Source organism: Cebidichthys violaceus, unplaced genomic scaffold (assembly GCF_023349555.1).
Source record: "Cebidichthys violaceus isolate CVI_PGR_0920_01 unplaced genomic scaffold, fCebVio1.0.p SCAF_6, whole genome shotgun sequence".
Classification (NCBI taxonomy): domain Eukaryota; kingdom Metazoa; phylum Chordata; class Actinopteri; order Perciformes; family Stichaeidae; genus Cebidichthys; species Cebidichthys violaceus.
The window spans coordinates 2,730,857-2,801,267 of NW_027176816.1; the positions used below are offsets into that span (position 1 = coordinate 2,730,857).

General features: G+C 38.2%; 7 protein-coding genes across 8 annotated transcripts in view; 3 read left to right on the plus strand and 4 right to left on the minus strand.

Annotated features, from left to right (window-relative positions):
• Nucleotides 1-2,049: 2,049 nt before the first annotated feature.
• On the minus strand, nucleotides 2,050-4,798 carry zgc:56699 (uncharacterized protein LOC405758 homolog). The gene is made up of 7 exons (XM_068732819.1): nucleotides 4,711-4,798; nucleotides 3,706-3,821; nucleotides 3,491-3,597; nucleotides 3,233-3,359; nucleotides 3,059-3,142; nucleotides 2,621-2,678; nucleotides 2,050-2,537 (listed from the first exon to the last, which is right to left on the minus strand). Exons 2-7 carry the CDS (start codon nucleotides 3,788-3,790, stop codon nucleotides 2,462-2,464), a joined length of 537 nt encoding a protein of 178 aa, XP_068588920.1. The 5' UTR covers nucleotides 3,791-3,821; nucleotides 4,711-4,798; the 3' UTR covers nucleotides 2,050-2,461.
• Nucleotides 4,799-5,434: 636 nt separating this feature from the next.
• Nucleotides 5,435-13,678, plus strand: letmd1 (LETM1 domain containing 1). Its single transcript, XM_068732816.1, has 9 exons — nucleotides 5,435-5,560; nucleotides 6,080-6,234; nucleotides 7,757-7,872; nucleotides 8,279-8,361; nucleotides 8,621-8,807; nucleotides 10,637-10,738; nucleotides 10,846-10,998; nucleotides 11,123-11,219; nucleotides 12,091-13,678. Exons 1-9 carry the CDS (start codon nucleotides 5,445-5,447, stop codon nucleotides 12,165-12,167), a joined length of 1,086 nt encoding a protein of 361 aa, XP_068588917.1. The 5' UTR covers nucleotides 5,435-5,444; the 3' UTR covers nucleotides 12,168-13,678.
• A 35-nt stretch (nucleotides 13,679-13,713) lies between these two features.
• Nucleotides 13,714-22,057, minus strand: cd63 (CD63 molecule). The gene is made up of 8 exons (XM_068732818.1): nucleotides 21,948-22,057; nucleotides 21,146-21,231; nucleotides 16,503-16,691; nucleotides 16,267-16,341; nucleotides 16,075-16,173; nucleotides 15,736-15,879; nucleotides 14,391-14,474; nucleotides 13,714-14,124 (listed from the first exon to the last, which is right to left on the minus strand). Exons 2-8 carry the CDS (start codon nucleotides 21,209-21,211, stop codon nucleotides 14,059-14,061), a joined length of 723 nt encoding a protein of 240 aa, XP_068588919.1. The 5' UTR covers nucleotides 21,212-21,231; nucleotides 21,948-22,057; the 3' UTR covers nucleotides 13,714-14,058.
• A 2,926-nt stretch (nucleotides 22,058-24,983) lies between these two features.
• nemp1 (nuclear envelope integral membrane protein 1) lies at nucleotides 24,984-30,582 on the plus strand. Its single transcript, XM_068733813.1, has 9 exons — nucleotides 24,984-25,095; nucleotides 26,124-26,245; nucleotides 26,518-26,734; nucleotides 26,822-26,894; nucleotides 26,982-27,075; nucleotides 27,179-27,293; nucleotides 27,574-27,799; nucleotides 28,033-28,209; nucleotides 29,749-30,582. Exons 1-9 carry the CDS (start codon nucleotides 24,984-24,986, stop codon nucleotides 29,903-29,905), a joined length of 1,293 nt encoding a protein of 430 aa, XP_068589914.1. The 3' UTR covers nucleotides 29,906-30,582.
• Nucleotides 30,583-32,226: 1,644 nt separating this feature from the next.
• ormdl2 (ORMDL sphingolipid biosynthesis regulator 2) lies at nucleotides 32,227-36,814 on the minus strand. Its single transcript, XM_068733601.1, has 4 exons — nucleotides 36,759-36,814; nucleotides 35,363-35,537; nucleotides 34,228-34,379; nucleotides 32,227-32,919 (listed from the first exon to the last, which is right to left on the minus strand). Exons 2-4 carry the CDS (start codon nucleotides 35,534-35,536, stop codon nucleotides 32,784-32,786), a joined length of 462 nt encoding a protein of 153 aa, XP_068589702.1. The 5' UTR covers nucleotide 35,537; nucleotides 36,759-36,814; the 3' UTR covers nucleotides 32,227-32,783.
• Nucleotides 36,815-44,125: 7,311 nt separating this feature from the next.
• Nucleotides 44,126-54,216, plus strand: pan2 (poly(A) specific ribonuclease subunit PAN2). Of its 2 annotated transcripts, none has more exons than XM_068733223.1 (26): nucleotides 44,126-44,205; nucleotides 44,668-44,972; nucleotides 45,122-45,291; nucleotides 45,411-45,531; nucleotides 45,660-45,737; nucleotides 45,814-46,084; nucleotides 46,424-46,769; nucleotides 47,448-47,544; nucleotides 47,756-47,875; nucleotides 48,004-48,123; nucleotides 48,225-48,353; nucleotides 48,442-48,641; nucleotides 48,756-48,904; nucleotides 49,060-49,166; nucleotides 49,271-49,369; nucleotides 49,493-49,584; nucleotides 49,907-50,051; nucleotides 50,161-50,298; nucleotides 50,376-50,435; nucleotides 50,517-50,607; nucleotides 50,699-50,856; nucleotides 51,173-51,316; nucleotides 51,834-52,013; nucleotides 52,713-52,806; nucleotides 53,613-53,816; nucleotides 53,920-54,216. In XM_068733223.1, exons 2-26 carry the CDS (start codon nucleotides 44,685-44,687, stop codon nucleotides 53,952-53,954), a joined length of 3,636 nt encoding a protein of 1,211 aa, XP_068589324.1. In that variant the 5' UTR covers nucleotides 44,126-44,205; nucleotides 44,668-44,684; the 3' UTR covers nucleotides 53,955-54,216. The 2 variants fall into 2 exon arrangements, with proteins under 2 accessions (XP_068589324.1, XP_068589325.1); XM_068733224.1 differs by having other exon boundaries at nucleotides 53,613-53,804.
• A 6,610-nt stretch (nucleotides 54,217-60,826) lies between these two features.
• The window catches only part of spats2 (spermatogenesis associated serine rich 2), a 16,443-nt gene continuing 6,858 nt past the window's right edge, over nucleotides 60,827-70,411 (minus strand). The window contains exons 7-13 of the mRNA XM_068733392.1: nucleotides 70,124-70,309; nucleotides 69,810-69,945; nucleotides 67,842-67,900; nucleotides 65,281-65,390; nucleotides 65,007-65,109; nucleotides 63,518-63,660; nucleotides 60,827-63,404 (exon numbers count right to left, since the gene is read on the minus strand). Coding sequence (XP_068589493.1) covers nucleotides 63,135-63,404; nucleotides 63,518-63,660; nucleotides 65,007-65,109; nucleotides 65,281-65,390; nucleotides 67,842-67,900; nucleotides 69,810-69,945; nucleotides 70,124-70,309 — 1,007 coding nt within the window. The 3' untranslated portion in view covers nucleotides 60,827-63,134. The remainder of the gene's footprint in view (nucleotides 63,405-63,517; nucleotides 63,661-65,006; nucleotides 65,110-65,280; nucleotides 65,391-67,841; nucleotides 67,901-69,809; nucleotides 69,946-70,123; nucleotides 70,310-70,411) is intronic.

The window sequence follows — 70,411 nt, forward strand, 5'->3', positions numbered from 1 at the left end:
AAATATTGTACTTTTTACTTGTCAGATTAAGTGTTGTGATACAAAACATAAGATCAGCTGATGAAGTATGATTTATTGTTACATTTTAAACTACCCAACAGTATACAAAGCAGTAAAAAAATTGCTCCCCATGTACAATCCAGTAATGTGATAACATAACACTGACACTGGCATTCTGCATAATCAGTACTTTTACTTTCAAAACTTTATATGTACATTGTGTTGCTAATACTTCAGTACTTTGACTTCATTTTAAATGCAGGATTGTAACATGTTGTGGCTATTATTGTTGTTTTTTATGTTACCTTGTGTTTCTTTAACATGTTGATTTGAAGACCCTTTATTATAAATCAGAAAAGCATCTTCCACAACAGATCCTCAGGAGGAAATCTCAGCGATAAACACCCACTGCATTTAGAAATCGGGGAACATCTGAAGAGGTGTGTATATATATATATATATTTGGCTTAGTGCAGATTCTTTTAGAAACACTTGTTACAGATCAAATCGCACTAATTTAATGTAACGTCAATTCCTTCTCGCAGATATGGCACACAGTAAGGTTTGAGTTCTCCTGAGCACCAATTAACATCACTGACTTTGGTTCTGTTGGGAATACATGACATGTAAGCCTTGTCAGTGACAAGTTCAAGAGTTCAGAACTAATAGCTTCTACATATTTCTCAGACGGGTAGCAACAGATATGCAGTAGGTCTAAGAGAAGGCAGTGCTTCCTTGACAGACACACGGGTCCTGTGCAGACAGAGTATGTACTCTGCTCTAAGGAGTCGTACTCATCCTTACAGATAGTGACAGGGCAGCATAGAAGCCCGTCTGAACACTTCTAATAATAGCCACGACTAAAATAGATAGTAGTCACATGAAATCAATAATGCCACTTAGATATGACAGAGTGCTCTGGCTGGCCGGCCTCGATTATCCTGACACTCGTCACACTGAGGTCACTCAGCTCTCACCTGGAGACATTTTCTCAAGATCAACATTAATGTCATCTGTCCACTGGTGGACGGAAACCAGTCACACATACTGTATTTAAGTACAAATTTGAGGTACTTGAACTTTACTCGTCTTTCATGAAACTTTCTACTCCTGCTCTAATACATTTCAGAAGGTTTTTTTTTAATCTGAAAGCATTACTTTATAAATAAAGACATTTGCATACAAAACATGAATATCTTGCTATAAATAACCCAACAGCACAAGTACAGTTGAAATAGTTAGTTGGCAATTACTTAATTACTTAATTTTTCATGCAAAAATATGTCATGGTTCCAACTTAAACCATTTGTTGCTTTTCCTTTAGATTACTGCAATCGTTTAAATTAATCTGTAATATTGTCAGGTTTGGACTGTTGATTCGATAAAAACAAAGCATTGTGAAGGTGTCACTTAAGGCGAAACCAAATAATAGCAATTGATCAACAAAAATAAGGAGATTAATACATAATAAAATAATTAGGTAATAATTAAACAAAATAGCCCAACCTCAAACAACTGCAAAGGTAAAATGCTTTTTTTTTTTACATTAATGCATAAATAATAATCTAATGATCTGAAATATAATAGTATAACAGCCACAGGGAACATTTTTTACTTTTAATAATTTAAGTACATTTTCCTGATGCGTTACAGTGCAGTATTAGTACTTTTACTGAAGTAAAGAATCTGAATACTCCAGTGCTGCACTTGCCAAATATTGTACATCATGCATGAAAAGTGTCTTTATTAAAATAGTTTGATAGCCAGAGGAGCTACTTGAATCAAGAGGAGATACACCAAATTAAAAGAATGAAGTTTCAAAGGGAAGTAGTGAGATAATGATGTCAGTGCTTGGCTTGACAAGTATTGCCATCCAGTGGTCATGCGATGACAGTGTTACTATGTTTACTGTTAAATATTGTTGTCACTGAGGCTCAATCGATTTTATCTTCCTAAATAATTGCCAAAGTGAGAAGATTTTCAAACTGTGCATATGCGATTGATTGTATCAAACATTTTCATAATGAACCACTCAAAATTATTTCAAATCAACACCTTTAATATAAAAAGCATATGACATTCAACCAGTGACATTTGTTACTGTAACAGCAGGGAAGGTTAGATAATACAGAAAAAAGGAGGCATTCGTTTTGAAGCATGTACAAACACTGGTACTGCCATTTAGGGTACTTGCCACATCAGGGCACTAAAAGTTAGATAACCAATAGACAATACAGCAAATTAAAAAGGAACAGCATGTTGCATTTAGGGAGATCTATTGGCTGAAGGTTTCAGTTGGTTGCAATCTCTAACTTCACCACTAGATGCCTCAAGTCCTACCTTAAAAAAAGTTGTGGGCAAAAAACTTGCTAACAACAAATATTAAAAGAAATATCCATACATAACTACATATAACGGGCCTAACGTTAAGCGTTAAATTGGATACTAAGTACATTACGGCTTACATATCAGACCATGGGAGGGCATTAGGAGTTCTAAAACTGGCACCGAGGTTGTTGGTGGGGTTCGCCTCCGGTCTGCAGAGAAACGAGACAGATCAGTTAAAAGTACAAAGAAAATATGCACAAACAGGTGGTAAAAGCTGAAGCAGACCACTTACTTTTGATTCAGGACTGTGTTTACACCCCACACAAACGGAGTAACAGAATCATCAGCCTCTGCAAGACAAAACTCTGTTACCTAAAACAGACTAAATCAATGTGTTCAAAGTCTGGTTCAGAGTATGCAAGGGGGGAAAAACAATACTGCTTTAAGATACTGTGTATTGAATATTTCTAACTCAAGCACTGATTGTTACTTTAAAAGCATACAAATACGCTTTCTTCCCATTAAATAAGGCGATAAATAAACCACTCATGTCGGTACGCTTAATATGAAGAAGGCAACGGTTATCTTAGCATAAAGACTGGAAACAAAGAGCCTGACTCTCTCTTGAGACAATCCACCTACCGGCACCTTCAAATCTCATTATATCATGTTTTTTCAATCACTAAAAAATGCAAGAGTAAAAACAATAATTTGTGGTTAATAATTATACCGTTGTCCCAATCCTCAGACATGTCCGGGTTTACCCAAGTACTGGCAGGGACCTGCCATTGACAATGCCCATTGGTGCTTCCCACTGTAAACAGAACATAATTCCACTCAGGTACACTGTAGGCACACGTTGACTCTGCAGGGTAGAGAAGAGACAATAAAGTGGTTGTGTTACCATCTACAGTGGCCACGGAGATCCTGTCCTCACAGGTTTCAGTGTGGTGTGTCAGCTCATGCTTGTGGACCAGGTGGCGAGCATTAAAAGGGCAGGTTTTTAGCTCACTGGCCAACTTCGGATGATTCTACATCCATGAGAGAAAAGAAAAAGGAGATTTACAGTTTCAACCCTACATGATACACACATCCTTGCATGTCAATGTACAATATTTTCCATACTTGCTGGTAGTTAGCGGTGAACCAGCACTCTACTCACCTTTCTGCACTTTATAAGATGGTAAGGGAAGCGGCAGGCCCGGATCTGGTGGTTCTTGTCAAAAGGGCACTGCTGAAGTTCGTCAGGGTCACAGTTTCCTTTTTCCTCTTTAAAGTCAGAGAAGAACAAATTAATACATTTCACCCTTTAATATTTACACACAAAAAAAGGCAACTTAAGATGTTGAAAATGTATTAAAATGTCTTGATCATTACCGGTTTCCTCATCCAGCTGTGCTCTCTCGGCAGCTGCAGTGTTGCATGGAGAGCTAGTGGTTCCAAATCTGATAGTGGTCGCCATCTCTAGCTGGGATTTACTGAAGATACACCAACTGGATAAAGCCAAAGATGCAGAATGTAACAAAAAACAAACAATGTAGACAACAGAAACAATAGTGACAGGTGACAGATGCACATGCAGCATTCAAAAGCTGCAGAACCATGAGCACCAATCAGATCATCTGCAAGATTCTGTCCAACTCTCCAGGTGTTTATTATTTATTAAATGTTTTATCTGCTGGTGTAGGCTTGTTTTGAATATTAGTCTTGAGTACATCTAGTTTTAGCACAACTGCAATGCAAAACAGGAATAGTAAGACAGAATCACAGTCTAATTGGAAGCACATATGGTCTATTGTTTTTTCTAAAACAGTTTTTAAAAAGTGGCCTCAAAGTTCATTCGTGAGAAACTAACTATTATTAGTAACAGTCTCGTGCTTGTTAGTCTACGGTGGCCCATTAGCCGCCTGAGGAAACGACAACCCGAAACTCAACTAGATTTGGAAGCAATATATTCACACCTGGAGGCCGAAAACCTCTTGTAGTAAAAGTGTAGACGTCACTGGCTTTGATTTAACTTCCAAATTACTTTAACATTAGATTATTTATTGGTTACGGTTTTACTTTATTAGTTTACGGTTTTAAAGAGACCCCCCCCCCCCATCACAGGTCGGGCTTTTTCAATGAGGCCCCTGGAAGCGCGCAACCAAGATTGCCGTTTAAGTGCAACGACGGCAGATTTTTCAGGAAACATTGCCTTTAAAACAGCACACGCAAAGAAAGTTGGCTAGTAACGTTTGCTAGCAAAAAGACTCGTAAAAATAGCCAATACAATGCTAATTCAGACGCCATGACATTTCTAAAATGTAACATTTCAGTTCTTAACAGATGTTGTGAATACAGTCAAAATGTAATTTCTACGACTAACAATCTCATAAAGACCTTTGTTTCCAGCCTGCTTCTCTCCTGCTCGCGGGTTCGATGATTTCGTAGCTCCGCCCCTAGGTTTTAACGAACATCGTTAAGTCACGTGCTTTCCTGTTCAAGCAACAAAAACTACTACTCTGCTTAAAATCTGTAAAATAACACAAGACGAATTCGCCCAGATGTCGTCACTAATATCTGACGATGTGAAATAAATCAGCAAAGTACAGTTTCTGTGCAGTAATGGAAGAAGTGACCAAAAGAGGTATTAGCAAGAAAATGGGCCTCAATGTAACCCTTTTGGATTTTTGGTGTATTTAAGTACTTAAGTAATGTTATTTTAAGTACTTAAGTAATGTTATTTTCTACCACTGGTCTTTAGCTACCGTACCACTTACTATACTACAAATGAGTATATATATATATATATATATATATATATATATATATATATATATATATATATATATATATATATATATATATATATATATATATGAGTGTGTATATGTGTATATATATATATATATGAGTGTGTGTGTATATATATATATATATATACATACATACATATGAGTATATATATATATATTAACAGCTTTTAGCTTTGCCGTATATGAGCATCATTACGATAACTTAACTGCTTTTGGCTTTGCCGTATATGAGCATCTTTACGGTAAATTAACATATTTTGGCTTTGCCGTACATGAGTATCATTACGGTAACGTGGGCGGAACTTCACCGTGTCAAACATGGCGCTGTTCAGCTCCGGTCTGTGTAGCCGTTTGTCTTTGACCCGATTATGTGGTCTCAGGACAAACACGATAACAAATGGCCTTTACTCTCCTTATGTGTCCTGTCAGTCCAGGTATGTTTGAAACACTTTATACTTCATTTGTCCACGATTTGTGGTTTTGTTTTACTCGCGTCTGACTTGAAACGTTGCTAACTTAAGCTAGCTGCATATCAGGACATGCTGTACCGTTTGTGTTTGATAAGACATATTTAGACAGATAACGTTATATGATGCTAAAATAATTGTGCACTCTATATTGAAATCATAGTACTTTGCTGTGTCTTTACAACACGTCCAGCATTAAACTACCTGTGATTTTAATATACTCAAACACGTGAGCATGGAGTGTAGTTAGTTGGGTTTTTCATGTCCTGTGTCAAAAAGATGGATATAAAAAAAAAATGGTTATGACTAAAGTTAAATGACATTACGACTTTTGACATTTCTTTTTTTATATGGATAGTCTATGATGTGAATGTCTGTTAATGTGTGTTCAATGAAAACAAAACAAAACTAGAAGATTTCTGGCATTTCATTGCTGATCTTTTAGTGTGACTTAATGTATTCATGTTCACGTCTTCTACTCGACAGGTTGCCTCTGTGCAGACTCTACTCGTCATCCAAAGTGAGACGAGGTATTGGCCGATATGTCGCCTCCAAGTTCCAGACGGTAAATGCCAAATATGAAGGTTTCCTCAAAAGGCGATTTCCCCGCTTTTATCAGCTCTATCACACTTTTACGAAAGGTAGGATCAACGTTAACTCCCCTCTGGCATCTTGAATACTATATTTCTAATCTTATATACTGTGGATACTTTTTGCATATCTTATGTTAGTTCTGTTAAACTGCACACAGATTATTTTGCTGGTTGTGTAGCTACAGGTTTTTAACAGTAAATAAAGTTCCAAAGTGGGAAAAAAAATGAATGAAACATTAATTGGTTTACAGTTGGTGAATGGATTTTATTTCAGAAACAGGAACACAATATCAAATTCACTCTGTTAAACACTCATACACTCTTACATTGTATTGCACTACATGATTGTACCTTGTTTTGTTTGCACCATATGTGTAGTCTGAATGTTGCATCATTAATTTTTTTGGGCGGGGTTTTGCCCTGGGGACCAGTAAAAACACAGTTTCGTTCCTTTATGCACTGCACTGAATTCACATTGATGACAATTGAGGTTCTGAGTCTCAAGTTTCAGAGACAAAATAACTTGTCATGTTCTCCATCCTGTATCCAACGATACTGTACACGTGGAGCACTTATTGAGTTTATTTTCTCAGTTGCTGCTCATCATAATAAACTTAATTTTCATGGTAATGTAGTGTAATGGCAAGTATAGTATAATGTAAATCTTTGTCTGTGGCACCACACGCTGTACAAAAACTTAAAGTTTGTACAAACGTGGCTCAGCAGGGGGGCTTGGTGGTAAACTTCCTGCCTCCGCCTGTTCACATGTTTAAATGTCTTTCAGCAAGCTCCTTTTGTTCACAATGTCCAGGTCACCACCTTGCATGGCTGCTACATCGCCATCAGTTTCATCCACATTTTTCTTCTCATAAACATCATTTTGAATATAATATATCTTTCCACCAGCGAGGAAATTTGTCTTTGGCTTACCAAATACAAGAAACGACTACATAAAAAGTAGTTAATAAAAACAAAACCCATGGACATGGTCATATTACACATTAAACAGAGTTAAGAATATTGATGGCACTTCTAAAATATATTGTTAGTAACCAGATGGACTCTATAGAGAGACTCCCAACTGGCTGAAGAGAGGATGGGCGCTATCTGACAGGACCCTCCTCGCTTTCTTCATCGTCCTTTCTGTAAAAAGTTGAGTCATGGGCTTTTGGGGTTTACCAACAATTTGACCTGCCATTGACACAATCCTAGAAAGTAAATTCTTTGATCTACAGTTGAAGTGACCGTACCGGGCAGAAGGTACAAGTTTAAACAGCCATCAATCGCTTTGTACACTAGTTATAAAATCACCCAACTAACACCAAGGCCACTAAGACGATTAAGTCGCTGTGAGCATCTCTTGAAAATATACTTTGTATTTGGGCCTTAGTGTGGGCGAGATAGGCAGCTTCACCTAGAGGGTTTGTCTTCTGTAGAAGGCCAGCGAAGGACATGCCATCAGTATACTTAAACATTCTAAAAAGAGGGGAAAGAACATGTCTGACATGCTCACCCTGTCACAGAGTCTCTGTTTTACTTATTTATTTTTGTATCATTTGAATCATTCCAGGATTCAAGCTACTGTTCCAAGATGCCAAAGATGTGCAGATGATAAGATCAAAGATGTTCTCTGACAAAGTGCAGTTTAAGGATTTGCCTTACAGGGAGATGGAGAAGCTCAGACAGGTGGGTCTTCTCCACCACCATGAATCATGTCCAAATATTGTCACATTTATACCCAGATATTGAGTCAAAACATTGTGGTTCAGTGGTTGTGATGTAATGGATTACTGATCATCTTTGTACACTTTTCTAAGTGTCAGGTTCACATTTTTTTAAAAGTCAAATTTTGTTACTTTGGAAGACACCAGCTGAAGGTATAAAAGATTTTATAAATGGTCTTGGACACAAACTACTGAAATGACAAAAGAAAGTAATCACATTTAATCAGATGTCTTGAAATTCAGCAGCAGATTCCACAGTAAAATAATTGTGTTCTGTATGTTACAGCCTCACTAGTGAGCAGTATTTTAATTTCAGCTATGTAATGTTTGTTATCTCACGGCATCTTTTACTCAATTTTGTTTCACAGTTCCGCAGAGACTTGATGAAGGCCCTTCCGCTGGTGGTGATATCAATCCCTCCCTTTGCCAACTACCTGGTTTTTGTCTTGATGTGAGTTACTTTGAAATGACCATCGTTTCATTTCATTCGGCACCCTTTTGATTCATATTCAGCAAAGCAATGTGAAATTACTGATAGTGATGTTAATTTATGACCCTCAATATTATTGTTGGAATTTCCTTCCTATCGTGTCCCTGTTGATATATTAATATATATATTGTTGATATATTAATATATATATATATATATTTTACCATCCTTCCATGTGTCCCTCCTCTCTCTGCTACCATCTCCTCCTGTTCACTGCCAGGTACCTTTTCCCCCGCCAGCTCCTGATCCCTCATTTCTGGACTGCGAAGCAGCAAGTAGAGTTTCGGGAATTGTACCATAACCACAGGGTCCAGCACCACCGGCCAGTGCTCAAAGGGCTCGAGAGCACGAGTCAGCAGGTCAAAGACGGCCAGCTCCAGAGTCGCCTGAGGGATTTGTGTGCTAAAGTAAGTGAACGCATCAGAACCTTGATGACGGTGTACAAAACGGATCTTCTCCTAGCGTCACACTAGTTCCCTCAGCAAAAAGCGAATGAGATTTTTCTATTTCATTTTGGATTGCTGCAGAAAATAAGCTCTGTGGCACAAAGGAACACCACTTTTATGAGTTTGTAAACATAAATACAAAGTAAAAAAAGTTAACATTAGGCTATAAACAAACTACACCCCGGTCGCATGACTTCATGTCACCACCATGAAGCTGAAGGCAGTCTAGTGTTCGACTTGTTGACGTTTTGTAGTCTCATTTAGGCCCTTAAAAGCTTAAAAATTCACAGGTGGGGTATTTGCTGGCATTTTTTGTATCGTAGAAAGAAAGAATTATTAAGCTTGTTAACCATAGATGTTATTTCAGGCATCTAACCAAAAACCCTTTTAAAAAAACAAAAAACACTGACTTCCAGACGAGGGAACCAGAAGTGCAAAAATACGAACTCATTTCCTGGTTTAAGGACTTGTTACTGCAGCACTCTATCAGCCATTTGCTCTCATACCACCGGCTATAAATTATAGGGCATAAATTGATGTATTGACTTTTCTTAACGAGATTGAACAGATATAAATAACAAAAATGTAAGAATTACCCGACCAGAGGTCTCGTGTATCAACTCATTAATGTACTGAGTTGTGCTTAAACTATGCAGACGCTCTTTTCAAGCAAGCATTTAAGACCAAACTGAATTAAAAGTACAGAAGGATTATCAGCTACATGTACTTAAAGTATCAAAAGTTAAAGCGCTCGTTCTGCACAAAAATGCCCCCTAATGACTGGTATAGTACTTTATATTACATTATTAGATTGTAATTTTTTAGCATTTTACTGTTGTAGCTGTTTGAGGTGGAACTAGTTTCAAGTTCTTTATTTACAGTTAGTTGGTGAATCGAGTGGTTCCCAACCTAGGGGTCGGCCCTGAAAAGGGCCACACGGTAATTCTGAGGGACACTTTCATTCTTTGGACTTTTCTCTAATCTTTGCTTTTTTTGTATAATATTGAATACTTTTTGACTAATTTGGCCCCAAATTGTTATTCAGATGACGTCTGTTAAGTTAAGAGGATACATTTCTCTTTGCTGGAACTGTTAAAAATGTGTAGACATCTGAAACGACTCAAAGGACCACAACCAGACACTAATCATATTTTATTAACTCGTATGTTGTAATGTTACATCTTAATCTGAAAAATAACTAATAACTATAGCTGCCTGTAAAGTTGAAAGAACAATCTTTGCCACTGATATGTACTGTAGTTTAAGCGTAGAATAGCATCAAAATTGCACTACAGTAAAGTTTTTGAGTATTACTTACTTTCCGCTAGGGCTGGGCAGGATAGATTTTGAATATGGTAATATCGTAATGTGGCATGGGTGTTGAATTTTCCTGGTTTCAAAAGTTACATTGCAGTAAAGTGATGTAAGTTTCTGAACTTAACAGACTCTTCCAGCTGTTCTATTATTTGCTTTTACTCACTAAGTCATTATATTCAAATTACTGATGATTATTTCTAAAAAATCTCATTGTGCAAATATCAAATCTGTTCAAAAACATGATTTTGAATTGTTTCCTCTGCTGTTAAAGGGACATGGATTTTATGTTATATTTCACATAAATTACTCAATATATCAAATTACAGAATAAATGGCCAAAGTCTCTCATTGTAAATGAATACTACAAATTCTGAAACGCACATAATTCTTCATGGCTGCACACACAAGTACAACAAGGTTGAACCTGTATCCAGTGTTCCATGAAAGTGGAATGAACCTCTGTGCATTTTCAGGTGCAGAGCGGAGCGAAGCCTAAAGTGTCTGAAATCCTCGCAGTCCGGAGCCTGTTCTCTGGACCTCCTCTGGGTATAAACAGGATGAGTGTGGATCAGATGGTCAGTTACACCCCTCCACTCTTCACGTCACACACCGTCTGCACAAACACTCGGTGAACCTGAACGTCACTAGAATATCTCTCCTGTCTGTCTTCACGGCCAATCAGAGATACGTCAGCCCCCTGCTCTTCCTGACTCCTCGCCTCCCGGGTGTCCTGATAGGCCGGCGGCTGAACAGCCACGCCAACGAGCTGCTCCTGCTGGACCGGGCCCTCAGCAGGCTGGGCCCCCACCAGTTGAGTGACTCCGAACTCAGACAGGTCAGTCACTCCACACAACTTAAAACATTTCACATCCACTGGCCATTCATTGATTTACATGATGAACGTTGCATATTCCTCATTAAGCTGTGTTATGAATACAGAATATTTGTCTCTTTTTCAGGCTTGTTATGTGAGGGGGCTCCATTCTAACAGTCTTGGCATTAATCAATGCCGTGAGTGGTTAACCCAATGGCTTCAGCTGTCCTCCTCACTGAAAGGTATTTTCATTTGGATATGCACTATTTTTGTAATTTTAGCCCAATCCTGTTGACATGTCTGTTTTATCTATTATTTAAAGAAGAAGAGGAATTATGCTTATTGGCTTTCTTGCCGAGAGTTAGATGAGGAGATTAACGCCACTCTCTGGACTCTCTGAGTGTGTCTGTACTGTAAATATGAAGCGCCTGATTGGCTGAGCTTAGCATGAAGAAACAGGAAAGCAGCTGGCCTTGTTGTGTCCGAAGGAAAGAAATTCAGCCAACAGCACCTCCAAAGTTCACTGATTCACATGGCATAAAACAGCTAGTTTTAAAGTTTGCATGATTTAAAGTTAAACCATAATTTAATCTGGTTTAAAAAAATGAATAATTTTTGGAGCCACCTGGCCTATGTCTTTACATTGCAAGTAGTTGTTTGCTGCTATATTAATTCTCTTAGTTCGAAACTTGGCACCTTTTTAAAAGAGTACGTCACAGATTTGGCATCGCACTCCTACTAAATTGTCAGACTCAAAATGAATTGTTAAAAAAAGGATCAAAATCGATGCAGCAGAACCAGAGACATCGTTGTTTTTATTCCATGCATTCTTTTTCCTTGTCAATACCTGACTCCTGCATTACCCACAATGCACTTGCCATCTTCAGACCCATCCAATGCTGACTCAATTGCCATCACAACAACTGTTTCCACTTACATAGTCGTACCCCAAAAGCCGTTTATGTGGAGTTCTCCTGTAATGCATAGATATAACATTGCTATTGAACTTCTCATCTAACGCTCCCTCTGCCTAAATGTCATACTATTCCTTAATGTGTCTATTCTAACATGTAATACTGTTTTTTTATGCCTCTTTTGTATCATTTTCTGCAGACTCAGAGGTGTCACTCCTTGTGCACTGCATTGTGTTTCTCTCTTCCAACTCCCCGACCGGTGAAGGCCAACACTGACAGGAAGCCGGCAGCAATCTGCTTTTGTGATTAGGTTCTCTTTTGTGCACCGGGCAGCACAGCTTCCTAAGAGTTGTCAACATCTCTATTTTTTTTGTTCTTGGCAAGATTATGAGGTTGAAGAAAAAATTTAATCTTTAAGCCCAGAACTTGAAAGGATCCCGATAAGTCTAGAAGACTTAAAACTGTCCTGTTTGCCAAATACATTCCCAGTAAATAGGATTTATTTGGGAAAAATAGGCTGAATCTGGGGAGTGGTATGGGATCTTACTCAATAAATTGGCACAATAAGAGAGGTGCATTTTAACTTAAATCTTGCTTATTGGAGTTCTCATGTAATTCAGACCCTCTTAAATTGATTTTGATGCACTGAACCATATTAGGTGGCGTTGTTGAGGTGAGATATAATTCATGTTCTTGATACCAACGTTAAGCTCAGGCTCGTCATTTGTTTACTGCTAAGCTAACGCATCATTACACACCTACTTAGACAAAGAGGATAGTGTTTAGGAAAAGGTCAGCAGCACTTTGTGTGCAGTTAGTATTTGACTTATAGAATTGTTCACTCATTCCTCATTAAAGTACAGGGGGAAAAAAATTCCTTTTATGTGGGCATGTTAAATGTCTTAACATGTACACATCAAACACGTACTGTAGCTTCTCATACATTTACCTCACTTTGTGCTCCGCTGTTACTTCTTTACAATTCCTAACGCTGTCCAGAAGGGAATTTTCTTGCAACCGTTTTGAGGAAACAAAATCATTTTGTCACACACGGAACAACCGGTCGACTTGATCAATCAGTAGATTACACAAAGGCACCTTCTAAAAAGAAAACATGTTGACGGATCCTCGATATATTTAAAAAAAAAAAAAAAAAGCCCAATTAATGTTTGCAATTGCAAAGACATTCAAGTGTGTTGTAATTAAACGTATGTGTTGTTGTGCAGCACAGTACTCACAAGCTATCTGAAAAATGAAAGTGATGGCACTTTAATTTATTGTTTACTAAATGTTTTCTTGATTTGGAGGCTTAAGATGACATTAACTTATCCTGGTCAGACGACACTTCTGCACAGAATTTAAAGTGTTTTGCTAAATTCAGAGTAGCAGTACAAGAGGAACTGCATGTCTGCACGTCCTTTACTGCACATCCAGTACAAGAGGAACTGCACGTCCGTTGTGCTCGTGTAGTAAAGTGTCAAATAGGAAATGTACTTTACTTCCTGTGCCTTTTGCAAGGACTGGCACAATCTAAAATATGAGTTGCAGAAGTTCTTTTCTGTTAAATATATATATATATATATATATATATATATATATATATATATATATATATATTTTTAACAGTGTGTGTGTGTGTATATATACACACACACACACACACACACACACACACACACACACACACACAATTTTATCTGCTCAACCGTTTTTGAATGTTGTGTTGCTGTGCCAATATTATATACATTGTAATGGAACTGTCTGAAATAAAAACCTTTTATGGTGCATTTATTTTCTCCTGTTTGTATTTATAATTCAGATGTAATTTAAAGAGTCTTTAATAAAAACAGAAACTGGCAAACAGCAAAACGTAAACGTAACAGATCTCAAATCTTAATAGAACAAGAAAAAGTGTTAGAATTCCTCATAACCAACAAGAACATACAGCAAAGTGGAGTTATCATTTCTATAATTTTCTAAATGCATACAGTAACAAAGCAGAGATATTGTTAACCTATGAAAATACAATCCAAAATCACTACTCAAGAAAATATATTGTTCTGTGAATTATATCTGAAGTATAGGATGAACATATTAAACGTTTCCAAATGAAGATCCCAATAAGCGTGAACTGAACAGACGACGCCTCCTCAGCTGTGCGGCTGAATCACATGACTTCGTAGCCGCTGCGGATGCCTCTCATCAACAGGCAGGAGAACACGATGCCCAATACCTGCAATTTAAAACGACCACACACGAGGAGGACAGGACACATCTGTTTAGTTCTTTTTTGTTTTTTTTGACAGACGATCAATCCTGTAGTCACTTTCAGAAGCAAAATAAAAATGCAAACAAACCAATTTCAAAAGGTAAAGAGTTCAAATGAATACAAAAACACATTAACACTATCTTTCAAATTAAACATTAACAGGTAAAATTGTACGCACTACATACTTAGTGTCTGGACAGATTATGTTTTTCATTATTGACGTTACGTACCTGCAGGCCGGCAATAACGAGAGCTGCAACTATCACCCACAGGATGTTTTTCCTCAGGAAAGCCACCAAAGCATCATGACAACCCTACAACAACAACAAAAAACTAAAGTTAGATTTAATATGGAAATTTCACTGGTTGAGTTATTATTTGAGTGACCCGTTTGCTTTATGGTGATACATTGACTTCTTTGTAACGGTTGTGTGTTGTTGACTTTGGCTTTACTTCTTTTTATAGTTCGGACAATAAAAAACTGGCCTTGCACATTTGATAAAGGTGACAAAATACAGAAATGACCATAAAGTATTATTACACCAACTATGGAAATCTTTTACCTTTTACCTGTTGCATGATCTATTCATAAACCAATATACTCATTGGTGTTTTCCAAAAAGTCAGCCGACATATTTTGAGGTCAGTTTTACCACAGAAATGTCTTATTTACATGCACCTGTGTGGGGACTCGCTACACACACAAACTGTGTGTGTGTGTGTGTGTGTGTGTGTGTGTGTGTGTTGAACACCTAATTGGCACAGAGAACCATTATCATCCCATTGGACTTGTTTCTGTCTAATATTTACTTTATGTCCAGCTCCGGTTTCGTCTCAACTCACCATTGTTTATTTAGCTTAGTAGATGTTTGACCTTTTCCAGCAACAAGTTGCTACTCTGTCAGCTGTTTGGTACTGAGCGTGTAGTTAACGGTGGGTTCATCAGAGATCTTTGCTATTGCTGACAGGGTTTAAACTGATAATGAGCTAAAAGAGGATCTAAAGCAAAGTCTAACTGCAATGTCGGGTGGTAATTCTCTGTAGGTTTGTCACAAAGCACAACCTCTTTCTCTTCTCACTCTAGCTAGCCCAACCAATAAATCAGCCGATGTATTGATGAGCGCAGGTATATCTGTATTGGTCAGTATGTCTGCCGATAATTACAAAGAGGAACAAAGATAAAGAGACAAAGATAAGCTTAAACAGAAGCTAGAAACATTGCACTATTACATAGCTTGTCCGTCAGATAGCACTGACTAGTTTTTCATCTGTAAAATATCCTGCTGCGTACACACGTCTTTAAAAAAATCATGTTAATGTAAATATAGATTATTTTAAACCCTCAATTATCAATATTGATATCAGATGGGCTCTACTTTGACTACAACAGTTTAATGTTCCCTCTCCTACAGCCAAATCACAGCTTACTGCACAAGTTACTGCTAATGCAAATCCTACAACTGCTGCTTCACATAAAGGTCTTTCAGCTGTGTTTAATATGTATCATATGTGTAATTCTAACTATATATCTCATGCTCACTGACTTTTAAAACAACACATTAACTGGGGGTTTACCTCCTGGTGCACTTTGGCAGCGTCCGTCATGGTCCCCTTTCCACAGTTGGCAGAGGGAGTCACGCAGCATGAGTCAGGCACAGACTTTCCATCATTCCCGAAGCTTCTCCAGTCAGAGGAACTGTTCACGCCACAGCACTTCATCTGCAAATGAGTCATGAGAAAAAACATTTAATATGGACATGCCGGCAATGTACAGTAAAAGGATGCAACTCGTGCCAACAGATGGGGCAAAGAATAACTACGTCACGTCGTGCGGCGCACACCAACAGGATGCAGCGGTGTTATGTGAAGGTGTTGTCAGCAAACAGTGAGTAGGAGAATCTACACTGAACTCACATCCTCCTGCAGTTTGTCCAAGGTCTTTCTGAAGTCATCTGTGCCGTTCTTGTATCCAGAAATCATGTCGGTGAGACTATCCTGGACGACGTCTGACAGCTACATGGGAGGCACAACATGGAGGTTAAAGCACACCTTCTGCAGGGTCTTGCATGCTGTCACACACAGAAAACAGTGAAACTCTGCACTCACTTTGTCTCTGAACATGTAGCCAACGATCACTGCTGCGATCTCAACAACAATGATCAGGAAGAGAAGAATGGCAAACTGGGGAAAACAGAGAAGTTAAAGATAACTTACATCAACGTGATTACTATTCTAAGCTACATAATACTTGTTTTACACACATTATTCATTCCTCTGTACAGCAACGGTAATTCAACCCTTTTTGCTGTATTGTTGAACAGATACCGCACTACGTGACTTACCATGGTGACCATGCAGTAGTTCTCTTTCCAGGCACCGCAGCAGCCGAAGAAGGCGATGAAGAAGATCACCACGCCGATCCCAATGATAACGATGGGAGCTGCTGAGGCCGACGCGTCATGGATGGTCAAGGTTCTGTGGACGCCTATTTGAACCAGGATTCCCACGATGGTCAATGCTAGGCCGCATAGCTGCAGGGAAAAGCATGTAGTCATGTAATACAAATATTTTTAGCCGACAGATTATCTGGTAACACAATATGAGTAAAGAGAGGCCGTATTATTCTAGTTTTATTAGGAACGGAATACCTAATTTAGAAATTTAAGGGCTATTAAATATTTACTGTAATGTGGAAATTGTATGTATTACACTGAAATATCTGACTCTGATCGACATTTTTTTTGTATTTATATGCTTTGAACTCCCCTCTTGAAAATGTCCAGAAAAGTTTTAAAATAACAGATCTTTTTTTCCAGGTTAAAAAGTGTAGATAAAACAATTCTGTGTGTAAATAAATAAGCTTTTTTTTAGTGACCACCTGCAATATTGCAATAACAAATGGAATGGAATAACGCTACAGCGCAAATTCAGTGGACCGCATATCTCTGGAAGTAAAAAACCCATCGTGTGCTGCAGTACTCACTTCTTCTTATACAGCCATGGTTCACATTGACAATGCCATCATGCTAATGTTCAGCAGGTACAATTTAAATACCTTAAAATACCTACCGGAAATGTTAAAGGTGGTCAAAGTAAAATATTTCTATTAGGAATTTAGTTGTGGTTAAATGTAACAATTAGATATTAACTTGCTTATAAGATTCAAAATTTGCTTCTATATGAAGACAAACAAAATTATTAAGCAGTCATGCTAAAAAAGATGGGAGGAAGTTGCAACAGTCTTCAGTTTTCCGTGTGCAGGCGTGAAATGATCAGATGATGAATTGCGATATGATCACATGAGAGACTGCTGTGGGTAGGGTGACAAGAGCGTATCATTCCATCTTTTAACAAACACTGTGTGGGTGAACTGTTTGACTGGGATCAGCTGGGATCAGCTGGCTCTAAAGCAAACGTCATGGTGAACTGAATGCTGTTTACTTTCACAGCAGGCGGTCCACGAGGGGGGGGGGGGATTTAACCAGTAGAGCTCAAACAATTAGACAATAAATTGATCCATTTAGTCAATCAGGAGAAGTATATGTATAATATTGTGTATTAAATGTATTTTTTATGGCCAAACGATTAATTAAGAATGTAACTGAGCTGATTAATCAATCAATCAATCAGGAAAATAATCCTCAATTGCAGCCCCTCAACTTTTTTTTTATATTATTGGACATTAAACAGACCTTTAAGTGCTGAACTATGACCACTGCAGAAAAACAGCAACTCATATGATGATAAATCATCAAATTAGGGCGTCTGGCGTCACTGGTCAAGTGATACATGAAAACAGGAGGAGCGGAAAATGCTGACCGCAAGGCAAGAAGTAGACTGAATATATTAGTCTTTTTTTGTTGTCTTTTCTGCTTTAAGATACTTAGAGCAGGGTCTGACATTAACCGGCCACCAAATATCCCCCGTTTCATCAGGTCTCTTTTGAGAATGAGACTGCATGAACCCGTCTAAATAAAGGTTGAATAAAAACACAGATTCCCTACAGTGTGAGCCTTCGCCAACTCAATGTTGCATATCCACAAACATTCTGGTTCGTTCACGCCTTGTAATTCAACGATGTACAAAGACAGCTCACAGTACTCGACACAGGCTGGCTACTGAAGTGTGGGTTTACTAAACTTACTCAAACTGCAAACCTGATCCTCACAGAAGCACCAGAAACGCAAAAGGTGGACTATGAAAACACAAAACGCCAACAAGGATGTAGGAGTGAATGAATGCAGGAGGTTAAGTGCTTGGATATGACACATCTAAGGATGTAGCGTACTTCGGTGATACTGACTCCGGCACAATGCTGAGCGGGAGGGAGTGTTACAGTTTTCTGAATTGTTTTTACATAAGCTTACATTTCTCCTACCAAAAATGTACTCTGGCCACCAACCGTAGGGGCTTGGTGGCTCAATGGAGCCATGCTTTAAAAGGATAAACATTGCTGCTTATTAATATCTTGTTTGACTAAACAACTATTTCAGCTTGCTGATAAATAATCAAAACATGTGGACGCAACCTTAATAATGCTTATCTTATCAACAAGGGGACTTTTTTAGGATTTGCTATACGAGTCATCACGCAAAAACAAAAACACCCTGGCAGGAAGCAGCACAGGATACAGACATACAGTAAATAATGTAGTTTATGGTTATTGTTGAACTCTCAATTTATTAACTGTGAATTTTCTGGTTAATCTTCAGAAACACAACACAGAAAGCCCAGGATCAACTAAACTCTGCCTGCCGACTAGTCTTACTACTCGTTACTTCAGTCAAGGAGACAAGGCTTTCGGTTTGTCTGCAGGACAAAACTACTGGCCATATTTGAATGAAACTTGGTGGAGGGGTGTAGCCTGAGCCAATGAAGAACCTGTTAAATACACATTATTGTTCTGGCGAAGGTCTTCCTTCTAGTTTCATGTAAAACTAACAGAAATGCTCATATCCGGATAACAAAACTATATATGTAGACTGAGCCTTTGTGTCAGATTATTGTCTGCCAAATTGGTTGTGTGTTTTCCATTTTAAGGCCTCGCTGCAGCAGAGGACCTCTCCTTGTTGGCAACACCAATGTAAATATTTGAGCTTGAGTCAAATAAGTGGCTAATGTTTGACGTAGGAAAACATTAAAGAGTGAAAAGACCAGGCAAACAGAGCAAAGACCCGGTATAAAGAAAGAGAATACAATAGAATAGAATATTCATCCGGGTTATGTTTTTTCATTAAGCTTGACTTTTATTTCTTGATGAAATTATGCAGAGCTGAAACATTAGTTGAATAATTTTCCAACATTTTATCGACTAATCTAATTGAGAAATAACCAAAAAAATGAATCAAAGAGATAACAAGTTGCTTTAACCCCTCCTGCTTAGCATTCATAAGCAGTATAAACATTTAATACATCATTTCAAAAACACACTATAATGGAGTTGTGATAAAAGGACATTTTTACGTTTAATAATTATTAAACTATTTATCACCAATTATAATTTCTTCGATGAAATATTTTATATTATTACAATACATATAATATGTAATGATTTTATTATTAACTGTTATATCAATATCTGTTTATAAACTAGCCTTCAGTATATTTGTCTATATACTATAAAAATACATAAATAAATACTCAAATATGCTTACAACTACAATATAGTGTGTTCAAAATGTGTATTAAATTACTATATACTGCTGTTTTTTTGTTCTTTTGTAATAAACCTGACTGTTGGACAAAGCAAGACATTTGAAGACATCACTCATTTTACAGATTAATGTTTTCGAAAAATGTATCAATAAGAAAACATCGCTTTAACCCCTCATATTAAGCATTTATACACTGTATTAACATGTAATCTATGTTCATAACACATAACACACTATAATGTAGTTCAACATACAGTTGGATATGCTATAACAACTGTGTTTCACTTTATTCATCATCGGTTTATGTGCCAGCCTCCACTTATAAGTAAACACTTGGTAACAACCACATTATAGTGTGTTACAAACATGTATTAAATCATCATGTACTGTTTATAAATGATAAATAGGAGGGTTTAAAGTAACATTATTAATTTGATTAGTCTATAAAATGTTAGAAAAGAGTAACGAATGCCAGAGTGGCATCTTCAAATATCTTGTTTTGTCCAACCAACAATCTAAAGATACTGACAAAAACACCAGCAACAAAAGAAAGTAGTATAAAAATGTCACTATCAGCAATGAAAACCATTTCTGTAGAAAGTGTTATGCGTGTGCACTGTGTGTGTAAATAAAATGTACTTCCTCTTCCTGTCCTTCTAATGTGAGATGATTATCGGTGTTTTGGTGCAGAGTCGACCGTGTGAAGCATTCAGCAGCACTGTTGCACTGACGGACGGCAGTAAAAAAAGAAAAAGTGTTGATCTGGACAAGTCACATGACGCCGTTCGTTACACTTTATGGTCATAAGTTTCACATTCCATCATCACCTTTCTCTCTGTAAAGCTAACAAACGAGGAAACAGGAAACACTTCGCTTGATCCAGGATATTTGAGATGATTGCCCTAATGTTCCTCTTCTGTGCATTCATACATTTGATAATAAACAAACTGGAGCCAGTAAGTGTTCAGGTAGAATAAATCAAGAGGGGATGCCAAAGGTTGTGTGTTTGCTCATCAGCTGATTTTTACAGATGAATACTATAAAATATGTCAAAGTAGGGTAAGAAGACCAGAGTTCACGCTCACAGTCACAAGGGCTGGCAAAAGGCCAAAATACCACATAACTAGTCTGTATTTCAGCCAAAAACATACGCTGATGTAACTCGACACATGTCAACATCAAGTGGCCTTATTTCCTGCCTTGTGGATTTTGTTGTGGCCTTCAAAAGCTCCCTTCACCTCTCAGTAACAATGTGGTTAGGTGCTATCTGCCTCCAGTCTGCTGCCTTATGATAAGTAAAGATTTAATGAGGTGGTTGAGCGGATACTCACCCAGAAGATGAAGTTGAAAAAGAAAAGCAGGAACTTGACACATTTCATTCCCCCTTCGACACCCATGGCTGATGATGATCTGTTTCCTGAATTGAAAACATATAAACAAATACAAAAAAATATTCAAAATATATATTTTGTCACATTCACTTCGTTTCAAGGCAGAGCGTCATGAACCTTACATCAGCTGTAATATGAGCAGAAGCAGCCTGGAAGGTATGAGTCATCTGATTTCTGATGATTTGATAGTTCAGCGACAGAAAAGGCCTTGAGTCTTGAACAAACTACGCATTTTAGTTCCTATGAAGCCACACCAGTAGGTCAGTGAACCACACATCTTACAATTGTTTCACTGAATTTAATTACAACCAAGACGATGGCACTCATCCATATTGTAAAATATTGTTTTTAAATCTTTAGGGGCAGGGCTGCTTAACCAATACGTTAAGGTCTCTACAACACAGTCTGAAGGGATTAAAAGTGCTGATTTGCGGAAGAAGCAGCGCCCTGTCTGTGTAGTCGGACCGTTAATCACCGCTAAATTAGCAAAGATTTTGCTTTGTCACAAGGCCAAAATAATTACATCATCCAGAGCCACTTTGTCTTATTTAATTTGTAGAGTTTAACCACTAAGTTAGTCTCACATAAACACAAAAAAGATAGACACGTTTCAGTCCCAACGGTGAAACTGAAAACATCCTCTAACTGTTTTTTTGTTGAACATTTAAAAAAAAAAACTTTTCCGTTACAAAAGGGTAACGTTAGCGAATAAAAAGGATTTATTTCGGCGGTTTTACATTACCTTAGAGAAGAAGTCAGTAAAATCCTGCGGTGAGAGGCGAAGACGACAATGTGTTGAAATGTTTTAACTTCTTGCCGTTTATAGTCGCTCCTCCCTCGGCTCCTTCACTTACCACCTCCTCTAGCCTACTTCTCCTTTTATTGACCTAAACTCATTATGCTGCCTTCAAGGTCTCCTCGTTAAACACACTACTTTCCAAAGACTTCAACGTAGTCTGCTCGCTGGTACTCGTCAAAAGGAGTAATACATGTTTTTATGATATTTTATTATTAATCTAAATTAACTAAGGTTGTCACACAAATGTAGTGGAGTAAGTGTAATATTGTATTCTAAAATGTACTGAAGAAAATACTGAAATAAAGTAAAATTGTACTTATGTTGTTACTTTCTACCACTGCACAACACGCATACTTGTTCATAAACTTGTAAATGAAAATAAATACCATAAATAAATAAATTGCTAATGCCTCATAGATCAGTCAAGCTAATGCTAAGAACACATTTTGGGTTGGCTGGATGTTAAGTCTTTGTTTTTGGTAATAACATAGTTATAGGTGTTTATCATTAATACACACTTGCATTGTTATTAATAATTGGTTTCTGGTTCAGACCCTCCTGTTGCCTTTTTCTAGAAGTATATGGTCCAATCAATCAAAAGGATTTTTCACAACCTGGCAAACACAAATTTATTCAAAATAATGGCAAAAAAATATATATATTTTTTTATATAACAGCTAACAATAGTGGTATACACAACAGGAAGAAAAGCATTGTGAAATAATATGAATCAGATAATCTTCCCATTCTCTCATATCCTAAAGTAGTGACGTTAAAATGCTGTTACATTCACATGAAACACTGTGTCAAACTTATCAAAGGCCCGGAAGAAACCCAATTTCTCAATAATGTCCTCTTCAGTGTAACATCCTCAGACTGACGAACAACTGTCTCCTTGAGCAATGTGTTCAAAGGATTCAAACGACAACCAACCAAATGCAGGAACATTTCGTAACGAGCTTTGTCAATGTGCTCATTTTGACAAAGTAAGTATCCTCATTCTGATATGTTGTGTTGACCCTCGACAACATGAATTTATGTTCATGTCGTAAAAATCAAAAGTCTTTGTGAATACTATGAAATAATTCAGTGTTTAAAGCTCACATTTTTATGGTTTGAATGCAACACTGTTCCATTTTCAACAAATGACTCATGCTGCATGTCTTCTCACATTCAAGCTGATAAGATGAATGCAGTGGACCGAATTGTTGACCTCAGTTGAAACAAACACCTCAGTGAGCCACATCTCTGAGAAAACCATAATGGTCCTATAATATCAGCTTACTGTAAATGTATCATTCAAGTCAAGCTCAGGAACTGAATTTGAGATAACATTTTCATTTGACTGTTTTTTTTGAAAAAGTACATACATATTTAGCAGAAGGGTTCAGTTTATTCCTGTAAGCTGTGGGACCACAATGATAAAGCAGCTAAAATGCAGTGTCATGTAACCACATGACACGGCCATTAGTTCACCATGTAGGCCCATAGCTCAGGGCAGTGGTACAGCATGTAACAAGACTAAGAGTCTACAACCGGGCTTTCAGCTTTATGAGGCTGTAGTTACAGGCACAGCTGTACTTTCAGCTAGGCTAACATGATCACAATGACAATTTTAAAATAGGGATGTTTAACATTTATTATGTTCAGCATGTTTGTCATCTTAGTTTAGCATATAAGCATCACAAAGGTTAGTATGATTTATCGGGAACATGAATGAATCCATCCTATACTTGTTGATGTTGGTGCTTTGTGTAAAATGTATTTAATTACCTTTAAATCATCTTCACTGTTCATCCCTGGCTCGTGGCAATGTGCAGACAGTTTTGGCCTGTGTGGACATATTAGTCACAGCACCGGAGGACACTGTGTATACACAGCGTATCTGGTCATGCATGGGCAATTATGTGCTACTACGGCAACCTGTGTGTTTTTTTTGCTTCTTTTTTAAATGTACTTATTGTGTGTCGGTGGTGGGGGCTTGTGTGTAGGTGTCTCTTGTACATGTGTAGCCTACGGAAAGTTCAAAATGAAATGATATGGAACGTATGTTGGTCTGTCTTACAAAGCTCTCAATGTTCTCAAATTGATGACACATCCTCTGACTGTCCACAAGAGGGTAACACAGGGTTTAGTTATTGTTGAGTGCTTCTTTACTTTGCACTTAAATGATGTTTGGGAGAATCTTTCAAATGCAACAATTCATTATGATTCAGCAGACCCAGCTTTTGGCAATCTACAAAATGCTTTCAATTGGATGAAATCTAAATTGTGTAAGTTGAAACTAGTTTTAATTGACAGTAAATCCAAAATTAAGTGGGTTTTTTTTAAAGCGTACACTGTATAACGACAGACTCTAATTGACCTATTTGTCAAGCTCCAAACAATTCTTAACTACATGTTATCAACATTTATCTTGGAATGTTGATGTGTATTTTAAACTATTTTCAAGACACATATATGAAATTGTGTATGTTTTCTTATGCTGATATTGTAGGCCTTTGGTGCCATGATGTGATGGTTATGGTTTTTGAGTGATGTCATTGTGTAGTGTGACCTGATTGGTCTACGTCGGCCTACCAACCTATTTAAATCATGCTCTCCCATTGTTTTGTGAGGTACCCTAATAAAGGTTGATATACCGAAACATTGTCAATAAATATCTCTGAACACAAGTGAAAAAGACAATGTGCGGGAGTATATCTATATTGTCTACCCAAGGTATTCTCCTCAAACTTCCAATTAATTTAGATTTTTTTAAACTAAAAAACATCAACACATAAGCTATTTATTCTTAATATAGTGTATACATTTGTCTAGCCATAAGTTTATTTCTATAGTACCCTTGAGAGAGACGTTGAACGCACAGCAACGATGACGACATCGAGTGTGACTCTGTGATTGGCTCGACGACCTGTAACTCATCCGATCTCTTGCCAGAAGCGGAAAGGGCGGGACAAAACACTACGGAGGCTCATCATGGCGGGATGCATGAAAATGACAAACGGTTTCACCTCTATAAGTGCTAAATTAAGGGTTTTCATGGTGCTACTTATCTATTTACCCCAGACATCAGGACACCAAGATACGGGTAAGAAGCAGTGTTAGGCAGAAATAGCGGAGAACTATTAATATACATATTTTAAACAAGTTTCATCGGTCAGGCTAACTCATGCTAGCTTGTGTTGGGCTGTTTGGATTAAGTGCAACTGTACAGAAATGACTTCATGCTAAGGCTTTCTCTTCGTTCTCTGATTATTTTAACTCGGTTGTATCATGTTTAAAGTTTGCTACGAACAAATCTGTGACACCTGAACTATTTAGCTGGAGTTTACAAGCCCTGACCCGCCCTCAGGTTATTTCTATCATGCTAATTATATAACCTGTGCGTCACTAAGCAGAAACAAGTTTTACAGTTGCAGCAATTTGCACGATATTCAGGAAGTGAAGACAATGATGTATTAACACACTGCATGAGGTATATACCTTGCAAAAATACTACACCTGTTAAGTGTATGGTATGCATTTCTGTATTATTTTCACCTCCATAATATAGTATTTTGTTGGGACTTTAAGAGGTGAAGAATCAACAATGGATCAAGCTTAAAGTATAATATCTCAGTTAACATGAAACGTTACTTGTGTTTTAGGGTCTAGGATTTTACTAAATGATTATATCACTATATATATATATATATATATATATATATATATATATATATATATATATATATATATATATATATATATATTTTCAAAGTAAAAACACACAGGTGATAATGACATCAATAGTAATAATCCACTATGGACTAAGCTAGTAGCTTCCTTAGTTTGTAATGTGTGTTGGGCTATTGTAATATATAATAAAAAGTAATTAAAACTTAATATTTTCAAGTTTTAGATAAAACATAATTTATTTTAGTCATCTAGTAGGGAAGTCAGGACGTATTGAGAGACGGACTTATTGACGATACAAAAAAATACATCCTTCAAAACAGTCATCTTTTAAATGTGTTGACCGTGTCTCAGGTTTCTCTTACAGTCAACAGCCTAACTTATCAAGCAACTTGTGATGCAATCTTAAGTATTAACATGCATGTATCTTCTTATCAAACACAGGTAACAAACATCCCGTAACTGATCTCCAGGATGGAGAGGAGTACGTACTGTCAGGGTCCAACAGGTTCTGTTACAAAAACTCTGTGTTTCCAACTTGGAGGCAAACATGGACAAGAATTCAGGTAAGTTCCACAAATGTTTGTTAGCTGAATTCAGAACTGTTTAGTGTGTATTTAATGCACTTTCTCAATTATAAAATAATTAGATCATGTTAACAGAAATGCTGTTATTATCACCCTCAGTCTGGGTATCTTGGGGCCAAATTTGATGTGGTTTAAAGTTTTAAAATGTTGTGATCAGTGACATCAAGAAAAACGGGATATTGTGTAAACAGTTATTAACAAGAGTTATAGCTTACAGCACTCTTAACTTAATAACTGAATATTTCTGATAGGTCAAAGTGTGGAGTTCAAACGTGTTTAAGGTGGAGATTGTGGCGGGTGTGGAGGAGCTGCAGGAGCTGGATCGCTTCAGTGTCTGGGGCTGGTTTCAGAGCTTGTTACGTGAGCGGCACAATGAAACCACGATTAACATCAACCTGTTCAGCAAGGAGACGTGCTTCAAGGTTGATCCTGCTGACAAAACAAAGTACACTGTCAAGCCCTTTCGTAGTAAGTGGGGAAACAAATGTACACAATTAACTTGCTGGTTATTGACAGTTATTACATTCAACACAATGTCCTCTTTTTCCTTTGCAGAGTTTGACATCTATCTGTTTTTGGTTTTCCTCGCTGGAGCATCTTTGTTTGTCTTTGCAGGATCACTCAGCAGGTCATTCTCCCAACTCATGTTTCATTCTTAGGATTTTACAGCATTATGATGTAGCTGTTAACAGTTTTCTTCCTCCTTTAACTGAAGGAGTCAAGTGTTCTTCTACTCTGCTGGTATGAGCACTGGCATGATCGCCTCACTCATCATCCTCTTTTTCATTTTGGCACGCTTTTTGCCAAAGGTGAGGAATTTCATTGCCCACAAATATCCATGATTTTATAAGTTAAATCACTGTGGCCTCATATTTAATTATTGTACTCTTTTGTCTATGTTTGTTTCTGCAGAAAAGCCCGTTTTATGTCTTGATTGTTGGCGGCTGGTCGTTTTCTTTGTACGCCATCCAACTCGTCTTCAGGAACCTCGGCGTGATTCTGCGAGAACACTGGAACGTGGCTTTAGGTACCGACCCTTTGATAACACAAACTTTATAGATAGTCCCTTTTCTGGTGTTTGAAACATCAGACCAAAGACTCCTAATACAGCATATTAAAGAGCTATTTTTACACCAGTGAGTATGTAAGATAAGCATCCACTATATTTGACACCTTGAGAATCACCTTTTTAAGTCAAAGGGTGCCTTTGGATACGTTTGATGGTGTTAATATATATTTATAATAATTTTGGGTTAGTTCTTCCTAAACACGGTAAATCAATATGTGTGTTTTTGTGTTTTTCTCAGGTTATGTAACAGTGGTGGGATTCATCACGTTTGCTGTGTGTTACCGTTACGGTCCTCTGGTGGATGCGAAGAGTATTAACATCTTGTCATGGACGCTGCAGCTGTTCGGCCTACTTCTGATTTATTTTGGGATTCAAATTCAGCAAGTTGCCTTCGCCATCATCGTGGCAGCTTTGTTCTCCAAACATCTGGAGTACCCGGTGTGTCTGACGGTAGCTGCATGGAGGTGGGTGTTCACAGTGTCGACAGGAGGTGGCGTCAGAGTACCGTAATATATGAAATCTACTATAGCTCAAGAGTCAAAGTCTTGTACAATGTGTGCTTATTTCAGCGTTTTAGATTTATCCGAGTTGACATTGAAACAGTGATATTTAATTCTCCCTTTTTATAATCAGTAGACACGTTAATTTCTTATAATTTAGATTTTGTTTTTTATTGAGTTCTTGCTTTGTTGTGCAGGAAAATCAAAGGGTACGTTCGCTGGAAGCCGGAGCCACGTCGCCTGTTGACTGAGGAAGAGTTTATAAAGCAGGGGGAGGAAGAGACTCTGCGTGCTCTGGAGGAGCTGAGGAAGCACTGCAACAGCCCAGAGTTCAGCCCATGGAAGGCAGTGTCCAGGCTGCAGTCCCCGAAAAGGTGCCTGTCCTCATGTTCCGTTCCTAGAAGTTTATAATTCAATAAAACACATTATATTAAGCTGCTTCAACCCAGCTTGGTTTAGCAAAAAATAGAAAGACACTCTTCATTTACATTTACCGTATTTTCCGCACTATAAGGCGCACTGGATTATAAGGCGCACCTTCAATGAATGTCCTATTTTAGAACTGTTTTTATATATAGGGCGCACCGGATTATAAGGCGCATAGAATAGAAGCTACTACAGTCAAACGTTTGACTGGGGTTGCGTTATGCATCCACTAGATGGAGCTGTGCTAAAGGGAATGTCAACAAAACAGTCAGATAAATCATTCAGTCAAACTTTATTGATTTTTGATTTCATTCACAATACGGTAACTTAAACGTAGAGGGGAACTTTTCCCTGATTCAGTAAACACGTAAAAGAAACAGTCTGATACCACTAAATCAAACGTTAGTGCATTCACAATATAGTAACTCTCGAAATTGTTCAACTTACGTATAAAACGTAGTTAGTGCATTCACAATAACTCAACGTTGTCTCTTGAAAGGTGCCATTTTGGGGTCTTTATACACACAAGTGGTGTTGGACTAGGAGTAAGCACAGTACCGGTGTTTACCGCTATTACTTCGGCGACGCCCCTGACTACGGTAGCCGTAATGCTGCAAGCGGTGCGGCTTTGTAGTTTACCAGTCGTACTGAAACATTTTGACAGAGCGCCGTGTACAACCAGTATGGATCAACCAATTAACCAATTGATCCATATATAAGGCGCTCCGGATTACAAGGCGCACTGTCGTTTTTTGAGAAAATTAAAGGCTTTTAAGTGCGCCTTATAGTGCGGAAAATACGGTACATAACCGGCTATTACCATGAAGAGATAATAAAAGGTATTCCCTAATGCTATCAAAGTTAATTTAATAGACGGCAATTGACCTATTGGCTAGAATCAATTGAACCCCATTTCTACATAACTACACACAGGTCATCTCCATTCAAAGGGAAAATGTGCCACCTTTTATTTGGATGTCCAATCAGTGTTGATGGTACATTGTAGTGGATTAAAGCAATACATTCCTCAGTGCGTTTTATACTGACTGAGAAAGCGGAGTTTGCAGCTACAAAATCATCCAGCGCTGTCTTAGGACCAGGGTTCCTGCAGATCCTTAAAGTCTTAAAACGCCTTCAATTTAGTTGATATTCAGGGTCTAAAATGTCTGGAATAGATAATGTTGCATGTTTGCGGACCTTATTTGTCAAAAAAAAAAAAAAAAAAAAAGTATAGTTAGCTATAAGGATTAGTTAGACTGTTACTCAAAAACAAATTAAATGATGATGCGTTGGTTAACAATAGCTTGATGAATAATGTATTAAAGCTTTGTTGATATTGGTTGATAAGGTGATTATAAGTGTGGACAAACATTGTAGTTGTGAGTATAAGTGCATGTGTAGTATGTCGGTACTCCTAAAGACCAGGACATGGTTTATATACTGCATAACGCAGATATTGTTGCTGATGTCGTCACTTTGATCCACAGGTTTGCTGATTTCATTGAAGGGTCTCCTCACTTGATGTCAAACGAGGTGTCTGTTCACGTGCACGAGTACGGCTTTGGAGGATCTTTTTTTGAGGATGAGTTTTTTGACACAGACGACGAAGAAGACGAAATGAAGCCGATGATGATACCGGAGTGACACCGCTGTGTTAGGAGACGTACGAAAACAGTCAGACAATTCTATTATTGCCTGTCGGTAAGGTGGCCAGAGATCGGCTCTCCGTGGCTTCAACACGAATGTCCAGACTGACTCAGTGATGAACGTCGAGGCCGGATTAAGAAAACTCTGGATTGTGATATCGGTCAGAAGAGCCACCTTGAGTCCAGGCTCTGAACGAAAAACAGGCAGAACAGTGTGGTCACATCTGTTCTCAGCAGAAAGAAATGTCCAAGTAATGTAGTTTCAAAGAATGTGCACTAAAGCCAAATCTCTTTTTTTCTTTTTGTAGGGAACAAAGGCCTCTGTTGAAATTGAGGTTGCAAAAAATGGTGGGGCTGTGATTGGGACCTTTTTTGTTTTTCAGGTCAAAGCAATTTAACTTTTTACAGTGTGATGGTAGCTTGTGTTGTCTTTAGCTTAGGAATGGTTTTAAAGTTTTATTTTTCGAAACGTGTTCACAGCCCGTAGCCTCTAAACGGGTTCTCTGAGTGTAAAGTACACCATGTGATACATTCTCACCTTTTTGAAGTGCAGCGTGATACGGTCGTGGTTATGATTCTATCTTTCTGCTCAGGGAGGAGAAGTTTGATCAAGTTTGTATTTCATTGTTTTCATGAACATAAATCGGAGGAAGTGTCCTCAAAGTATTTTGAATAAAAAATATACTTGAACTCTGGCGTGCATGAATTAGCATCATTAGATTATTAGAAGTAAAAGGTGGCAAGATGTTATTTTCAGTACAATTTTAAGATACTCATTCTGTATTCAAGTACATTTTATGCTACTTTTTACTTCTACTCCACTACATTTCAGAGGGAAATATTGTTTTTACTTTAAGGCTACATTTATCTGACAGCTGTAGTTACTTTGCAAATCAGGGTTTTACATACAAAATAAAATGTATAGAATGATGCATTTTTAAATATTAAACTACCCAACAGTGTCAAAAGTAGCTTTACTTTGATCAGATACAACATATAATGCTGCACACAGCAATGTATCTACTTTATAATAATCCAAAAATCTCAATGAGGGTCATTCTGCTGCTGAATAATTTTTATTTTACTGTTGAAATTTAAGTGAATTTTGCTGCAAGCACTTGTGTAATGTTACCTTAAGGTACTGCTACTTTCATTTTAGGTTAAAAAATCTGAATACTACATCTTCCACCACAAGATTCCTTTATAGCTTTTCATAAGAATGATTTAAGATATTTGGAGTTTTAAATGGTTCCTATTTGCATCTATGGCTGCAAGAAATTATTTCCATTTTCTATGTCTCTAAAACATTTAAATGTCCACAATAGGTTCCCACAGCCCAAGATGAAGTCTTCAAAGAATTTTGTCAGCAAACATTGTGAATATGAGTCAACATTTTGAATGACATCTTTTGTCTTTCCTTCACTTATCAATCCCCCCCCCCCCCCCCCCGCAGTTCACCTCTTACCTCTGCTGTTTATATCTTTCTATGAAACGTTGTTTCAGACGTTAAAATCAAAGACAGTGATGACTGGCATTCACTCATACTGTCCTATGCATTAAATGCCCTCAGTTTTATATATACAAACATTGAGTTCACATTGAATTGGAAGTGGAAGTAAAACTGGGATGAAACTGCACTGGATGACCAGGATTTGCTGTTCAAGTGAGACAGTGCTATCTTGCCTCTGCTACCCTTTCATTATATGTTGCTGCAAACAACTACAACACTGTATTCATCCTTTTCTCTCCCACTCTTGAGTTTCAGTGAGATTATATCTGATGACATTTAGCCCGACTGCCCTCTGCATCGCACCGCCTGCATCCTGACAGCCCCTGAAAACTGAGAATTACACATGAATGAAACGGATGATCACGGATAGCATTATTTGCATGTGTTTACCAGGAAAAGGTTGGCACACTCCACTGTTGCATTTCCTGTGACTTACTTCCCTCAAAGAAATGCATCACCAACAGGTAAACGTCACTGCAAACATGACCACATTGCATGTAAAAGGGAGGGGTGTGTGTGTGTGTGTGTGTGTGTGTGTGTGTGTGTGTGTGTGTGTGTGTGTGTGTGTGTGTGTGTGTGTGTGTGTGTGTGGGAGAATCCCTTGGATATATACAAGCACATTGCACCCGCTGTGACGGCCCCCCCCTCATGGTGGCGTCATGTAAAGTGTCTGGAGTTCCCCACAGCTTGTAAACGGGCCCACAATCGATCGATTGATTCTCACATACTTGCACACAAAATACATTTGCCAGGTTTTTTTTCTGCTTGACCTCGTGGAATAGAGATAAGACAACCAAGCACTCACACCGTGGAGCTCTCACTGCTCATTTTATAAGTGGGAAACAACGTACAGCTTCAAAAAAACAGTAAGTTACATGATTATGTGTGTGATAGCAAGACTGCAGTGTTTATTGTAGGCGTGTAAATGCATGCTGAATATATATATCCCTCACAGTAAAGGAAGAAAAAGCATGAAAGAAAGAAAAACAACAGAAACCTGCAAGTGACATTCAGAACATGAACCACACGGCCGCAATCAATTCATTCACATTTATGGCAACAACCAGACCGTATTACAGACGTGCAGCCAGTGCAGTTTGTAACAAAAATCATCAAAGATGTATATCAGGAATGTCGGTAAAGAAAATAATTACTGTCATAAAACAGCAGCAGTGCATTTACCTTTTCTTTTTTCAGGCTGCAAGAGGCAGCACACACTGCAACTTTCATATATTATTCCACACAGTCTGTACAGTTAAAGACAAATCCAACTGGTTCTCTTCTCCTCAACCTCTGAACATAAAGGAGTTCAGCAGGAACAGAAAACTAGGAGTCCATTGTTGGTGGTTAAAAATCCAGTGTTCTGTCAGTACTTGTTGATCCCAAATATCCGTACTCCGTGAAACTGAGGCAATTTTGGGAGGAGCACACTGAGAAGGGAGCTTGTGTTGATGAGAAAATGCGTGGCATCATATTTTGTGTAGAAACTGGCAAGAATATACCTGCACAGAGAGAAGAATGGTGGGAATGTAGCGTCAACATTCAACACTCAAGTCTCAAAGTTGTTATCAGAAAGTGAAAATATCTCCACAACTAACCATTCAAGCAACACCTCACAGGTTAATAGTTCATTCTGTACAATGATAGTAAAGCATAGTTTCAGTTCCTGTGACAGTCTGAAGAAGTTTAGTTTAAAAATTGCAGCAGAAGGCAACAAACAAAAGATTTAGTGTTTCTCAATTTTGTGAATCCTTGAGGTTTAACAAACGTGATGAATGCAACAAACTTGCAAACCTTTTTTAAAGTTTGAAACCTGCATCGTTTACATCCATGTTTAAAAGCTTGCACCCTTTGATGGCACCGTGTTGGATGTCTTTGTGCATTACTGTCACCCGTTGATCGGTTGAATAGTGTGAAACCATCGGTGTATCGTGTCACCGATGTACATGTGCTCGAGACAAACACAAAGGGAGCCCACTCATGGTATAATTGCTCCATAGTGAAAACTCTAAACGTTTCTTTAAGCGCATCAGTTTAAAGTCACAGTGAAACGGAAGTTAGTGTCATTTTGCTTCGGTTAGGGTTTCAAATGTTTGATGACTCATCGTTTACAAAAAAGAATCCAAACAAAGGAGACTTTTTGCGACTAGCTAGCTACACCAGTCGTATAAAACCGCACATCACCATATGTGGATCGTAGTAGCTAACGGAGCAATATCAAGAGATGTGTGTTTGTATATCAGAGGGCAAAAACTTTGTTTTCATTTCCGAAACAATGTGGTTGAGGTCCGATTCATTCAAGGGAAACTTTGCAGATTTTTAACTGACAGATGACACAAAATAACAGGCGGAGTTTTGCCGGTGGAGGGAGGTACTGCCCGCGCTGAAGTGACACAGAGCCGGTTGAATATCAGCAACGTTTCCCTTGTCCTCCTCATAATAGAACAACAGGTGACCGAGGTGAGTGTGGAGCCAAATGTCGCACCAAACTCTAAGCCGGCTCGCTTTGTAGCGGTCCAATCAAATGCAAAGGATCTGATTGAAATCCCTCTCGTAAATGTACAACTCTCAACTGTTCCGTTTCACTGTGAAACACGTCACAGTATAGAATCTGAAGACGTTTTACCTTCCGTGAGAACATGAAAGCTTGACAGGTAAATTAGCCTAAAACTGTTCTCAGATCATCTCAAAACTAAAAAGGCCAGAAGATTCCCAACAGCCTGGACAAGTGAGCCAAAAAAGGCTGATTAAGCAATTATCAAACTGTCCAGCTTTACAGAGCACTTTTTTTTTTTAAAGAAAATACTTACAGAACAATTGGTGAGATAGTGAGGAATTTGCGTGAAGATGTGAACTGGACTCCGTAGTCCATCTGCTCCCAGTGTGTGAGGAGACGAGCTTTGCCTTGGTCTGGTGTCTCAAAGGGAGTTCCCTTCACTGTGTGAAGAAACAGGTACATCACCTGCAGAGGACAGACGGGTTTACCTCCAGTTTGTACTCTTCATGAAGTAATGCTCAGGCTGATCATTTTCATAGCGTAGGAGGCAAGTGTAACAAAGTGAAATTTAATAATCATATATTATGATATACTTGATTTTCTAGAAATTCAATCAAGAAATTGTTGATTGATTGTTGTGTTTTTGGCTAATCCAGAAAGTTCATTACCTGATAAATCACATTGATGCAAAAATCATATCATCTGAAATTAAAGGAATAGTTTGACATTTTGGGAAATTAGCCTTCTTGCTGAAACCTGAGAAGATCAAGATCACTCTCACATCTGTCCATTAAATATGAAGGTGGAGTCAGGACACGGTTAGCTTAGCAAAAAAAAAAAAAAAAAAAAAAGGGTTCCGGCCAAGAAATAGTCAGGCACATAATAACCCCTGTATTAAAACTGAAACGTATCGTCATAAACTTTCATTCTTTGTACAGATTAAACAAAAAAAGATATAGTGTGCTAATCAACGTGATTTAGAGGTGCTGGTATATAAGTGGATATTCATGAACTCTTGCACAGATCCAGGCTTGCTTTTTTTACCCTGTTTCCAGTCTTTGTGCTAAGCTAAGCTAAACACGTCCTCGCTGTAGCTTCATATTTTAATTTCTCATTCAGAGAACACACACACACACACACACACACACACACACACACACACACACACACACACACACACACACACACACACACACACACACACACACACACTGAAGTGCTGATCAGTGTGAACTTCAATGCAAGTCCATCAAAATGAAAACTACAGCTTAATAACTGCCTATCCTAAAATGAAAAACTATTCCTTTAACATATGGCAGTCTTGATCATTGCTTTTTAACAATGACCACAATGCCAGAGACACTATATAGCATAAATACATCTGTGGGTTATTCGCATATATTTAAGGTGTGTAATGAATCCTATACATCTCTATATCTTTAACTGACCAGGTTGTGGATGATGTTGGTCAGAGTCCAGACGAGCGGTACGGTGAAGAAGGGGATGCTGAGCAGGACGATGTGCAGCACGACGGTCAGCAGCAGGTAGGTGAGCCATATTCCTCTGCTGTTCATCACCCTCGTGTTGGGGTTCACCTCGCTGTGAGCGACGCCCACGTTCATCCTAAACACAGAGGAGAGACCAAATGTTCAGCGTTCAGGATGCTGAAAACCAGCTTCTGTTGATTCAAGGGGACTTTAGACATCCAACTTCTCAAACATGATGTTAGCAAGCAGGCTAAATCTCAAACCTGATCGCCCAACACATGGTAAAATTGCTAGTAGTGATGAGGATGATCTGCTGAAATTGAGTTTTTCTTATGTCATTTTAACACTCTCTGCTTATGGGCCGAGTCTCATACCATCACCAAACAATACAGATTTATAGTTACAATCATCTCACTACAGTTCAATTTCATGTTTGTACTAAAACCTTTTCCATTTTTTTTTAGAAATAACGTATGCATGCATTTATGAATATATGCAAATGAGCTATGCACTTCTTCAAAGGTTAACTGTCACATTCATAAAAAGAACCAACAAGAGCTGCAACTAACAGTTATTTATTTTGTATTGATTAATCTGACAGTTGTTTTCTTGACTTTTTCAAAGTCCTTGCGTTGTCAAAAAAACTATTTTTACAACGACATAAAACAAAGAAAAGCTGCAAATTCTCACATTGGAGGAACCAGAGAATGCTCCAACTAAATATTATCCTTGATTCATTGTTTGGTCTATAAAGTCAAAAAGTCAAAATGGATGTCATGAAATATCTTGTTTTATCTGTTCAACACTCCAAAACCTTAAGATGTTAAATGCATTTTCACATAAGACAAAGCAAAGCATCACATCCTCACAGTTAAGAAGTTACTATCGCATCTTAATTGTTCTATATATCAACTCTGACTCCGCCCGACTGAACTATGCTGTCTGACTAAACACGCAATTCCGCTCAGGACTTCACTACGTCACTCGGCTAGCGTTACTAACTTACCGCAGCATTCAGACAACAAATTGGCCCCAAAAACATTAACGAAGCAGCAGTTAACGTGTCATTCTTGAATATTATACGAGAACATAACATCAACCCTACATTGTTTAACTTTCAGCTTAAAAGTTAGCTTTTAAATGACACAACGTTCGCATGCTAGCTAACAGTGTAGCTGCTACCTACAGGTTGACGTGCTAACGTTAGTGCGAAGCTACGTTGATCCGGATGTAACGGCTGCTCACTAAATCAATACTGAAGGGGGTTAAACGCCTCTGCTGAATTGTGATGAATTAGCCTCGCCCATTCGGAATTTCGAGGTTTAAAACTTAACATTTACAAAGAGCAAACTTTTACCTTCCTGTGTTGTCGTAGCTCAACAGGAAATTCCTTGTTTTTTCTCTGACCCCGCCTTCGTTAGGCTTAGGCTGGTTCCGTTCCTCTGTAACAGCTGGCAAAACTCCAGCCTGTGTCTACCTGTCCTCATCAGCGTCAGGCGAACAGGTGAGGAGGACGCTACTGCATAAGCGTTTAACAAAGAGCAATTGATCTCAAAGAAAGTCCCCAGATCCCCCAGTAAATGTGAGTAATAGCTTTAACATCACTGTTAATTCCCAATTCCATGTCACCATGGGTGTTGATTTTTGTATTTTTCTGATAAACTGAAGGATGAAGTGTGGAAGCCCATTCATGCCACTGAGAGGAAAAAAAATAAGATCATTATGACTTAGTATCTCATAATTATGACTTAGTATCTCATAATTATGACTTACTATCTCATAATAATTAGATACTATCTCACAATAATGAGATAACGTTACGTATCTCATTATTTTGAGATAGTATCTTATTATAATGACTTACAGGATCTTTATTTTTTCCTCACATTGGCGGAAAATGGGCTTTTATAATGAAGTATTGTATATAAAGGAGATAAAAATGTGCACAATGCAACATACACATTAATGCAGCACTAATGTTATTCCAGAAACACAATACATAATAGTAAAAACGATTTACTGCACAATGGGAAGACCTACTTTACTTTTGATATATTTTGCAATTAATACTCACAAACTTTTAAGTAAGGTTATTAATTCAGGAATTTTACTTGTATGGAAGTATTTTCACAGTGTGGTATTAGTACTTTTACTCAAGTAAATGATCTTGATACTTCTTCCACCACTGGCTATTTGCTTCTCAGGTGCAGTTTATTAGAAACAACCCATACAATACAAATGACCGAATTATGTTTGAGAGATGTGTTGAAATGGAACCTTTAATGTTCACAAAGCACACCAGTTAACACTATACAATAGTGCACCACAAACCATTATAAACAACAAACTGAATGGCATATAGTGGTTCTTGCAAAAGTGGTTTTACACCAGTGATGCAAATTACTGTAAGTACATGACTAATGACATTGTGAAGTTGTTGTAGTCATATCCCGTACCTCGAAGTACTGTCAAAGCCTGATATAGCTTCCCTCTGTGCCAGAGAGCTCCATTGTTGTCCAGATTACCGGACTTCTACTTTTATGTAAGCCTATATGAATACTACTTCCACTATTGATTGTGACCTCAGGAGGTAATTAGAGATACTTTCTTTTTTCTTACACATGGATAAATATGATCAGAATAAATGTACATGCAAAAGGATCAATAAGGGATGTGATATTCATTTGTGCACACTACTCAACATTTAACATATTTAATTATTTGACTGAAGGTGGGCGATATGGATAAAATCACTGTGAATGCATTTTATTTCATAATATTGATATAAAGTATATCGTACTATGTATCTTGTGTTCTTGACAACTTATTTGAGGAAGTAACCAGATGGGAGTGTTTGTAGTTGTTGGCGTATCTAGCAAAATAAGTACCTAACAAATCCAGATCACATTTATAAAACAATGCTGTTAAACCAGTAACCCAGGGAGGTTAGCTGGTTTAGCTGGTAACGCCTCACTCCCTCCAGATTGAATCTTATATTTAGTGCACCAGCTTTTCACCAAAGGGCTAAAATCCACACATCAAATCAATCTACCCTTTAATATCACAGTTCATAGTCAAAAGAGAAAAAGTATGGAGCAAAATCTTGCAATGAATGCCATCGTGGAGCTCACAAACAAGAATGGATGGTCCATAAGCCTTTGAGCAAACATTTCCCAAAGTACCACTCGACAGCTTTTTCTGGTCTTAAAGTCGCCTTGCATGAGTTGAACTGAGATTTAACTTTGCATCCGAAGAAGGAGTAGTAGAGTAAACTCACGACATGGGAAAATAATTGAATTTAATACATGAGATACATAGCATGGAGGAATATTTTGGATGAGGGAAAATTACTAATTCAGTGGGGGAAAGGAAAACAACAACACACAGGCTGTTACCGGCACGCGCAGCAGATTGCTTCCCCGAAGCATGAGCAGTGTGTAAAAAATATAATTAAGGAAGTGACGTAACAAATGACCCGTGGATTATATGCGCCCTGAGGACGCCCTGAGGAACTCTGGTTTCCTGAGTGAAGTCATTTATTGAAGCACGTTTTTATATTGACATTTTATATTTATATCCATTATTATGATTATGATGTTTACACACCCAGTATCCTATCATGTTGGAATCAAGTCACGTCCAAATGACCAGAAAATAATAGGCCGGATTTCTTACACTATAAATAACATCATAAAATCTCACAGGTGATTTACAGTAACACATTGACCTTTCTGCTTGCATCATCCTCATGCAAACACAAGCTACTGTAATACTACCAGCACATCCCTGTTCATGCACACAACATAATAAACTCTTCTCATATAGGTTGGGAAAAATCTTCATTCTGACCTCTGGTTCATTTCACTTCATCATGACGGCTAAAGATCAAAAACAAACCGACCTCAAGAGTTATTATAATTGATTTCGTTTTGCCATGTGCAACTTATTTGAGCATATCCTTATTCTCTCTCTGTTTTTAGACAGGTGCTAAATAACTAATTTGGGCTATATGAGAACAGTCAATTTGGGAGAGTTTTTACCTTCAAAGACACGATGAGAGGCTTGGTTGAATTCTGGATATTAAATCAGTCGGAGAACAAACGTCCTTGTTGAGCAACCTTTACGCTGAGCTCACTGCTACTTCCTCTTCCACCATGTTCTTGTTTTTCCATTGAATTACTACTAATACAAAATTGCATCATCAGAGTGAGTGAAGGAACTCAACAGAGCACTATAATAGAGGCACTGACAGGGAGGAAGTATGCAGGAAGCTGTGGATCTCCGGAGAGCAACAGGAGTGTTTTAGGAAAGCACAGCTTCCTCCTTGTGTCAGCGTATTTGTCTGGATGTTGTTTTTGGTACTCATTCACAGAAAGTGAAGGTAACTTCCTTAGATTCTTTAATGAGCAATTGTTTATCATAATTGTTTTCAGTGGAAGGAACAATCAGCATAAAAAATACTGTGACATAATTTATGAACCACAACACATATGATGAAAGTCATATTGTCTGTTTTGAATATTTTATTTATTCTGCATAAAAAGGACATAGAAATAACAACTGATTTCAATAAATATCAATAAATAAATACATTAAATATGATTTGAATAAATATGTTAGATAATAATTCCATTGGAAGTACTTTCCATGTATACATGGGAGAAACAAGAAATACTTGTAGATTCATCGGCCATTGAAGGCAATATTAGAGAATTTGATCAATGTGATCACATAAGCGATACAGCTGCATGTCAGCAAACATTTCATGCACTACATGCATTTCTGAGCCGAGCCCTCTGTGTGATGAGCAGGATCACCAACAGCAAAGACTCGAGCGCTGAGGATGGAGAACGAGAACAGTCTGTCCATGGTGTAGTGGCACAGCAGCTCCTCCTGCCAGTGTTCAATGTCGTGAGTCTCTTCTTTACTGGTGTGGGACTCCTGCACAAACAGAAAAAAAAGACAACATGAAACTTTTGTCCAATAGTATCTGAGAAATGCAGCACAGATTTCTGACTCTGATTGCGACCGAGCTTACCATATGGTGATGCATCCCTGCCCTCGTCTTCACACATTTGTTCATGTCTTTGTGCAGTTTTTGCATCGCCGGCTTCACTTTGCTGACAAACTCGGAGCAGCTTTGAAATCCAGCAACCCTCTCCACTGCAGAGATGTATCTCGTTAAGACGTTAAGTATCTTGCCAAGACATGTCTGAGGAAGGAGCGAAATAGAGTAAGACTTAGAAATTGCATCACAATCAGGATCTCATTGTTTTACGTCCATGAACGTTTTGCTGTCCCTGATGCAATACGATTGATGTGATATTTGTTGCTTACCGCAGGCTTCTGTTTGAGGGTCTCAGGGTCACACATATCTTTCGCCTCCATCCAAACGATTGCAGTGGAGAAGTCTGTCACATCTTTGGATCCATTTCGTGCCTACAAACCATTTCAGACAAACATGCTCACAACAATGTTGCATTATATAAAAATAGTAAACATGTCAATCAGTAAATGCTGGTGTAAACTGCATGTTTTAAGTCAACATATAGTGTTAATGCCGGTTAATCTTCATATTACTGGGTACTGTCAAAATACTTTATTCTAAGTTGTATTTTGATGTTTTGACAAAATAGTTCTTGAAACTTCTGTCTGAATAAAGAATAAATTAAAATATATTGCTGGTGACAAACTTAAAAAAGTGTTTACAGTCATGCTTCAACATAAACACACATTTGTAAAAGCATTACATTCATACAAAACACAATTTGAGGCTTTATAGAAATGTCATTGCCAATGTTTTGCGGCGTATTTTGCATTACAAATTCCAAATAATGAAATAACATTTAAAAAACAAATTACCTCTTTGGAAACAGTTCGAGCAACGTGATTGAGCTCCAGAGAGCTGCTCCGCACATCCCCGCATGCATCATGCAGAGTGTGCCCGGTTGGAGCGCAGGATGCAGCCGCTATAAGCAAGAAAAGAGCAGCAAAAGACTTGAAACAAAAATCCATGGTGTTGTGGCTGTAGGTTTGTTTTAATGAGCTGTGTCCGGTCAGCGCCTTCTGTTGTGAGCTCGACCCTGTGGGTGATGTGAATGCAAGTGTTGAGTGTTGTGCCGCCTTTTAAGTGTTGCCGGTGATGCGCATCACCAGAGTGCAAATCCATGTTCACGTAATCCATGGTCACGTAATTTACACAGGCAGGATGATTGGGCAATATGAGGTCAGAATTATTACATCATCTGAGGTAAGTGTCGGTTAACACAAAAAAAGGAAGACAAGTAAAATAAACGAGCCATAGAAACACCATCGTCTAAAATGACTCCATTACCAGTAAAGTCCCATATTATCAGCATTTATCAGTATTTTCATGTTTTAGCTCATCTATTTCAGATACTTTGTATAGCTACTGGGTAGATTAGTAGTATGTCAGCATAGCATATGTTTTTATATGTAAAAAGTAATGTGTTGAATAAATGCAGTTGACTAAAATGTACATTTACCTATGAGATGGACTGGAGTCGATAAAATAGCATAAAATGGAAATACTCAGTTAAAGTACATGTATGTCAGAATTGTACTTAAGTATATCTTGAGTAAACATACGTAGTTACTTTCCACCACTAAAAAAAAAAAAGATTGTGTGTTGTAATCACAATAGTTAAACTAATAATCGTGGGCTATTATGAACAAGGTTGTTTATATTTGAATATTCCTCTACTTTTGAAATTTTAGATATTTTCCTGATCTCCAGTCATCAATTTGGGGTTGCTTTAATGACATATATTCAATATTCATATCTGAAGTGATTTACACCTGTGATTCAACTCAAGTGTGTGTCATAGAAAACACTAGTGTGACACACCAATTAACATCAATGTGTCCTAATCAGGTTTCACATCGATGTCTGTGTCGAGGAAGTGAGATTAACCTTTACAGTTCAGGCAGATAATGAACTGAATTCTCCTCACAGATTGGACAAACTTTCCATCCGTGTCCACGATCTGTCCCTCTTGAGTACCAGAAAAAAACCTTTGCCTTTTATCTGAAATGTTCTTTTACAGAGAAAGGAAATGACATGGGAAGGCTTAAGATATTTTTCTGCTTCCTTAATCTTCCCCATTTATGTTCTTTATTGTGGTAATATGTCTGTAACTGACTCATTAAGTGCACTAAACAGTATGAGCAAACACATTAAGGAAGCATACTTTCTTGTAATGTATGTATTAATTTAAAATGTTGGTAAAGATGGAAAGAGTACTGATAGCCTGCTACTCCTTCAATTCAAATTAACAAAGAACAAATGTATATTGCCTAAATATGCTGCTCAATTGTATCCCTTTTACGAGACAATCACTGAGATGTTGTGCATGGACTATCTGTATACTAAAGGTAATATTTGTAGTGTTAAAATTAGGGCTGGATTCATCTGTTGATTCATCCGATTTGCAGCAATAAGAAACTTAGATCTTCTCTATTGAAGTCAGACGTTCACTCACTGCCCCAACCTCCACACCTTTACATCTTGCCTCACGACACAAAGTGAACACTTTTTCCTGTGTTGCACTGAACATATGGACATAAATCATGAGGCACAGAATCGCACAAGATTCTGGGCTGCAGAACTCACATAACAGATTCCTTATATTTTGTCTTGAGTCAGAAACCATCAAGCACAACAGTGCTGGAATATCATCCTGGCCCATGTTTGTTTTGTGTCTGTTAGTTTGCGGTGTTTTATTCTAAAGGAATGTAATATGTAATGCATGAATGCAGTTGTAATTTAAAGGTTTTAAAACAAAAATCTGACCCAGAGCACATTTGTCATTTCAGTTTATTGGATCCTTTAATGGTGCATACTCCCAAAGCAAATTTGTAGTCCTGCAACTAAACATATTAATCGTGAAAAATGTGTCCGCTGATTATTTTCTCAATTAATTGATCGAATGTATGGCCTATAAAATATCTGAAAACACTGAAAAATACTGTTACAATTTGCTAAAGTCCAAGGTAAAGCACCCAAGGCCCCCGGGAGCTTCTTAGGGGCAGCCCACTGCTCCCTATATACTAGGGATGGGTCAAATGCAGAGAACAAAAATTCCCCACTGCGGGACCAATAAAAAAAAAACTAACACCTTTAAATGTCTTGTTTTGTGCAACAACTCAAAGATGTTTTGTTGAATATGATATAAAACATTTATCATTCATTGATGTAGCTGGCGATTAATCTTCTGTTGATCATCTAATAGATTAATCTACTAACCGTTTCAGCTCTACAAATTTGAAATTCATCAAATTATCTCAAGCTAATAGCCAGGGGTGAAAGAAGTACTCCAAAGTAAAAGTAGCAATACCAAGGTGTACAAATACTCCATTACAAGTAAAAGTCCTCCATTCAAAGACAGATGTATTGACAGCAAAATGTACTAATTTTTTTATTATTACATTTTAGTAAATGTAAAAAAAGTAATGAAGCCGGCAAATAAGTTTAAACATGAGATTTGCAATTTGTAGAGTATTGACTTTATTGAAAGAATATTGTTGGATAAATGTTGGGAGTAAAAAGTAGAAATTTAGTGTAGTGGAGGTATACAATTAAAATACTAACGTGAAGTACCACTAAATTGCACTTATTTCCTGTACATTAAATTACCTGATTAAATGTACTTTGTTTCTGAACCTTACAAACACTGCGGCTCTTGAATGCACCCCTGTTTGCCCCGGAAGTGTTTAGTTTTTTTTGTAGCGTGTTGTTGTTGTGAATGAAGTGAGCATGGACTCCTATCCCATCACAAGAAGAGGTCGGTGTAGACTTTATATTGATGTTTCAAGTCTATCAAGTATTTAGGAAAAACACACTTTTCAGTTATGCAGATATCGTGTCTAGAAAGTGACGAAATGTGACATCAGTGTTTGTCTGGTTCATGCTAACTTTAGCCAAGTTAGCTAAATTAGCCGCAGCGTTAACCGTCAACGGCAACTAACGCTAGCTGAGTAAAGATAAGTTAGCTTAGCTTTCTGTAACGTTTACACGTTTCAGTTATAAACATTAACTTTGGCTTCGGAGACTGTTGCTAACAGTTAGCTATAACGCTAGCTTCTGGGGCTAGCTACTGATAGCCAACGCCAGAGCTAGCATTGAAATAAGCCCAAAGATATGGACCGATACTTAAAATGAGTTTAATAAAAACACCTAAGAAAATGAAATGCATGTATTTGCTAGGGTGGTGTTATTATTTACATACTGTGTCATTCATCTGCAGGTTGATTTAACTTACTCATGATGAACTTTGACGGTCTGGACGCTGGGATGGGTGAGTACCCGCCCAGCCTTCACGGGAATCTGGAGGCGGTGATGGAGCCCTCCATGGACCCCCACCTGAACCCCAGTCTACTGCAGGGTGTGGATCTTGACCCAGAGGGACTCGCCGGGACAGGTCCCGAGTCTGTGCACCTCATGGAAGGGATGTTTTCAGAGCTACACAGTGCCGTTTCAGAAGTTGGCATCCCAGTCACCGCAACACATTTTGATCTTCAGGAGGAAATGCTCTGGTCGGGAAACCACAGAGTAAGATTATGATCATGGTTATGATGGAAAATAGTATAGGAAGACAAAGTATAGTACAGCCTGCATGTTTCTAAAAGTCTCCCTCATGTTTAATGTGAATGCATAAATACTTTGTCATTCCATCTTATTTCTTTAATCGTTCTCTTTAGGGTCATGTAACCTCGTTCTTTGGACCTACAATGGGTCGCCATTCTTCTTTCCAAGCGAATGCATCAGATGATATCCGACACATTCAGAGTTTGGAAACGGGCGTCCTGTTTCTTTCGAAGTGTAACCTCAAATGCCACACTCGCGGGGGCCTTGTTATGTTTGATTACCCGTAAGTGTCACAAAGTATTGACTGGGACCATTGTCCTTGTGCTGAGATAGATTGTTGACAATAAGGTGAAATAATGTGTTCGCTCACAGAATGAGTTATTGTGTATGTGTACATTCCAGGATGGATGAAGGAGCGGATATGCACAGTCTCCTCATGACTGATAACAACACCTTGCTCATGGGTGGATTGCAAAACTATGCGGTTGAACTTGACTTGAATACTGTTCAAGAAACCCAAAAGGTGAGAGATTATCAATACCCACAAGTATCTATGCATACAGCACCACAGGACATCATTTGTCACATTATATAAAACAACATATATTTAAGTGATTGACTGGTTACTTTCCTGTCATGTGTACTTGACAGTTCACTGTTGACCTACCTGGAGTGGCAATAATGCGCCAAACCGGTCGTTACTTCTACTGTGGACACACTTCTGGCAAGGTAAGGATGACTTGACCATCAAATCAGTTTTTTCTTGCTAACACAACACTCACATTCACTCTCTGCTTGAAAACAGATCACCCTTCGGGACTTGCGTAGCTTCAAAACGGAGCACGAGTTTGACGCGTTCTCCGGCAGCCTTTCGGACTTTGATGTTCACGGAAACCTTCTGGCTGCATGCGGGTTCTCCAGCCGAGGAATGAATGGGTTGGCCTGCGACAGATTCCTCATGGTGTATGACCTCCGTATGATGCGAGCAGTAACGCCACTTCAGGTTCACGTGGACCCCCTGTTCCTGCGCTTCATTCCGACGTACACGTCGCGCCTGGCGATCATCTCACAGACAGGTATCAGCTGGGAAATGTGGGGTCATCCTCATGAAAGTGCTGTAGTTTAATGTTTCCCTCACTTTTTGAAAACTCTCTGCGAATGACTGCTGTAGTTTGTGGGTTTGTCGACTTATTTCTCTTTGAGAGTTTGTTCAATAAACCTGACACATGCTCTTCATTATAAAAACATCAAGATTTGTATTCAACATCACACTCAAGTACCTAACTGACAACACTAGTGTTACTAGAGAGTGATTGTCCAGGCTACATCTACCAGTATTTAGGTAACTGAGTGCAAATGTTTCCTCAATACTGACACATTGAAAATAATGTTTCACTTCCTGTTTCTTTGTCCAGGTCAGTGCCAGTTCTGTGAACCCAATGGTCTCGCCAATATGGCGGACATTTTCCACGTCAACACCGTGGGCCAGGTGCTCATGAGTTTTGACGTATCGGCCAGCAAACAAGCCTTGGCCTTCGGGGACTCTGGGGGATGTGTGCACCTGTGGTCTGACGCTCCAGAGGTTTCATTCAATGACTACTCCCGGGAGACAGAGTTCGCTCTGCCTTGCCTCGTGGACACGCTGCCTCAGCTGGACTGGAACCATGATCTGCTGCCCCTCTCGATTATCCCGACCCAACTGACCAGCACAGAGCATCTACTGTCGGACTGGTCCGCTGCAATGGCTACGCCCAGCCCCAGGTAACACAGTCACCGGTACTATGTCTTTACCCCAGCTGATGTAATGTGACTGGCAATGGCAACCCTACATAGAAGCAACAGCACCGACATTACTTCTCTGCATGATAGAGCTCTGTTGTTGTCCACAAACTTTAAAAAACACATAAAATCTGTGGCTGAAATTTTTTCCCATCATTTACTCCCAGCTGTTTTCGGAAATAATTTTGTCTTTGTTAAAAATGTAAATAATATTTGTGACCAAGATTCACGTCTTATGTGGGAACCCTTAGACTTGGGACAAGGTAGGGAAGTCAGGAAAGTACCGAGAGACAGAAGAATGCACTTTTGGTTTTGAAATAAACAACATCACTAGTTTTATCAAAATATCAAACAGTGATATATGATCTCACTGCACACCACACCGTCACCATTAGGAACTTATTCATTTCTCTTTCCTGCAGTCATGGTTGGCTAATTCTCCTGAAGTGATGTCAGTGTTTTACTTTGTCATGTTGTGAATCACTCTGAGCCACATGTGAGTCACATATGGAACAATGTGAAACACAATTTGAGCGGCCAGACTCTAACGGGAGAAAATTGGTGGATTCATTTCCCGTGTCACTCGTACAAGCCACTTATGAACAAATCAGTTGGTACGAGTGATTTTTGCATGAGGCCCATTATTGTTCTCTCCAACAGACGAGCTCCTCCTGTGGACCCAGAAATCCTGCGCACCATGAAAACTGTTGGGTTCATCGGTTATGCAGCAAATCCTCGTACCCGTCCTCGGAACCAGGCATGTCAAAAAACACAATGTAGATCTAACACGACTTTGAAACAGCCTTTTATTGTTATAAAGCCATCAAAACACAAGAAAACACATTATGTGAACCGCCTTACTATTGTGTCATTTCCACTACATTCAGATTTAGATAACAAACATTTTTTTCTGTGTTCAGTGTCACATTTGTATATAGATTTAAAATCTATTTCCTGTCTTATTTCAGGTTCCTTACAAAATAAAAGACGTGGAGCTGGATTATGATAATTACAACCAGGTCCCCGAATCACCAATTGGACGTGATGAAGAGCCACACCTTTACATGGTGCCCAAAAAGTACAGAAAGGTTGGACTCAACATATCTATCATGCTTTTCATATAAGAAGACTGTTGGAAAATAATAATAATCCTCTTTTAATCATTTGTTTGCTGTTGCTGTGTATGTAAATATGTTTGATCTTTGTGCTGGATCAGGTCACAATTAAATACTCTAAACTGGGACTGGAGGACTTTGACTTCAAACATTACAACAGAACCTTATTTGCTGGTCTGGAGCCTCACATCCCCAATGCTTACTGTAACTGCATGATCCAGGTAAGAAACTAGACTTTATTTTTGAAAGATTAATTAAAAGTTGTTGTTTTCTTTGACCCATGCTCAGCTGTTGTTCTCCTGTTTGTGTGTTGGCCCGTTAGGTGCTATATTTCCTGGAGCCAATCCGGTACTTAGTGCAAAACCATTTGTGCCAGAAGGAGTTCTGCTTAGCCTGTGAGCTTGGCTTCCTCTTCCACATGCTGGATTTGTCACGCGGAGATCCATGTCAGGTAGCTGTTTGTTACAACCGACATTGAGTTGCAACTGCACATTGTGTCCCGCGTAGAGTTCCTAATCCTACCTCTCCACCTCCTCAAGGCCAGTAACTTCCTCCGAGCGTTTCGTACCATCCCAGAAGCTTCGGCGCTGGGTCTGATCCTCGCGGACTCGGACGAGCAAACAGGGAAGGCCAGACTCGGTCGCTTAATCCAGAGCTGGAACCGCTTCATCCTCACCCAGCTCCACCAGGAGACGCAGGAGCAGGAGGGCCCACAGGCCTACAGGGGAGCCAGCAGCAGGTCAGAAATAAGAAAAAGTGTTTGACACGCCCAGCACAGAGTCTGGAGGTACTCTAGGTACAGTTTAAGGAAGATGTGAAAATGATCACCAATGTGTCTTACACATCTATGCAGTACTCTGGGTTCTTCTGGTGAGTCCGCCATCGGGAAACTGTTTGGATGTGAAGTTGAGAACAGCAGCCTGTGTCGGTGTGGCAAGGAGACGGTCCGCTCCTCCCTCTCGTTGCTCTTCACCATGCATTACCCTGAGCAGAACTCTCAAGGTGAGTTCTACGCACTCTTTCACACAGCTGTTTGTAGATAGTCTTCTGCAGCTATCATGTTCCTCAAGCTTGGCCCCTGAAAGACGGGTGACCTGGGGCCAATTTAAAGTAAATAATAATAGTTAACTGTTGACACTGTACTCATCTAACTTCAGAAAAAACAGTAAAAGAATATGACTTTGCTGAGATCTTGAAGAAAAGCATCTGTCTGGAGCAGAGCACTCAGGCGTGGTGTGAAAACTGTGAGAAGTATCAACCCACAGTGAGTTACAGCTCCCGTTCAGCCACATCGTATTATCTGACAAGACTTTCGTAGTCTTATTGAAGTCTTTTCTGCATCACAAGTGTTTCTGTGTGCCGCTTTAGGTGCAGACACGCAACATTCGATGTCTCCCAGATGTTCTGGTCATCAACTGTGAGGTAAACAGTGTTAAAGAGGCTGAATTCTGGAAGGTTCAGGCGGAGGTGAGTGACACTCATTTTGGTTTTATTTCCATCCTGGCGGTTTCAAATACACTTAATTTAATTCATAACATATCTGTCGTTAGATAAATAAATGACGTAATTGTCGTTTGTTTTTCTTCACAGTACGCCTTCAATAAGGCCATGCAGAAAGAAGCAATGGAGCCTCCAAAACCTAAAGAACCCCCCCCGCCCATGCCCACCGAGTGGTGCTTGGAGTAAGATCTCTTTTAATATAGTACAAGAAATAGTTTTGCATCGTTAATTATAGCCGTTGTCATTTAATGTTTTTGATTAATGAATGAATTAACTGTTTAGTCTATAAAACATAAAAAAAAAATCATCTCTTATATAAAAAAAGATGAGCAGCAAATCTTAAATTTAAGAGGCTCACGTTGGCGAAAAATGGATTTTAACAATAGATATTACATTTTTGTTTCCCATTAATTGACTTAATGGCTAATTGTTTCACCTCTACAAATAACATAATTTGTATCAGTTGAATGTGTCTGAACACTTTCACGTCACATCCCAATGCAGCGGGGAGGGCGTTTGCAATATGGAGGGCTTCACCTTTGACACGCGAGCGGAGGATCTGCGACACGTCTGGATCCCTCTGACTCTCAAGATGTCCATCAGCAAAAGTCAGGGTCTGGAGATCAGCAGCTGGCCTGAAGGAGAGGAGGTGAAGGAGAAAGATCTTCATGAAAACACAGATTTCGTATCTTTTGGTTTTTAGCTCGTGTGTAAAGATTTACACGCAACCAACAGCTTGTTGCATCGTCTCTTATCAGTTAAGCGCTGCTGAAGAGGAGGAGGGAGCGTCGGTCTACGACTTGGTGGTCACGGTGCCTCACATCCTGGATGCTCGCACCGGTGGAAACTTGGTTGCACATATCAAAGTAGGAGAGACCTACCATCAAAGAAAAGAGGTGAGTAAAGCTTAGATTAGAAAATACAGATACTTGCTACTTCAAAGTGTAGTTTATACAATCTGTGTCTGTTTCAGGGAGTCACACATCAGCAGTGGTACCTCTTCAATGATTTCTTAATTGAGCCAATTGACAAGGTAACTATTTGATTTTTATTTATGCTAATGACATGTCATGTTTCCAGTCATGTCAAAGTATTGTGTTTGTGTTTGTCAAAGACTGAAGCTGCCCAGTTTGATGTGAGCTGGAAAGTGCCAGGCATTCTGTACTATGCCAAGAGGAACTACCACACCAAATACGACCTCCGCAGTAAGTTTTAGGACAACAAACCTGGCGAATTTACTTGTAGGTTTTTTTTGGGGTTTTTTTTCACCTGCTCACGCTTTGAGGTTTGTCTCAGTTAAGAATCCCATAGATGCCAGCGTGCTGCTGACGGAGGCCTCGTTGGCTCGGAAGCAGAGGAAGAGTCACGCCACGTTCATCCCCCTCATGGTCAGCGAGATGCCGCAGGCCGGAGACCTGGTCGGGCTGGACGCTGAGTTTGTCACGCTCAACCAGGTGTGTCTGGGTTATAACGCCACTGTCTGTTCGCCTCACGCTGTCTGTCACACAGGATGTTTACAAGAAACCAGGTCACCCAGAGAACTCGGGTTAAGAGGCACCGTAGTAACCTGGTTCCTGTAAAGCTGCGTACATATTCGATGAATGATTTAGATGTCTGTTGAGCTCTGCTGAGTGTTATTACTTTTGTAATCAAACTACCTCTATATTGTACAGTGTGTGTTGATGCTCGTGCTAATGCTGGTTGTTATTATAAAGCCATCTTATTGTGGTAGGACACTTTGAAGAAACCTCATGACTGTGTGTTTTGCAGGAAGAGGCGGAGCTTCGCAGTGACGGCACCAAGTCGACCATCAAGCCCAGCCAGATGTCTGTGGCCAGGATCACCTGTGTGAGGGGTCAGGGGCCCAACGAGGGGGTGCCCTTCATCGATGACTACATATCGACTCAGGAGCAGGTGAGTGGAAAAAAGCGGGGGGGGAAAAAGTCCATTAACGTAACTGTTAAAGGAAGTGTTGAATGACTTTTTCCCGATCACTACCTTTATCATGTTACACTGAACAGTGTGTCCTTTTGTTGGTGATGATAATACACTCATACACACAATGGAGGATAATCTGTTACAAGAAGTTCATTCAAGATGAAGACATTTGGTCGGACTGCAGATCAAGCAATTCTGGAAAGTTCTGAAATGAGTAGCACATCCACGGAGTGTTTTCTTTTGTTTATTTTCCAAAGTAAGCGTCACAGAAAATGTCCTGATCTTAATTTGTGCTCAGATCATGATTGATCACTTGTCCCTTGTTTGTCTAGTTAGACAAGCAACTATACTGAGTACTTTCTTCTAACTTGATAGGAAAGACTGTGTTTATTAGTTTTGATGAACATTAACCCTGAAGAAGAACTTTGTCTAACTTGTGAAACTGTCGCTCTCGCTGTCGACCCCTAACACTTCTGAATGTCTGTTTTTCCAGGTGGTCGACTATTTGACTCAATATTCTGGCATCAAACCGGGAGACCTGGATGCAAAGATTTCTTCGAAGCATTTGACCACGCTGAAGTCCACTTACTTAAAGCTGCGCTTCCTCATTGACACGGGAGTTCGCTTTGTTGGTCACGGTTTACAGAAGGACTTCCGGGTTATTAATTTACTGGTATGTTGTTTCACACGTTAAAGTGTCATTATTTTTTTTTAAATGGATAATTTAGGTTAACAGTTGACTGTGAAGTACATGGTAGTGCAGTCATTCTCAACTGGTGGGCGGACCCGTTTTCAGTGGGTCATCTTTGCCTGGAAAAAAAAGGAAAAAAAATCTTGTGAGATACATGAGATATGGATTTTCTTACATTGAGGACAAAAGAGGACAAAAACCTCAGTGTGTTTTGTGCAGCGAGGTTCTGGCACAAGAAAGCATGAAGCCATCAAAACTGAAGCGGCATTTGTTTGATCAATCCGCAGCGGATAAACTGAAAACTATACCTCTGTCAAATGACACTATAAGTAGATGACATCCAACAACATACCACGTCTTGAATTAAGGCAAACGGTCATTTTGAATTACAAATGGACGAATCTACAGACGTAACAAACAAATCAGTTTTACTGGTTTACGTGAAACGTGTGGGACGGGGACTGTCTCCCTACTACTACAACTGCAGAGGACATTTTCAGCTCAGGTTCAAACTGCACCATCTTTTCATTAAATACATTTGAGACGTCGAACATTTGGGTCGCGGCTTGTCATTAAGGGGTGATGGTGGGTCCCGCAGCCAGACCAGTTGAGAACCACTGTGGTAGTGCATACATAAAGGGCACACAGGTTACTTTAGTCTGTTTCTCTGCTGTTTTGAAGGTTTTGAAGGACCAAGTCATCGACACCGTCTACCTGTTCCATTTACCTCGCAAAAGGATGATTTCGCTGAGGTTTCTCGCCTGGTACTTTCTAGGTAAGTTAAGATGGCTATGATCAAGTATCTGCTATAATTAACAGGTCACATGACTACATGTAATATGAAAGGGTTGGCTCGTAATGACAAAATCGTCAGATAACTACCAGCCGACTACAGTTCCTTCAACTCTATGGAGCTTTGAAGCATCTTTCAGCTCATTGTTTAGCTCTCTGGCAAACTTCACTGTTTTGTTTTGAGAGAGAATATTTGACATGCATTCATCAGGAGGACAGACATGTGACTCCAAATACTAATATTAATATGTGATAATGTGTTGTTTGCTTGTTTCTGATGCCCCAAGTGATCAAGAAATCTGTTATTGCTCCTTTTATTTTTATAGAGAAAACAGAAAAAAAAATGACTGCAGGGCTGATGCAAATCAGCACATACAACTGCTCCCAATGATGAATTTATCTGATGTTTCTGTTTTCAAGCAGGTAGCTTAAACATCAGTAGGTGGATTACAGTTAAGATAAGAAGATTGTCCTTTTTTTGGTACTTCATGGTAGCTAAGTTCCAGTGCAAAGAAAAAGAGTTGTGCTAAGCTCCACCCTCTTATCACTCCTGGTTGCAAAAATATGATGGCAACGGCCCAAAACCAAGATGGCGACTGCCATTTCAAACCCGTGGCTTCAAAACCGTAGTCAACAAGCCAATGGATGACGTTACAGTGACTACGTCCACTTCTTGTATAGAGCCTGTGGTTAATATGGACCTGTAGCGTCCTTATTATCCCCATTGTAAACTGACGCTTCATGGTCGAGATGCAGCCTGATTGTCCTTTTTCTCTTTGTGGCTCCTAGACCTCAGCATCCAGGGAGAAACCCACGACAGCATAGAGGATGCACGCACCGCTCTGCAGCTGTACAGGAAGCACGTGGAGCTGGGTCGCGGAGGTGGGAACGACGAAGTGAGGAAGGTCCTGAAGGGACTCTACGAAAAAGGTCGCCAGATGGACTGGAAAGTCCCGGAATCGGAAACCGGAGATGGTCAAGGTAGCCCAAAAAGTACGATGTAGCATTGAATTTGATGCTGATGTTAATGATGTAATAATGAGTTCATGGGAGACTTGAACTGAGTGGATTGAAAGCACTCTCCTTCCTTCAACAGGTGCTGCTGTGTTTCCCTCTGTGATGGGGCTGTGAGCTGCACCGTGACATCATCCCACTGAAGAGTTTTGATTGACATCTGCTAGTTCAGTTGCTGTCATATTTTTTACTTATGTGCATTTATGTTTGCATTGCATAGAAAGTTCATGAAGGTCTTTGTTGCCTGTACAGTCCACTTCAGCTCAGTGTTTTAATCATGTCAAAATTTGTACTTTTCATCCAGGATAGTTTTTTTGGAAAAAGGAAATTTGTATCGTATACTTTTGGAGGCTTTTTTAATAAAACAAACAAAATGCAACGTGTTGTTGTGGTGCATGTAAATAAATAAACGTATCATGAGCACAAGAAGATGCATTGTGTTAAATACCGAGGAGTGGAAAATATATTTTACATTACTAACATTGTATTTCTGAGAAGTCTTTTCAAATTTAACAGTTTATTTGTTTTGTCTGCTTTGCAGTAGCGCTCAAGCTAAGAAATTCTAAGTCGACTAACAATACGATATTGTTGATTAATCAATCAATTAGGATCGCCCAAGAACGATCGTAGTCGTCCATCCAGCCTCGGATTCCCCTCCTGGTTCAGTTTGACTCAACGGGCTTTCTGTTTGCAGCCACTCATGTGAACAGACATCCTCTTCAACACGACCTTTTCTGTATGTCGTCATGTTGCAACTTGCATTCAGAGCTGATTTGAATAAAACGTGTCATTGATAAATCTAAACAAATGAATGTATTGGGAAAAGGTCAATTGTTTTGAACTAACCCAGCAGCAGTGAACCATGAGCGAAGAACTCTTCTGAGGGAAAGATTGTACTTTTTACTCCACCACATTTATTTATTAGTTACTTTTCAGATATGTCTTTACATAAGCCACTGGACTAAACTACCAAACTGCATGAAGAGTAAAATGCTGCACTTACATCACTTTTTACAAGATTGTATATGTCAGGCCCATGGAGCCATTTTTATGCATGAGTATTTTTTCCTTAATACTCTTGCCTAGCATAAAACATGAACATAAAATTGTATAATTGTCATTGGTACTTAGGAGATCTAAACAGTTCTTCCATCACTGCTGATTGATGAGATCATCCTAGAACCTCCCTCTCAAAAAAAATCACATGTGAACATTTTCTTAGAGTAAAGGCGCCCTCTGCTGGCTGTGCAGGTTAGTGTGATGTTTCACATTTTTAACAGTTCAGATCTATTTTTTTCGCGCTACCAGTGTTTACTTTAAAATAATGCATTTTAGTTATTTATTGACTTGCACTGGTGGAGAGATAATTAAGATGCTTTACTGAATAATATTAACTAACAGCCTACCACACTGTGAGTACTCCTCTACAAGGAAAAGTCCTGCATTGAAAACGGTGTTAATGTCTGGTGTTGCTTTTTGTGACATTCTATACTATTTCTTTTCATTTTTGTATTATTTTTTTACATAATATACTATGATTTTTAATGCCATTTTTATGACCTAATATAATATGATGTTTTATGACATGTATGACATACTATGCAATTAATTTTTGTATGACAATATACTATGACTTTACAAAACTGACTTTTTTTATGATTTACCATTTACCATATATACTATATTATGACTTTTTTCGACATGCTATACTATGACTCTTTTAATGACATTTTTATGACATATAATGAACTGACTTTTTGTGACAATCTATACCATGATTTTTTTCAACATGCTATATGACTCTTCAATTTTTAACATTTTTAAGACATATAATGCAATGACTTGTTTATGACTTTTTATAACATACTATGCAATGACTTTCTAAGACATTTTTGTGACAAACTAAACTATAACATTTTATGGCATACTATACTATGACATTTTTAAAGCATTTTTCTGATATACAATACTATGACTTTTATATCACATCTTTACAACCTACTATATATACTATGACTTCTTTTAACATATTTTTTAAGATCTACTATACTATGACTTTTATGACATACTATACTATGAAATTGCAGAACACAGACAAGGTGCCAGTTTTAAGGGATTTATTGAGCCCAAGGTGAATGATAGGGCAAGGCAGGTCTGGGGATCCAATGACGGTGAGGAGGAAGGGACTCAGACATTGACGTGTTGAAAAGCAGGTGAGTCTGGTCCTGAAGTACAAAAGTGAAGGAAAAATGTCACACAAGGAAACTCTTCTCTACGAACAAGGATAACACTAGAAACACAGAGGCCAAGATCTAACGTCTTGACAGAGACAACAATCTGATGAGGAACGTCTGCAAGACCGGTGCTTTTATACTGCATGCTTGATGAGTTGATGGATGGCAATTGTGTCAGCAATACAGAGTGAGTGACTGATCAGCGGCAGCTGCGTTAAAACAGAGCCGATGAAGGAACGCCACGCCTACTGACACACAAACACAGAAGAGGAGAGAAAGAGAGGCTGGTGTGGGCAAGACCACAGTATTACATTGACAATGACTCTTTGACATGATATACTATGACAATATGAGATCATTTTTATGACATACTTTACTGACTTTTTTATGACATACTATAAACAATTACTTTTTTTTTTAATCACATTTGTATGACACACTATACTTTAATGACACACTATGAAGATTGTTAAAGCACTTTTATGACATACTATGCATTTACTTTATGAAATGTTTATTACATGCTATACTATACTTTTTGACAAACTATACTGTGACATAGTAAAAGCATTTTTCCGACACTATGCTGTTTTTTTTGTATGATATATTATACTATGACATGGAATTTTATCACACACTATCACTTTTTATCACTTTTTCTTTATGAAATACTACAAACAATTACTTTTTTTTTTTATCACATTTATGACATAATATGAAGATTTTAAAGCATTTAAGACACTTTACTGTCTTTTTTATGACATACTATACTATAACATTTGTTATCACATTTTTATGACATACTATTATGAAGATTTTAAAGCATTCTTATGACACTTTACTGTCTTTTTTATGACATACTGACAGATTACTTTTTAATTACATTTTATGACATACTATACAATGACTTTTTAATGAAATGTTTATTACATACTATATTATAACTTTCTGAAAAACTATACAATTACATTATTAAAGCATTTTTTCTGACACTAAAATATCACTTTTTTATGCCATACTATACTATGACATTTTTTAAATTACTTTATTTTTAATTTTTAATGAAACACTATACTATGACTTATATATCTTATTTTTTTGACATACTATATACAATGAAGTTTATGACATTTTTCATGACTTTTTTATAACAAACTATATTAAAACTTTTGTACTATGCTATGACATTTTTAAAGCTTTTCAGACACTGACTTTTTTTGTGACACTATACTATGATGTTTTTAATGACATTTTATTGTTTAATACTATGACTTTTTCAATCTTATTTTCATGACAAATAATACAATGCCATACTATACTATGACATTTTTTAAATTACTTTATTTTTTGAAAACACTATACTATTACTTTTTTACAATGAAGTTTGTATGTAATTTTTAGGACATATGACAACTTTTTAATGACATTTTTATGACGTACTATACTATAACTTTTTATGACATACTCCACTTTGGCATTTTAATTTTTTGACTTTATACTATGACTTTTTATAAAAATGTTATCACACACTATACTATGACTTTTATGACATTGTATACTATTACTTGTTATGACATACTATATTATGAATCTTTGTGACATAATATTCTATGGGTTTTTATGAAATTTTTATGACATAATATACTTATATAATTAATTTTACATATTCCTGACATAGTATACTATGATTTTTTCTGACATTTTATGATATACTATACTAGGACTTTTATTAACATAATTACTATCACTATTTTATGACATTTTATAACCTACAATACAATTATACTATACAACTAATTACATTTCTAGAGCATTTTCATTACACACTATTCAAATACTTTTTTATTTTAATGGAAACTATACATACACTATACACTATAACATACCAAAACCTGTAGAATTACTTTTATTGTAATAGCATAATATCACATTTTAAGAGAATTTTTATGACACACTTACACACATACTATACTGTGTTTTTTTATGACATACTATACTATGTCTTATTATATTTTTCTGAAAAACTATACATAACTTTTTATGACATACTATACTAAGTATGTTAATGGGTGAATGACATGTAGTGTAAAAGCACTTTGAGTAGTCGTAGAACTAGAAAAGCGCAAGTCAATGTACCATTTACCATGACATGGCATATACTATTACTATACTACTTTTTATGACATTTTAATGAAATTCTATACAATTACTTTTTATATTATACTATGTCTTTTTGTAACATACAGCACAATGACATGCGTATGACGCACTATATGTGTAAAAGGATGAATGTAGAGTTAAAGCACTTTTTAAATGGTCGTAAGACATTAAAAAGTCAAGGTATAGTAAAATGTAAAAAAAACAACAACATACTATATCCAAAAAGAAATAGTAAAGTAGGTCATAAAAATGTCACAAAAAAAGAAATTATAGTATTTCATAAAAAAAGTCATAGTATAATTTGCCAAAAAGCCACCAAAAATCATTGTATAGTATGCTATAAAAAAAATGTATTGTATGGTATGTAAAAAAAAAAAAATCATTAGAAAGTCAGTATAGTACGCTGTAAAAAGTAATAGTAAAGTATGTCATCAAAAAAGGTCATGGTATAATTTTTTTTTACAGAAAAGTAAAAAAAAAAAAAAGAAAAAAAAAAGTAATAGTATATCGTGTAAAAAAGATTTATAGTTTACCATAAATATGTCACAAAACCATAGTATATTATGTCATGATTAACATTAAAAAGTCAGTATTATGTCATAAAAAAGTATTCTATGGCATATAATACTATCAGTATTATATGTTAAAGAAATGTCACAAAAATGTATACTATAGTATGTAAAACATGTCCAAGTCATAGTATATTAAGTCATAAATAATATTTTTAAAGTATAGTACGCCATAAAAAAAGTTATAGTATATTATATTAAGTATAAAGGTCATTACACAGTATGTCATAAAAAACAGTATAGAATGCCAAAAAGTAAAAATTGTCATCATAGAAAAGTCATATAAGTCATAATATAGTATGTCATAAAACAAATCATAAAAAGTCAGTTTAGTATGTCATAAAAATCATTAAAAATGCATGGAAAAATGTGTCATGAAGTCAAGATATAGCTAGTGTCAGGAAACAATGCTCTTAAATGTCAACTCTTCATGAGCTCAGAAAAACAGCCCAGTTTTCAGTTATGTAACAATGCATTTGCCATCCAAGAGGATTATAGTTTATTTATCTTAAGAGGTAGGAGGATTCATCAGACAAATGTAAGGATACATGGTTTTCACTGGACAGGAAGGTGATGGAAATTAGTAACTTAACATGCGAGACAAATGCGAGAAAAAAGTATATATATGCTTTTGAGATAGTATAGAGTTGCATTAAAAGGACATACTCAAGTACCTACAATTTAAGTACAGTACTTGAGTAAATATACTAAGTTACAACCACAGTTTATTTGCCACAAAACCATATTTAAAATTAAAAGTGAACTGTAAGATGCAGCATATGAGTCAAAAGCAGGAAATATGTTGAGTTACTGCAGCTGTATATCTCGGTATATCTCATCTCTTGGTATGGCTAGAAAAAAACAAAACATACACATTCAGTATTGCAAACTGTTTATTCGTAGTAAATGAAAAGTGTGCAATTCAGTGAGGGGGGGAGAGAGAGGACAGGGGTGTTTGGGACGGTCGATGTCTTTGGTCCATACTGGTGGAGGGGACGTCAATGAATTGGTGGGAGACAAGAAAAGGCACTTGAGTTTACAGTTGTCTCAGAAAAGGTGTTTTGAGAAGGAGGACACAAAGTCTACTGGAAGAAGGAATGAACTACATCTTTTAACCTCCATTATGCCTAATATGAATATCACATACAAAATGCCCCATGTGAGCACAAAATTATATCGCTACATAAATGTATATACAGTAAGGAATCAGAAAATAAAGTAGGGTGGGATCAAGTAGAAGAAGAAGAAGAAAATGTGAAGTTTTGGATTAATCCCCTTTGGAATTCTTTACAGGCTGAGGGGGGGAGGCAGCAACTTTAAAACAGGACAAAATTATCTTTGGCGAAAACCTAATGTTACTACAGATTGGAATGTAAGACAAAAAAAAGTGGATAAAGTGAGGCAGACTAAATCTACTCTCTTTGAGTCATGATTGAACGAATCCAGCACCTCCAGGGCTCACTGGAGATATGTGGAATAAAAGCTGATTTGTTTGTCATCTGTCCTACAGCTTTCCATTCAAACTGCAGCCCCCCAAATACACCAGTCAAGAAAAGTCTTTACCACCTCTGAAAGCATTGAAAGAAAAGTTTGACATTTCAGGAAATACACTGTTTCACTACATTACTGAGTTAGATAACAGCTAGTTTAGCTTTGTCCAAAAAACAAAAACAAAACCCACCTACCAGCACTTCTTAAGGTCACCAGGGCTGGTAGGTGGGATTTGTCACTTTAAGACAGGAAGCAAAGCAGTTTTCTAAACCCGTTCAGGACTGTGTGAGAGGAAGACGGATCCTTTAGTGGAGGCGGGGCGGTTAACCAGGAGGACATTCGCTAAAGCAAGCAGTTACTCTTCATTATTGAAGTCTTTGCTCCTGTTAACCATTTACTGTTTGAAAACACTTTTGATAAAGCATGAATTTCACCTTTTTGCTGCTCGTCTAAGTACGTTTTCTAGTCGGATTGGTTCAGTACTGCCCCCCCCCCCCAATGTCAGAACGGCAACTACCCCCCCCCACCCCCCCAATGCACACAAAGGGCAACAATGAGCCTAATCTCACTGGAAAACACACTTCTACAAGCGACACAAAGATGAGATATACGCTGTATCACAAGTGTTTTCAAGCTGTAACAAAAGAAATGAGTGTATTTCACAAAATGTCATACTTTTCCTTTTAGTCTAAACATATTTATGTGTCATTACAGCACATATTTACCAAAGACGGTAAACGAGTAAACGCTCTTCTCTCCACAACATTAACTAATATAATAACTGAAGTAAAGACTTAATCTCAAATATGAAGAAAAATCTCCCTTTCATCAGAAATCCACAAAGAAACTAAAAAGGGGGCAGGGGCTTATTATAAATTCATTTTTCTTCCAAAAGACTGCTCGAAGGAAGACGACACATTATGAAGAAAATGCAGCAATTATGTAACAACCAGTCTACAGCCTTGCAGCTCCACACACTGCATGTACACAACTACAAGAAGACAAGAGATGCGGGATCACCAGGGGTCCCTGAAAGAAGAGCCCACTGCGAGGAAACGCGTCAAAACATCAGCAATGAGGTATACACCAGCTGTGGACACTTCGATGAGACTTAACCTCAACAAACAGCCTCAAAGCATCTTGGCAGCCATAGGAAGAAATCAATATATCTGCGAAATCAATACAACCTTCCTATGCATTCATCAGCTTTTGATCGTGAACGTGAGAATATAAAAAAAAGGGGAGGAAAAGATCTTATTCTCTCACATATATTTATAAACCACACACGCGCTCTACAAGTACCATCTGTTAAAAAGCTCATGATGCAGACGTATATGTCTCTAGAAAGGCAAATGTGAAGTCTCTCTGTGACTAAAGGCAAGCGTGTCATTAATATGCCCTCCATGTGCATATAACAACATAAAGAAGAAGAAGAAGAAACGGTGCGTGTGGAAGAAGATTCATCGCAATAAATGTCACAGGCTAAATATAGAACAGCATGAGAACAGTTTCCTTTGTTGCACGTTTGAACATATTTTTTTTCCCCAAAAGTAGGTAATGAGCCCTCTCTGTGTTACAAAATCATGGACAGCAAGCCAACCACAGCACACACAATCACCCCGTTGGCCAGTGGGAGGGCAGTATTTAAAAGGAAAAGCATGACATTTTGGGGAAATGCGCACATTTGTTTTCTTGCAGAGAGTTGGATGATAAGTTTGAGACCACCCTCATGTCAGTAAGGTAAATAGGAAGCTACAGCTAACAGCTGATCGGCTTAGCTTAGCATAGCATGAAGACTGGAAACAAAGGCAACAGCTAGCTTTGCTCTGCTGAGCACATAAACCCCCATAAAACCACAACTTGTAGTTTTTACACTTAAGTTATTGTGTGAAACAAACAAGATAGAAATTTGGATTTTGTGACATTAAGACCGCTTAACCGCTTTTAGCCTTTGTGCTAAACTAAGCTAACCGTGTGCTGGTGATAGTTTCAAATTTAGTCTTCAAATATGAGACTGGTATCCATCTTTTGATCCAACTCTTGGCAAGAAAGAGAATGAGTCATTTCTCAAAATGTCAAACTGTTGTTTTAAGAGGGCCTCCTCTGTGTCCACAGAGTTCCTCTCAAGCACATTTAAGTCCTAGTGTTAACAAGTTCCCTATGGTTTATAGCAGCCATATGAAAAGCTCTGGAGTACAGTTTTGATATGTTTCATTTTTCTTACCTTGTATTAACGATAGTCTGTAGTGTTGATTGCATGTCTACTCTCCTCATGACAAAAGTCTCCGTTACTGCTAGAACTACTTTAGCACTTTCACTACTCTTTCTATCGTGAAGGCATTGAAATGGTTCTGGGGGACAACGACAAAAAAAAAAAAAAAAAAAAAATCAAGACGTGCAAATCAGTGAGCTGACGTAAAGCCACGCAAAAACAGAAATAGTATGGAGAGTTCAACTTCAATAGTGCACACATTGTTGCAGGTAATCACATCAGTCTCTGGCAGATAGCTTAACTGCAAAAAGAATCAGTTACAGAGACTGACAATAGCATTGTGATGAGATCTCTCAAAGAGGGCCTAAAGATAGAAGCGGTTACCTAAGCCAGGGAGGGAGAAATGCAAAAAGGAAGAACTAATATAGAACTGTGAGAGCGTTTCAAGTTTGAAGGATGAATGGATAGATTTAGCGAAGTGGCACTGCAGCTCAACTGACGGAAATATGTAAACTTGTATTCTATTCTTCATTGAAAGGAGTTAGTAGAGGGGAGAGTGTGGGGAGGCTATGGGGGAGGGAAGTGCGAGGGTTAGTAGATGGGTTTGATTAAGCACGGGATTCTTTTAATGTCAAGGGCAGGGCGTCCGCGGAGGCCTTTGGGGCAGCCCGTTATTAGAGGGTCGGTCTTGGTTGTAGGAGGACGTGGAGGAATGGTGGGGACCTCTGGAGCTGTGCGAGTGCTGGGAAGGACCAGAGGAACCACCAGAAGAAGCACCGTCACTCTGGTAGCGGTGGTTAGCACGACCGGCGTTTCTGTCCGGGTAGTAACCGCCGTTATACCTCTGACCCCCCGAGTGATACCCTTGTCCCTGGAAAGTACGCCTGTTGCCGTGGAAAATCTGAGAATTTGGATAGTTAAAATTCAGTGAGCGGCTAAGCGTTATTGACATTGCTGAAGTAAAGTCAACATCTTTATCTCCTGAATGAAAACACAACTCTTTTCTGGGCTGACCTGTTTGTTTGGTGGAGGGCGGTGTTCACTGGGGGGGCTCTGGGTCTGGGTGGGAGGAGTCTCCAGCAGGCTTGGGCTGGCAACAGACGAGGAAGTGGAGCTACAGCGGGACCGATTTGAGTAGCCTGTATGCGGATGGTAAACTGTAAAAGAAACAACACAGTAAATTACCAACGGTACAACCTGGGACCTGCCTCATGAAGGTAAACCTTCAGAAAAGCGATATGTTAGCGTGGTCTATATCTAGAAGAGGTTCTGGGTTTGAGGGCCCGGTTTACACCGTCAACGTTCGTCTGAGAAACCTGGTGAAATCTTTGGTCATCAATCCAAAAACTAGATCGCACCGTGAAACACATCCACTGATGATTGTGTGCAGGATGTGTAATAAAGGATTGACATGCAATGAACTAGGATATTGTTACTAAAGGAAGTAAGAGACTAAACACACTGATTGATTCTTTAATAGATAAAACAGTACTTTTTGCACTATTAAAGTCTGCAAATCGATCAGTATGCTCTGTTGAAGTTTGCTGTTCTCGGTCTGATTGAGCTCCATACATTCATCTAAAATAAGTTTTCACACAATAATCCTTCTTTATGAGACAGATCTGTGCTTTAGTTCAGCAAGGTACATGCATACATTCTGATTGCATATTTATTTACATGAATAAATAAGTGGGTTTCCCCAGTAACAATATTGATTGCCTGGTTTCCTCTAAAACTACATGATGTCAATGTATTACTTTAAGACACATATCTATTAGTAAATGTTCAACCCGAGGAAGAGCAGTGGGACTAAAAAAAAAGAGAACATTAATAATAATAATTATGTGAACAATATTTAGTGTCGTGCCCATGCCCGACATGTTTAGTCATTATTTTAGGTCCCAAAAATTAAACAGATTCCTGCAAAAAATGTACATTTTTGTTGTTGGATGTCCTCATTTAAAAGTTAGACAGGAATGTGCATAAGCTATGTTTAACAAATGTTAAGGTTTTGATTCTTATGATCTTCTGTTTTGGTGGGAAACCTTTAACCACTGAATCATGTTATTTTTTTAACATTTCTTTTCTTTACTAATATGTCAAGAATTAAAATCAAACAAAAATCAAACAAAAAAACAAAAATCTAACAAAAATCAAACCGTTTTTTGCAGAAAGAATTTACTGTGTTTTATCTGCTGTTGTTGTATTGTCAGCTTAGGCCTTGTCCATTTCCTCTCCAAGTCATTTAAAGTGCCACACATATTGGCCATATATAATAATTGGTTTATTAGCCACTGTGAGTGTACTTCCAGTCTGCTGACAAACAGCTGTAATTATGAATATGACCTTATAAAACCCTCAAACTGAAGAGATTTTCTGATTTGTGTAAAAAGTCTTTTGCATCATTTATGTTTAATAAAAGTAGGAAGGAGTCCTTTCAGAAATGTTCACTTTGAACACAAATGAAACAGAAAGATAAAAACAGATGAAAATGATTCCGTACCTGATCCAAACCCTGAGATGCTCGTCTTCAGCGGTTCAAGATCAAACGTAAATCTTACAGCTCTCCCGAGGTCTTCATCATATTTACGCTCACTCACAAAGTGCTGAGGGGGGGAAAAAGAAAGAAGAAGAGACGACATATTGTATTCATCATCAGCATGCTACAAAACTGTAAGCACCGACTCAACAATGAACACATACTTCACAATGATTCGGCAGTGCGCTAAGAAAGAGAGAGGCGAGGCCATACTGGAGCAGCAGCATTGTTTCAGTACCTTGATGTCTGCACGCAGCTCAGTCAACTGCTCCTCAGACATGGACGCCGACTGGTCCGTCAACCTCCTGAGCTCCTCCGCTCTCTTCTGCCGGGCGTCCAAAATCAGCACTAAAAACAAAACAAACAATCTTTTACAGATATGAACATACAGTACGTTATGAAACCAACGAGAAGACTTTCAAATCGTTCTTGTGCATCGTGTCTCTGAGCGCAATAGAAATTAATATTTGCTATTATGCTTGAAAGGTGATTTAAAGGATTAATCGATTATCAGTATAAGCTGCAGATTATTAAAATGTAATTATTAGAATGTTAAAGTTCTGTTTCTGTTTGACGGATATTCCCTGCAGTGCCGGTAAGTTTCAGTTTTTCTGAAAGAACTCAGCTGTCATTTGATACAACAAGTACAAAGTACAGCTGACTCAGCATCTAAAAGATAAACAAGGGTCAGCGATAAAGCCATTTTCAAAGCAAGATACCATGTATGCTGCTCTTCAAACATCTGAAATCTCCAGCCACAAACGCCTCATTGGGTCCAGTCAGATGTCTGAGAGGACGATTCTATAGGTGTGAATGAGTTTCATGCTTTTAGGTTGTAGAAAGTCCTCTTTACAAATAGATGGTATTCTGTATGAAGGGTTGTTGTTTTAACCAGACTGACAATTGAAACGGCAGAAAGAGACAACGGTACCTCTGAGCAACAGTTCAATAGGAATAGAATAAATCACCAGTCATTGGTTAAAGAAACTGGAAACTTTGCATCAAAATGTGTGCAGATTTAAAGAGGAACAGCGTCAATGTGAAAAAGAACAGTAATACAGTCTGCAGCAAGCTGGAATTATCAGGCAACGTGTTGCTTTAGCAAAGCTCTTCTTCAAACTTCACACTAGAAATAGAGGGTATGTGGAGGGTTAGCACTGTTGGAACATCAGCTGAACTATGGACTGACAAATCACTGTTTAAACCTCTTCAATACAGCCACTACAACTGCGCTGTAGCAGAGTTTATTCCCTCCACGGAAACGCACCGTATTTCATATTTTCTGCGACATTTCAAAAGTTTGTTTAAAATTCACTTGGTAATTGAATAGAACCACGGCTACTGTGGTGACTTATTGGTGACTTCTTCTTTTGGGGCCAAAACTATTTCAAATGTAAATTATAAGTTTGTAGTCTCAATGATTAAGACTACAATCTGTTAAACAAGTTATTGTAGAAGAACAATCTGTTAAAAAAAGTTATTATTGAAGAAAAGAAATAAAACAACTGATTGGAAACTTTTGAACCGTTGAACATTTCCCAGAATAAGTTTTGCTAACAGGCCTGAAAGCAGCATTTAAATTTGCTTCTTCTATGATGGATGCCTCTCTAAATGACTTTAAATATCTACACAGAAGCGCTCGCTTTTTTGCCGTCACAAAAAAAAAAGTGACTTTAACATATACTGTGTATATATAAACACTAAAGTGAAGATACAATTATTTGTCGGTTGATTCGTAAGATTTATTAGTTGATCAACAGAAGTTTTGATGACATCTCTTTTTTCTATTTCATGACATTTTACAGAGCAATCGTTTAACTGGATTCCTCGATTTGAGCTAAAACAATTAGTCCATAATTCGATCAAAAGAAACTATTTTGATGATCAATAAGTTGTTCAAATCATTTTTTTTTTTTTAAATGCACTTTTTATATTATTATTAGTTTCCACCACTGAAGAAGTTTTTTTTCTTCTGACAATTGACCAAACAATTAATTGAGAAACTAATTGGCAGATGAATCGATAATTAAAATAATGGATTTAGCTGCAGCCCTAAACATTTGTACCAGATGCTGCTACTTGGTAACAAAGGTACCTCCAGTATTGACCAACAAGGACTGGACTGTACTCATCAATACATATTTTTTTGGATTTATCTGTTGCTGTTTGTATATCTACATACAGATCTATTTATAGAAGTTATAAAGGAAAACCATCAGTTACACATAGGTTTAACACAAGAAGAAGATTAGTAGGAGGCACTTTTTGAGGAAACCTGGCTTTTGTAATGTCGAAGAAATAGTTTCTTTGCTTTCCTCTCAATCCCAAAATCACCTTGCACAAAGACAGCATTGAGTCTCCCTCGACACCTGACACTATTCACTTTTTCCAGGCCTGGAACACACAACACTCTACACTGTGAGGACAGAATAAGAGAGAATGGCCTACTTGTACAAATATGCAGTCTTGCTCCGTCATGTCACACACACACACACACACACACACACACACACACACACACACACACACACACACACACACACACACACACACACACACACACACACACACACACACACACACACAGGTATGCTCTAGGTATATCAGGACCCCGAGGGCACCACTGCAGCGCTGAAGAAACTGGGACACAACCATTTCTTTTACAACCTCTCCGGAAGTGATTCAGGTCAGACTCTCCAGGCCCTTGAATGAGGTGATCATTATATGTGGAGAATACTAACAGCTCCCGGGTGGTATGTGAGAAGCAGGTCTTTAGTTCAGTCTACATAGAGTACTTACTGGCCTCTGCTTTCACTTTGTCCATTTCTCCCATTAGAGTCACTTCTCTGTCCATTAAACTAGAAAAAAGAAAAGAAAAGAGGAGTCGTCATTATTTTATACTTATTCCAAGATAAGAAGAGAGGCACTGAGATTATGAATTCATTATAATAACATAAACAAATAAAGGCAGCTGCACACTTAAAGTTCAGAAATACAGCAGCGTCACTGAATGATAATGCAAAACAGCAAGTGCAATACAATTCAATAACAATAAGAGTTTAGTATTTTTTTTATTGTACCACAATTTAATTTATCCTCAGCTACTAAGACACAAAAAGCTGAAGGAGAAAGTCGATTTAAACTATGCAAAGAAAAAAGGTGTTGAAAATTCTTGATTCTAAGATGCATGATTATGAAGATTCTGCAGCGATTCTGGAGTTTGGTTTCATTTCAGCTCAGTTTGAGGCTTGTTTTGCTGCGATTTACTGTCGCGCTCGTTACTCTCCTCTGATCAGTTTTTCAGCGAGGGCGGAGCGCGCGCGCGCGCGCGCACACACACACACACACACACACACACACACACACACACACACACACACACACACACACACACACACACACACACACACACACACACGGTTAAACCTGAGATTACATCTGAACATGATAATGTTATAATTTACATTCATTCAATAGTATTTTTTTCTGAATGGAGCCTGAACGCACCATAATGTAGCTAAACCTCTTAACTGTATAACTGTTTTGTATGATCAGAATGTGATCCATAACATGTCCTCAGTCAGCTGTATGGGTCTGTAAAAGCAGAATGGGGCGTCGTCTTAGAACACCATTATCAGCACCAGTAGCCGTCATAGCCCTCTTCTGACTGCATTACACTGCCATAAATCTTTAAAAAGATTAGGATAATGGGCCTTTTCTCTCCTTTAAGGCATTTGTGGTGTTGCACTTGTTTGTACACGCAAGAGGGGACGGATGTAGTCGTAAAGAACGGGGACAAAAAGAGCACCTGAGGAATTAATAAAGGTCAAAACCTGCACCGTTTGACTTGAGCACACCTGGCCCAGTGCTGCGATCGTAAAAGTACAATGAGAGTAGAACAGACATTAAACAAGTTGCTGAGGTCATTTGACTAGTTCCAAAGAAAATGGCGCTCAGCACCGTGCACTGATCGTAGATATAGAATGAGTTAGTCCACTACAACGGCCACAGATGTTTGCAATGTTACACATAAAATGGCTGCCGCTCTGACAATCCTGCTTTGGTAAATTTAATTGAGCTACGAAGATATTTTACATACATGTAAAAATACTATTATACCACAAAACAAAAAATAAAAAAAACACTCCTGCATTAAAAAAACGTACTTTTGTAAAAATATTTAAGTACAAAAACAAAACAAAAGTATTTAACGTACAAAAGTAAAAGTTCTCACTATGCAGCCAAATAGGCTCTTTGTTACATCATTATATATATTATAATATAAGATTGTTATAATTGATGCAGTAATGATGTAGCAGGCTGCAATACAGATAATTTGATTTGTACGGTTAGATGGTTTAATATAAATATGCCTCACAGCGCTTTAGTAATAAACATGCAACATGAACTAAAGAAAAAACTATCATGGAAACAAAATAGTTCCAGTTGGCTGTGGATCTGGAGGAGCTAACCTCAGGAACTTGGAAGTCCCTTCTATGCATTTCTGTTCCTTTAATCCTGAGTAATCACGGCTCACGCCATTAAAGTTCCTGCACCATTAGAACGTACCACCCTTGAAGTAGGAACTTGTTTAAGCTACTTGATCCATCATACAAGAACTAAAATTCCTCAAAAAATGGATCTCGGTATGCTGGAAAAGCTCCCGCAGTGGAAAAAGTGACCTCACTTTTCAACATGCTCAACTATTCCATTACATTAAGATTCAGCTACAGCACATGACCGGAGGCAGAAAAGAAACGTGCTCACCAGCTCAGGAGCTCAGCAAACGTCTGCTTCATCTTCTTGATGGAGGAGTCCATCTCCTCCTTCACCACTATCCTGTAGCGAGTCAGTGAGGCGGTGCATCTCTGCAGGTCCTTCACAGAGCGGTCGATGTTGGGAGCTGAGAGGTAAACATTAACTCGATTTAGGCACACGTTGAAGAACAAGACACATTTAGTCCCAGACTAGGTTTTACCTGAGCCTTGGTAACAGCACAGCGTGCGTTATTAATCAATGATGTTCTAAAGGACTACATGCAGGTAGATAAGATAGGATTCAAGAGGTATTTGGTGTCTAACCCATCTTCTTGACTCCCGATGATCCTTGCTCATCGTTGTTGGGTGGGATTGAGGAAGCGGGTGGATGTGGATGTGAATTAGAGCCTGGCCTGTGTCGGTTCTTGTTGCCTCTAGGACCCTGGTGATTCCTCCCTCCTTGCTGTAAGGGGGGACTTGGAGCGCTACCTTGACTTTCTGCTTCTGCACCTGTGAGAAGACGGATGACTTTACAACAAGTAGAGTGCGTATTTCCAAACTAACTTTCCCCCCAAAAAAACTACTTAAAATAGTGATGAGCAAAATTAGTCG

Bases quoted from the DNA above. Each gene is read 5' to 3' on its own strand.
- zgc:56699 (XM_068732819.1), bottom strand. From the start codon at position 3,790: ATGGCGACCACTATCAGATTTGGAACCACTAGCTCTCCATGCAACACT. The intron at 3,360-3,490 runs GTGAGTAGAGTG...TCATGGATGTAG, and splicing joins ATCTTATAAAGTGCAGAAAG to AATCATCCGAAGTTGGCCAG. The intron at 2,679-3,058 runs GTATAATTATTA...TTTGTCTTGCAG, and splicing joins GTCTGAGGATTGGGACAACG to AGGCTGATGATTCTGTTACT.
- letmd1 (XM_068732816.1), top strand. From the start codon at position 5,445: ATGGCGCTGTTCAGCTCCGGTCTGTGTAGCCGTTTGTCTTTGACCCGA. The intron at 5,561-6,079 runs GTATGTTTGAAA...TCTACTCGACAG, and splicing joins TATGTGTCCTGTCAGTCCAG to GTTGCCTCTGTGCAGACTCT. The intron at 7,873-8,278 runs GTGGGTCTTCTC...TTTGTTTCACAG, and splicing joins AGATGGAGAAGCTCAGACAG to TTCCGCAGAGACTTGATGAA.
- cd63 (XM_068732818.1), bottom strand. From the start codon at position 21,211: ATGGGTGTCGAAGGGGGAATGAAATGTGTCAAGTTCCTGCTTTTCTTT. The intron at 16,342-16,502 runs GTAAGTCACGTA...TGTTTTCCCCAG, and splicing joins ACTACTGCATGGTCACCATG to TTTGCCATTCTTCTCTTCCT. The intron at 16,174-16,266 runs GTGAGTGCAGAG...CCTCCCATGTAG, and splicing joins GCTACATGTTCAGAGACAAA to CTGTCAGACGTCGTCCAGGA.
- nemp1 (XM_068733813.1), top strand. From the start codon at position 24,984: ATGGCGGGATGCATGAAAATGACAAACGGTTTCACCTCTATAAGTGCT. The intron at 25,096-26,123 runs GTAAGAAGCAGT...TATCAAACACAG, and splicing joins ATCAGGACACCAAGATACGG to GTAACAAACATCCCGTAACT. The intron at 26,895-26,981 runs GTCATTCTCCCA...CTTTAACTGAAG, and splicing joins TTTGCAGGATCACTCAGCAG to GAGTCAAGTGTTCTTCTACT.
- ormdl2 (XM_068733601.1), bottom strand. From the start codon at position 35,536: ATGAACGTGGGCGTCGCTCACAGCGAGGTGAACCCCAACACGAGGGTG. The intron at 34,380-35,362 runs GTCAGTTAAAGA...TGTCCTCTGCAG, and splicing joins CCAACATCATCCACAACCTG to GTGATGTACCTGTTTCTTCA. The intron at 32,920-34,227 runs GTAAGTATTTTC...CTCTCTGTGCAG, and splicing joins ACTATCTCACCAATTGTTCT to GTATATTCTTGCCAGTTTCT.
- pan2 (XM_068733223.1), top strand. From the start codon at position 44,685: ATGATGAACTTTGACGGTCTGGACGCTGGGATGGGTGAGTACCCGCCC. The intron at 47,545-47,755 runs GCATGTCAAAAA...GTCTTATTTCAG, and splicing joins GTACCCGTCCTCGGAACCAG to GTTCCTTACAAAATAAAAGA. The intron at 50,436-50,516 runs GTAACTATTTGA...TGTTTGTCAAAG, and splicing joins TAATTGAGCCAATTGACAAG to ACTGAAGCTGCCCAGTTTGA.